Source organism: Lepus europaeus, chromosome 18 (genome assembly GCF_033115175.1).
Source record: "Lepus europaeus isolate LE1 chromosome 18, mLepTim1.pri, whole genome shotgun sequence".
Lineage (NCBI taxonomy): Eukaryota > Metazoa > Chordata > Mammalia > Lagomorpha > Leporidae > Lepus > Lepus europaeus.
Window position 1 is genome coordinate 67,287,561 of NC_084844.1, and position 72,089 is coordinate 67,359,649.

General features: G+C 43.7%; 1 protein-coding gene across 1 annotated transcript; it reads left to right on the plus strand.

The window, feature by feature from the left end:
- The first annotated feature begins 27,161 nt into the window (after positions 1 to 27,161).
- Positions 27,162 to 33,551, plus strand: LOC133746942 (leucine-rich repeat-containing protein 37A-like). Its single transcript, XM_062175144.1, is given in 9 exon segments — positions 27,162 to 27,216; positions 27,571 to 27,803; positions 28,557 to 28,850; positions 29,166 to 29,226; positions 29,229 to 29,359; positions 31,775 to 31,824; positions 32,251 to 32,311; positions 33,232 to 33,368; positions 33,458 to 33,551. Coding segments are annotated over 9 exon segments (1,116 nt in total).
- The last annotated feature ends 38,538 nt before the right edge of the window (positions 33,552 to 72,089 follow it).

Consider the following 72,089-nt stretch of genomic DNA (forward strand, 5'->3'; position numbering starts at 1 on the left):
GTGAGACCAGAGAGCTGCTAGTTGGTGAGAGCCTTATGACCTGACCTATGTTTGTGGGTAGAGTGTAGCCTGTCCCCATTCCCTCCATCTGTGAGTGGGACCTGTTCCCCCAGCACAGTTCTAGGAGAAGTTGCTGTGTTTAGCTCCTGGCGCAATCACTGCTGTGTGGAAGGATTCACCAATTAAGCCTCTGCAGTGTGTATGGGAAGAGCTATTGGAAGGGTTTTGCTGTCCCCATTAAAATGCAGTAATGGAGAAACTGTCCCAGGCACTGCCAGGTGAGCTCCGTACCTGCTCTGCCCTCTCATGCAGAGATTTAGTCTCCCAAGATGCACCACTTCCTTAGGCCCCTCCAACTCTTCCTTTATGTGGGGAGAGGGTGGGTGGCAGAAGGCTGCAGGCTCTGCCTGTTCCTAAGGGGAAGTAATGGCAGAGGACCAAAAGGACCATGCCCTGGAACACCAGGTTTCTGTGCCTGTTCCTATTACTATGCTACTCAGGCAGTTTTCTTCTGTTTCCATTTGTGAACCATGTGTCTGTCATTTAGAGACTGGGCGTCCTGCATCAGCTCCACAACTATTTTCCCTGGGGCTCACTGGTTCAGGTGCTCTGCATTCTCCCACAGCCTCCATGCTGCCCCAGGGAGTCCTGCCCACATTATTTTGATAAGTACATCTCTAAAGCCATTTAAAGTAATTTTGTGTTTAGAAATGAAACGAGGTCATCATTACTGGCTGACTAGATGCCTATTTAAATGACTGACTTTACCTTGACTTAATTACTGATCTCCCAGTTGGAAGTTAATACATAATTATTTTAAGTTTCTTTAAGATTTATTTATTTTATTTGAAAAGCAGAGTTACAGAGAAGCAGAGAGAAAGAGACAGAGGTCTTCCATCCACTAGCTCACTTCCTAAATGGTCACAATGATCAGAGCTGGGCTGATCCAAAGCTAGGAGCCAGGAGCTTTTTCCAGGTCCCCCATTTAGGTGCAGGGGCCCATGGTCTTGGACCATCCTCTACTGCCTTCCTAGGACTCAGCAGAGAACTGGATTGGAAGTGGAACAGCCGGGTCTCGAACCAGTGCCTACATGGGATGCTGGCACTGCTGGTCTTACTTACCCTCTATGTCACAGCGCCAGTTCCAATGTGTAATTTTTAAACCAACACTATCTATTAAACTCTAAAACACTGCTGCCTGTGTTCTACATAAAACTCCCTTAAGTGACCTCTCCAAACCACTACTTTACCATGGCATCCCTGATACCAGCATTTCTTGCACCTGAATTAGCATTTCTGCTGAACAAGTAATTGTTCACTTGTATTGCAAGAGATCTTTTAAGTGCACAAGAATGTTTTTTAAAGATTTATTTGAAAGTCACAGTTACAGAGAGATTTCCATTGGCTGATTCAGTCCCCAGATGGCCAGGCTGAAGCCAGGAGTTTCTTCTGAGTTTCCCACATGGTATAGGGGCCCAAGCACTTGGACCATCTTCCACTACTTTCCCAGGCACATTAACAGGGAGCTGGATCAGAAGTGGAGACAGGACTCAAACTGCTACCCATATAGGATGCTGGCACTGCAAAAGGTGGCTTAACCCTCAAGAATTTATTTTGAATGACCATCTTTGTGACACAGCAAGTTAAGCTGCCACATGTGAGGCCAGCATCCCATATTTGAGTGCCAGTTGCAGTCCTGGCTATTTTGCTTCCTACTAATGCTCCTGGCAGAAGAGCCCCTACCACCCCTATGGGAGACTCGTATGGACTTCTGGTTCCCATCTTCAGCCTGGGCCAGTCCTGGCTCTTGTGGTCATTTTGGGAGAGAACCAGAAAATGAAAGATCTTTATCTCCACTTTCTACCCCCACATAACTGTCTTTCATAAAAATAAACAATGTTAATCCTCCACCTGAGGCATTGGCATCCCACATGGGTGCTGGTTCTAGTCCCAGCTGCCCCTCTTCCAATCCAGCTCTCTGCTATGGCCTGGGAAAGCAGTAGAAAATGGCCCAAGTGCTTGGGCACCAGCACCCATATGGGAAACTGGGAAGAAGCACCTGGCTCCTGGCTTTGGTTCTGCATAGCTCCAGCTGTTGTGGCCCTCTGGGGAGTGAAACAGCAGAAGGAAGACCTTTGTCTCTGTCTCTCTCTCTCTCTCATTCTTTGTAACTCTACCTCTCAAATAAATAAAAAAATATAAATAAATGGATTTTCTTTAAAAAATTATTTTGGAATCCATATACCATTTTTGTATAATAGGCAGTTTCCATGAACTTTTTGAAGACCGTTCACATGCATAGATTTCAAAATTTGTTGCATAAAATAAGATTATCTTTTAATTCCATTTTCCACAAACTTTTGAAACTCTAATATTTGCTTTTATTTCTATTTTTCTATAAACAGTATATATATATTTGAGTTTATTTCTTGCAAAACATGGATTGCATTTCCTTCCTCATGCTTTCATTCCAGTTTTAGTTTCCTCTTTTCTGCACTTGTAATCTGTCTTGCAATTTCTTCTCATCTCAGTCTATCCTATGTGAGGTTATCAGATCAGACTCCTTGGAGAATAGTTTTCATCCTGTTACTTTTGTACAAACGTGGTTAAAAAAATTCTCATACTTAAGAATGAGGAATGCCTCCTAAGTAGTGGTTTAGCCTGCTGCACCACAGTGCTCATCCCTGACCTTTTACTTGCTATTTCCCTGGCATTTTGAATTGTTTTACCTAAATTCATTTGTTGGAGCCAGTGTTGTGATGCATTAGGATAATCTGTTGCCAGTGATGCTGGCATCCCATATGGGCACTGTTTGTGTCTTAGCTGCTCTACTTCCCATCCAGGTCTCTGTCAGTACATCTGAGAAGCAGCAGACAACCCAAGTTCTTGAGTCCCTGCCACCATGAAGGAGACTTGGATGGAGTTCCAGATCCTGGCTTTGATCTGACCCAGTCCCAGCTATTGTGACCATTTGGTGGGTGAACTTGCAAATGGGAGATCTCTCCATCCCCCATCCCTGTCTCTCCTTCTTTATAACTCTGTCTTCAAATAAATAAACAAATATTTTTAAAATATTCAGTTTTCAACATTTTTTCTCCCTACCTTCTAGCACACTCCCTTGGTGCTGCTGCTCTCTGTGGACTTGTCCTCCTCAGCCTCTGACTAGAGCACAGCCACCTCTCCAGTGCTGACATCCTCTGACACACATTTCACTCTTCTGTTCTCTTTAAACTTCAGACTCTGCTTGGGCAACCTAACTAACTCTCATGCATAGATATACACACCTGAGGACTCCAGAGCCTTAGATTTCATGTCAGAATTAACTTTCATTTTCAGATGACTGGTGAAAAAACAAGTCTGGAAGCCAGAGTGTAGCCTTGTGGTTCAGATACCTGTGTCCCATATTGGAGTTTCTGGGTTTGATTCCCAGTTCCAGCCCCTGACTCCAACTCCCTGAAAATACAGACCCTGAGAGCTAGCAAGTGATGGCACTAATGATGGGGTTCCCTGCTCCTGGGCCAGCCCAGGCCACTGTGGACATTTGAGCAGTGAACTAGAGGGTGAATACCACTTCTCTGTCTACTTGTTTGTCTCTTTGCATCTCCAATTAAAAAACAAAACAAAAAAGTATGTCTATATCTTCCATTAAAATAACTTCCTCAATGGCTAAAAATAGTTTCGTTGTTAAAGTAAGCAAAAAAAAAAAATGCTTCTTGGCTGTAAATGATATTTGAATAATTTATAACTGTAAATCAGACTTCCATAGTGGATAAGGAAGAGAAAGATGAGAGCAATGATTTTTACTTCTGGCTTTGGTGCTTCTTTGTCATGTAACCTTGGAAAATTCATGTAAACTCATGGAGTCCAAGTTGAGTGTCTTTAAAATTACAGGCTCATCTAGTTGAGGCAAGTGGCATAAAGCTGAGAGCCTTCCTTGTTTCTGTACCAAAAGAGCTAAGTGACATTAGGAAGTCATTTTACCCCTCTGGTTCTTCCTCCACTGTGAAATAAGAAGATTGTCTTTAATTTAAAGGATTTAGTTTACACAATACTCTTATGGTAAGGTGTGCATGACTGTCAGGTCTTCTGCAACTCTACTGTATTATTAGCAGTTGGCACTGAAGATGAAATGCTAAACAGCATAGAACAGCTAGGACTGGGGCCCTCGCTATGGCACAGTGGGTTAACACTCTGGCCTGAAGCGCCAGCATCCCATTTGAGTGCCAGTTCAAGACCTGGTTGCTCCACTTCTGATCCAGCTCTGTGCTATCGCCTGGGAAAGCAGTAGAAGATGGCCCAAGTCCTTGGGCCCCTGCACCCAGAAGAAGCTCCTGGCTCCTGCTTCTGATCAGCACAGCTCCGGCCCTTTTAGCCAACTGTCAAGTGAACCACCAGAAGGAAAACATCTCTCTCTGCCTCTCCTCTCTCTGTAACTCTGACTTACAAATAAATCAGTAAATAATAAAATAAAATAAAATAACTGCTGGGGCTTGTAGTTCTATTAGCACCTACACAAAAACATTTGAGTTCATGGGAATTTTTAAATTTAAATACAGAAACACTGAATTACTATTCAAAATCAGTATAGTGCTGAAGGGTGATTTATCTCCCCCACCTGGGGTGAATATGCTGAGAAATAAAGGGAGATAAACAGACCTTCTAGGTTAAGTCTCATTCCCCTTGGTGAGCTGCTCATGTGTGTTTGAGGACACAGCCTTTCTGCACTCTTGTGATACTTGCAATGGATTAAATTCAAGACTAATTCACATTTGCTGGCCAGCACTCCTGGAATGCTTCTGACCACAGCAGTGCTTCTTTCAGGGAAGGTCTGCAAGAGCAGTTCTGTAGTGAGTTGTGCACAGAGCAGTTGCCCTCCCAGCTCAGCAGTGAGCTGTTCAGATTGCAAACACAGGAATCTCAACTTGCTTGATGAAAGTTTGCTATTTGCTTTTCTTGCTGATTTTGGCCTTCCCAGGAGTGGTGGGATTTTGCAATAAGTAGCTTAATCATGTCTTCAAATCTTTTAATCTTAAAAAAAATACATTTCACTGAATGGCCATCCTTGAATACACTACTGAGCCTGAATGCATTTTTACCAAATAAAGTCGCCCAATAGCTACAAACCAAAAGCCACCTAATATTAAACTCAGTCCCGAAGTACTGAGCAGTTTCATCAGTTCCTCAGAATGTAACTACTGCTGTGAGGACTAAAGATAGGATTTTAATTTTTTTTCAATACACTGCACAGCTAATAAAGCAGATGCTGTCTCTGGCCCACAAAAGGGGACAGTTTCCCTGCAAGGTTAACTGCAATCGGGAGACATTTCACACCTGATGGAACCCGCAGCGGGACTACCTTGAGCCAGCTCCTCTGCTTCCCTTTCCACCTTCGGTCCTGGAAGGGCCAGAGACCACGCACAGGAGGTGCCACCGGCTCACCCGTGCCCCCCTGTAACCCGCAACGCTCCTGGGAGGCAGATGCCACAGAACAGTGATTTGTTCCATGGTTGTCACTGCGTGAGATCAGCCCATCATGAGAAAACGACCATGGACTCGAACGAGACATCCAACCGCAGAAGCACTGCCCCAGCAGCAGCGCAGGAGGGTGGATGACGGCAGGCACAGCACGGCCAGGATCTCTAGGGACCCCGCAGGACTCTACTGCCCTGGATGCCTACAGCAGGTGGCTGCACGAGGGCCCAGTGCACCTCCAGTGGCCCCCTACCAAGCCCTTCCTCCTGTCTGCCCGTGCAGACCACACAGATGCAGCGTCAGTGAGCAAATCAGCACCGCGCGCTTGGTTTTCCTGCTGAGACTCGGCCTTCATTGCTTCCCTAAGTGCTGCACGTGCTGCAAACCTCAGCCAGCGGGGCTGGCGGGAGAGGCTGAGGGTCGCGCTCACCGGGTCTGCCTCCCCTCCTGGCTCTCCAAGCTCTCGACGCTGCCGCCTGTGTTCTTGTCTCAAGGTCCAAAATTGAGCTCAATGGCCAAGAACCTAACACCACCCTCGTCACCCGCACACACCGCAACTACCAGCTGCCCGCCAATGACCACCGCCTTTATAGCCGGCCTGGCGTGGGGCGAGTCTGGAAGCGCGGGTCCTGTCACAGGACAGCGAGGATTGGTCTGAGGACCCTGGCCAGGCCGAGCCTGAGCATCCATGCAGCAGATTCTGGAAGCAAGGGAGCTTCTGATGGCCGAGTCTCGGCTCAGAGCACACTCAGGGAGACACCACGCCTGGCAGGCACGCTGGGGCCCTGGACTTTCCCAGGCTGCAGTCCTAGGGCAGAGGCTGGCTTAGCCCTTCTTCCCCAGCCCTTCCCGCAAGTGGAGCGGGGTTCCCACAGGGGCAGCTTTCTTCACGGGAGAGCAGATGAACCCCGAACTCCGTGACTCCGGGTGCCGGCCTGCAGCCTTCTGGGAGGGCCTAGGAGACAGCGACTTTGTCAGGAGGAGACACCCAAGCTGGGCCTGCTTTTTGGGTTAGCTCTGGATGCGCGTCTGCGTGTGCCTGGACCTGTGGGACTGCCGTTTGCCTCCTGGAGGTTCTGGGAGCCGGGCGTCCTGGTGGCGGGGGCGGGAGGGCGATGAACTGAGCTCACCCTGGGTGCACCAGGCTCTTTGGAGCCTTTCAGAGTCGAGGTCACCTCCTGAGTCACTGAGTCCATTTGGGATTTGCCAGAACCCTGAATTAGGGGTGTGGTGGGGGTGGTAGTGGTTGGCTTCAATGCACTTTATTTGTGAATTCTTCAAACACAGCTTCTCCCTACTCCTGCAGGCTTTAAGGTGATTGATGAGGACAGAGTCCCTGAGCTGCAAAGAGACTGAATTTTGGAAACTACGTCCAGAACTCCACAGTGCGTATTCAGGTGCTCTTCCCTCAGGCCTGTAGGTGGACAGCAAGAGCAACAGTAAGATATTAATTACTGTAGATACTCTCCTTTCTTTACAGTAGACCCACCAAAAGAGAATGGGAGATGTGTGCTTGAACAGTGGAACCAGTCAGCATGCTAGGGTGAGCTGCCCAAGTGCTTGCACCCCTGCACCCACATGGGAGACCCAGAGGAAGCTCCTGATTTCCTGGCTTCCAATTGGCCCAATCTCTGGCCATTACAGCCATTTAGGGAATGAACCAGCAGATGGAAGACCCCTTTTCTCTCTCTGCCTCTCTCTCTGTAACTCTACCTCTCAAATAAATAAATAAAATATTTTAAAAAATGTAATTGAATGTTAAGTAATGTGAGGATAGGGCAACACAGAGATTCCCCAAATTTTAGTTCAATGCTTTTAACAAATACTCCTCATTTACTTAAAGGAAGAGCAACTCCTTGTGTGCCTGCTGCAACCTTGCCACCATTTGAAGAGGAAGAGCCCATTGCCTGCCCTGAGGGGCCAGTGCTGCACCCCCTCAGGTGTATTCACATGACTCTTGGACTGGCACTTCTGTAATGAGAGGATTATAGACAACAGATGGCACAAGACAGTTCTTTATAATTATTTCCTACAGTCAGGTTTTTTTAGTTATTTAAGTGCTATAGTAGTTACTGTGCGTATCCAGAGCAGCCATTCTCCCAGCATCTTATTTGCTTTCTGACAAGTGCAATAGTTTGTAGTGATTTTCCCCCCATGGAAGTCAGTTTGTATTTATTTCTGTGAAGGATATCAAAACCAAGGTGCATTGTCCTCAAGGGACTTATGGATCTATAAATCTTCAAAATGGGTTTATAAATAATAAAATAGCAAAAAATTTGAGGACAGTTTTTACAGCATCAATCTTCAATTGTTAATTAAACAAAGTTATTTTTGTGTAAACAGAACAAAATTATATGGACATTCACAGTTACATTTTTTTTTGATAGGCAGAGTTAGAGAGAGACAGAGAGAAAGGTCTTCCTTCCATTGGTTCACCCCCAAATGGCTGCTACGGCTGGTGCCTGTGCCAATCCGAAGCCAGGAGCCAGGTACTTCCTCCTGGTCTCCCATGCAGGTGCAGGGCCCAAGCACTTGGGCCATCCTCCACTGCCTTCCTGGGCCACAGCAGAGAGCTGAACTGGAAAAGGAGCAATTGGGATGGAATTGGTGCCCCAACTGATATTAGAACCCAGCGTGCCAGCACCACAGGCAGAGGATTAGCCTAGTGAGCCCCGGCACTGGCCACATTTACAGTTACATTAACAACAAAGATGTACGGGATTTGCTCACCCTGTCACCATCCGCCTACTTCTTGATCTTCAAGGACTGCTGAGGCTGTCTTCTGTACTGGGAGATGGCATTCCAGGGTCTGCTGCTATGAAAGCAACAAGAGAGGTGTCGGGAACCTTTTGGCAAATGTGACTTCAAAAAGTTTGTGGAAAAATAAAAAAATGTAGGGGCATCTGTTCATAGTGGGTCAGGCTTGTGCACCTGGGAGGCAGCAGATGATGGCTTAAAGGCTTAGAGTTCCTGGCTGGGCCAGCCCCAGCTGTTATGGGCATCTGGAAAATAAAGCAGTAGATGGAGGATCTCAGTTGCTGTCTTTCAAGTTATTTTTTTAAGGTGTTAACTTCAAAAATAAATAAATAAATTGTGAGAGTGACACATAGTTCATACTATGTATATTCCATATGCATGGCTTTCAGTTTCTTTGTACCTTTTTTTTAAGATGGTAGAGTGAGGTAGGGAGATAGATCTTCTATCTGATGGCTCACTCACCAGGTGCATGCAATAGCTAGGGAAGGGCTGGTCCAGGCAGAAGTCATGAGCCAAGAATGCCCTCTGGGTCTCCTACATGGGTGGCAGGGGCCTAAGCACATAAGTCAACATCTGCTGCATTAGCAGGAAGCTGAAGCAGAGCAGCCAGGACTGAAATGGAGCTCCCCTATGGGATGTCTGCATTGCAAAAAGTGGCTAATCCTGCTGCTTGACAATGCTGGCCCTTACACCTTTTTTTTTTTTTTTGACAAGTAGAGTGGACAGTGAGAGAGAGAGAAATACAGAGAGAAAGGTCTTCCTTTGCCGTTGGTTCACACTCCAATGGCCGCCGCAGCCGGTGCGCTGCGGCCAGCACACTGCACTGATCCGATGGCAGGAGCCAGGTGCTTCTCCTGGTCTCCCATGGGGTGCAGGGCCCAAGCACTTGGGCCATCCTCCACTGCACTCCCTGGCCACAGCAGAGAGCTGGCCTGGAAGAGGGGCAACCGGGACAGAATCCGGTGCCCCGACTGGGTCTAGAACCTCATGTGCCAGCGCCGCAAAGCGGAGGATTAGCCTATTGAGCTGCGGTGTCGGCCATACACCTATCTTTTAATTCCATGTTCCACAAACTCTTTGTATAATAGAAATGTTCTCTGCATGTTTGGAGGTGGCTCTTGGGTGCCAGTGGTGGAGGAAGTGGTCTAGAGGGAGGTAGCACAGTGCTGCAGGAGAACAAGGGTGTAGGTACTGCCTGCTGGCATCTCATGCTTTGCCTCCCTTAGAGCAAGTTGTGGGTGGCAGGAGGCTGAACCATTTAACTTCCTGCTTCAGACTTTGCCCATCTGTCCTGCACTTCCAGCTAAAGCTTGGCAAACCTGGTGGGGAGGTGGAGAAGCTCATCTGACCAAGCTCCAGCAAAGGGAATTAATTTAGAAAGTTATCAGTGTGCTTTCTACTGCTTTAAGGCATATTCACACAGAAAAAGTAACATTCTATTGTACAAACCATTCTGTGGCTCTTACTATAGTGAATATATCTTAGATCCTCATCAGTGAAATCTTTAGGAATGTCAGAAAGCCTGTAACCTTCTTCAGTGATCTGAAACAGATGAGATCTGTAAAGGCAGAACTGCTCAAAAGCCACACTGCAGGGATAGGTATCTTTCCGATGATATCTTCATCTGCTCCTTGTGGTTGAAGCCAGTGTATGAGCTCTTGATCTGTTTTCTGCCCTTGGTAGGGCCTAGGGTGCTCTATATCATCTGTAAAGATTCAAAATTTGTTGTATATTAATGTCTAATCATAAAATTTCCACAGTGACAAGCTGGATGTAATAAACTATGCCAGACTGCAAAAAAAAATACAAACATGGTATATTGTCTATAAAGTACAGAGGTAAATCTGTATTATAGAGATACACATCTCTACATATATCTCTATTTCTTTCACCTCTGAAAGTCTACATTAAGCTCTCAATGGAATGATTAATTAGGAATAGATTTCATATACTTAATTTTGTAATCAGTGAACTAGGAATTATTATTGTAGTATTGAGGATTGTACTGACTAAAACAGTATGTTTATGCCATGTTAAATACCATCATAATATCTTTGGATTCCTTTTGTCCTACTACTTAGATATTCACAGGAGAGGGGAGGTGGGAGGAAAACCCAAGATCCATCAGGGTGGAGGGGGAATGTCAGAGGCTGTGGTTCTATTGTACTGCAGCATTGGTTCAGGAAGAACACATTAACGGACCCAGATTTTTCTAAGGTAACTGAGTGCCTATTTTCTCCTGTACACTTGTCTGTGGTACCACATTTTCATTTATGTAAAAGTTTATTTTCTTCAAGTAATGTATTAATTTGGATGAAAATGAAGATGTTAAGGAATTTTCAGAATGGGTCTGTCGCAGCCCTCCTTGGCTTTGTTTTTAGGCACTTATATCAGAAAAGAAAAGATAGAAAAATACATTTTGGGTTCTCTTCCTCTCTACCATGACAGTCTTTTGTTAAAATTTGTCATTTTGTCATATTTGATTCTCTAGACTCCCTGAAAAATCCCAAACTTCTTTAGATGGAGTCTTTGTTTCACCATGGCAGTGAAAAGTTAAAAATGTTCCAGCTTTGCATTTAGCTAGGTCATGGACACATGCCATGGCACTTGCCAGCCAAGTGTATCAGGGACATCATCTGAATCTGACTTACTCACATGAAGAAAAGGAGCAGCAGATCCTTCCAGTGAAAGTTGTGAGCCGCAGGAGCTGCAGAACATTGCCAGGGGTAGGTGTGCCGTGGGATGCCATGTGGTGTCTGGTGTCTGGGATACTGGTTCTGCAGAAGACAGGGCTTATGGGGGCCAGTGCTGTGGCATAGTGGGTAAGGCTGCTGCCTGCAGTGCCAGCATCCCTTATGGGCACCGGTTTGAGTCCTGGCTGCTCTACTTCCGATCCAGCTGTGCTATGGCCTGAGAAAGCAGTAGAAGATGGCCCAAGTCCTTGGACACCTGAACCCATGTGGGAGACCTGAATGAAGCTCCTGGCTCCTGGCTTTGGATCAACTCAGCTCCAGCCATTGTGGCCAATTGGGGAGTAAACCAGCAGATAGAAGACCTCTCTCTCTATCTCTCTCTCTCTCTCTGCCTCTCCTCTCTCTGTGTAACTCTGACTTTCAAAGAAATAAATAAATCTTTCAAAAAAAGAGCTTATGCTTACAGGTAATGGTCATGGAAAATATATAGGACAATTCGCAGCAAGATTTGGGATGAATTTTCCAACTCCTGAACCTCCTAGAGATTAGAATACACATCTAATGCATAACTTCCTCTTATGCTTAATTAGGTTTTTGTTTTGAATTGTTTTTGATGAAACAGCAAGGAATTCTGAGTTATAGACTTCCTATTTCAGAGACAGGAAAACATTAATGCCTGCATTATAATTAAATAATGCCTATCACCCTTTCTTAAGCAACAAATGATCATAGATTCTCTCTTTGTTAATAATTAATGAGCATGGTGATTCTTCCCACCTTAACCACCCTCCCACCTACACACCCTCCCCTCTTCCTCCTTCCTCTCCTATTGACATGGAATACCTTACATAGCTAGGGTGAACATTTAACCTACTTGGCCCTAGATGTTTATACACTTCAACTCTGTAATTATTAATATGCCCTTTTTTATGACCAAGCTTATGTAAGAACAACAAATTATATATTCACCTAATACTGACAGTCATCAAATCAATTTTTTTATTTTCTTCTCTATTAGGCAGTTCTTGAGGGGCAGAAATATTTATTTTGTATATCATTTATTCATTCAACTAAAAGACTGACTGTCAAGATGCTGAGTTTTAGTGTCAAAGCAAATATGTTTCTAGACCCCATGAAGTTTACAGTCTGGAAAGAAAGAGCAATCTACCCAAAGAATACTGTTTTTCATAGTAAATGGTGGTGTGAAGTCAATGGATAAAGATTTAAGCATTCTTAATCCAGCACCAACTCTAATCCCACGATCTCTAATTGAGAGAAGTATTCAGAAACATAGAACTCCATGTTACCCAGTTATCTCTTTGAATTTCTGCTTAAAAATAAAACATATCAACACAGAAATACCTAGGACTGCATAATATTTATATACTATCTTGATATTAAAAATAAGAAAAAATTAACATGTTATAATCCTCTGTGGTTCTTTACAGTGTAAATTATTTTTGTAGGTACTCTTTGTATCTCTCACATTTTTTCCCTATGAGAAATCAGATTTTAAAAACTGAGACCCAAGACAAAAGAAAGAGTTTTAAAACTAGTATTGTATGTTGAATGGCTCTTTAAAAAAGATTTATTTATTTGTTTGAAAGTTGGAATTACACAGAGAATAAGCAGAGAGAGAGAGAGAGAGAGAGAGAGAGAGAGACATCTACCACCTTTTGGTTCACTCACCAATTGGTCACAATGGCTGGAGCTGTACTGATCCGATGCCAGCAGCCAGGAGCTTCTTCTGGGTCTTCCACACAGGTGCAGCTGCCCAAGGACTTGGGGGCCATCTTCCACCACTTTCCCTGGCCATAGCAGAGAGTTGAATCCAAAGCCGAGTAGCTGGGACTCAACCTCCACCCATATGGAATGTCAATGCTGGTGGCAGCTTTACCTGCTATGCCACAGTGCTGGCCCCTTGATTGGCCTTTAACTTAGACTTTTTAATGATATTAAAAAACACCATGTTTTTCTAAGCCCTTTCCATTCAGTTTCTCCTTTGTAAACTCCAGATAATACTGTCCCCAGAATTAATCTAAGGTATAAATGATATAAGGCATTTAACCCCTTAACCTGTCTCCTTGAATACTCAGCTATGTTAGCTCTGTGTCCATTCCTCTGTTTGTCTCTGTACTAGATGAATAAAAAGACAGTGTAAAATGATTTGAAAAGAACTATAAGGGGTCGGTGCTGTGGCGCTGTTGCCAATTGGGGAGTGAACCAGCCGACAGAAATTCTCTCTCTCTCTCTCTCTCTGCCTCTCCTCTGTAACTCTGACTTCCAAATAAATAAATAAATCTTAAAAGAACTGTAGACATCCATAAAACACAAATGAAAATTGTATTCTCAAAACTGGATATTAAACCATGCCTTCTACACCTCTGTTAAAAGTTACATTGTATCATAGTCATTTATGATTTCTAGGGCCAAAGCAGTAAATAAGATTTTTCTGGAAGAGACAAAGGTTATGAGGGAGCCAAAATTTAGGGTCAGTAGCAGCAGTGGGTGTCACTCTTTAAGATTTTGATTCAGAAAAGGAAGAACAGCAAGTGACCCTTGAGATTTTGGGGTGGGAAGGACACGGAAGGAGGGACATAAACAAAAGCAAATGCCCTCTGGTTGTGGGCACCCACCCCAGCCTGCAGCCCTTGGGGAGGGCCAGCTGGTGTCTCCAGTGATGCTGCGGCCTGCACTCCATTTCCCAGAGTCCCTAGGAGCTCCGACATATTCTGCCTTCCGAATGCCTGTGCGCTTGCGTGTACTAGTGCCCGCCCATGGGTTGGACCAGAGGGAGTTCATTCCCTGGTGGGGGTCAGCCCTGGGGGCTGTGCTGCTCCCTCTCCCACATTTACTGTATCTCCTGCTCTGCACGCGAGATCCCAGGCAGTTTCCGGGTGCTCACCCCGAGCCTGCTTCCTCCTGCTGCTTCCCTCTTCATCGTCCGCCTGTGGGTCCCTCGTGTCAGGGACGCTTTCTGCCCCACTCTCCCTGCTTTGCTCCCAGTGGGTTCGGAAGAAAGGGTACCTACTCCTGGGACTTTCTGCAGCAGGTTTAGTGTACAGGAAGGGGTGGGGACGCGTGTGGGAGAAGCGTGGGTGCCAGGGCGGCTGGCGGCTCCCAGTTAGGCTCACTTACTTATCAGTGATCTTGGCAGCTTTCTCCGAGGTCAGGGCTGGGACCCGGGCTGTTCTGCCTCCCACCTCCGCTTCCCAGGCTCCCAGCGCCTGGACTCTCTCCCGCAGAACCTCACCGAAACTGTCCCAAATGTGCTTTATTTAGTGGTTACAGGAGAGAGAGGGCAGCGTTCTGGGAAACTGCACACGCAGGGCAGCTGAGAGCACAGGGAAGGAAGGCGGGGAGACTTCCACTCTCCACAGTTAAATAAGCTGGGTTCCCTCTGCGGGTGGTCTCAGAATGCAGTCTGGTGGGGCCTCCTGCTGTTTCCTGGGCTGGTTCCTGTGGGCTGGGGCTGGATGGCTTTCAGCAAAGAGCCTGAGGCAGCAGGGGGGTGGGAAGGAGGATCTGACTAGGATCTGCCCCACTGCTCTCATCCTGCACCTCATCTTCCTGGTGGGGTCCCTGCAGACGCACCTGCCAGGTGTGGCCCTGAGTGTTTTCGGCTTTTTCCCAGAGGGAGCAGTGTGAAGCCTGTGTAGCTGCTTTGTGCATTGATCCCTCTCCAGTATTTAATTATCAGATTTTTCCAATCTGGAATTTGAAGCTGTTACAGAAACCTGGTGTGGGAAAACTCCCTTCTTTCAAACAGGCACAGAGAGAGTGGAGGATACCAGGAGTTTATATTAACAGCCCTAGGCTCAGCTGGAATGATTTCCTGAGAATTGAGCATCAAATTCAAGTTTCTTAGAATATGTATAGGATCATCAGCATCATACCTCAGCTGTCACAGTACTGGTGGGTTTAAATGGCAGCCTACATGACATAGGACCACATTTACAATTGTCTGTGGGTCCAGTATGTTTGTAAAAGAGATGCCAGGGACAGATTTATGACTGGAGTTTACAGAAGCAGAACTTAGGGCACCTTCCCTACCTAGACAAGATTTCAGTGGGCAGCTGTTTCACTCGTTAATAACAAGCATCCACTTTTCAAGGTTTGTGTTGGATGGGGTCCACTTCTCTTTCTTTGTCTCAGGTTGTGGCTGTATTTCTTCTACAAGGCCATGGAATCATAGCTGATGATTTATTTCACTGCTTTTCATTTTCTGTCTTCAGCTATTTCTCCTCCTGTTAGCAAGGCTGTCAACTGTTTTACCTGCCTCTGATCCCTTTGCAAAGTGAAAAGTGAACTAAAATTAATGCAAGTCTATTGTGTTGTCAATAACTGGAGCCTTTTTTTTAAAAACCATTTATTGCCTGGTGCCACAGCTCAATAGGCTAATCCTCCACCTGCGGCGCTGGCACACCGGGTTCTAGTCCTGGTTGGGGCACTGGATTCTGTCCCGGTTGCCCTTCTTCCAGGCCAGCTCTCTGCTATGGCCCGGGTGTGCAGTGGAGGATGGCCCAAGTGCTTGGGTCCTGCACCTGCATGGAAAACCAGGAGAAGCACCTGGCTCCTGGCTTTGGATCTGTGTGGTGTGCCTGCTGCAGCGCGCTGGTCGCGGTAGCCATTGGAGGGTGAACCAACAGCAAAGGAAGACCTTTCTTTCTGTCTCTCACTATCCACTCTGCCTGTCAAAAAAAAGATTTATTTATTCATTTGAAAGTCAGAGTTACACAGAGAGAGGCAGGCAGAGAGAGAGAGACGTCTTCCATCCAATGGTTCACTCCCCAATTGGCAGCAGCAGCTGGGGCTGTGGTGATCTGAAGCCAGTAGCCAGGAACATCTTCTGCATTGAAGCTGTTTGTTAAAATAATTATTTGTTTATTTGAAAGGCAGAGTTACAGAGTAGCATAAGCAGAGATAGATGGCCTGAGCTGTTTTGATACATAACCAGGAGACAGGAGCTTTGTCCAGGTCTCCTAGGTGGGTGCAGAAGATGAGGGATTTGGGTCATCTTCTACTGTTTTCCCAGGCCACAGCAGAAAGCTGGATGGGAAGTGGAGAAGCCAGGATCCCAACTGGCACCCATATGGGATGCTGACACTGCAGGCAGTAGCTTTACCCACTATACAACAGTGCTGCCCACTAACTGGTGTTCTTTTAATCTGAGTTTGCATAAAGTGGAGAATTTGGAGAATTACAGCATCATAAATACAGATAAGTAACAGTTTTTCTCTGCCTAGTACTTTACAGTTACCCAGTGATCCACTGAGAATCTTATATTCCACACTGTGTAATTAAGAAGGCTAGTTACTTGTCTTATTTTGGGTTCTGTGTTTAAACCCATGACATTTTTGACATGGGAGGATATTAGTTCTACAATTTCATAGAGACTGGTCTGTGGAAGCATCTATAGAAGTTATAACTGTGAGAGTGGTAAGAAAGAAGAGGGGAAGAAATAAGTGCCCCTTATCCCCCACAGAGATGTCCACATAGTGGAGTAGAAGATGTGCCCTGGAAAACTATGGCTGACTTTCCGTGACAAACTGTGTTTGAGTGCTTCACATGTTCTGATAGAAAGGTGTTGCCACCAGGTTACTACTATATTTATTTATTTAGTTAGTTTTTAAAGATTTATTTATTTATTTGAAAATCAGAGTTAGAGAAGGAGAGGCAGAGAGAGCGAGAGAGAGAGGTCTTCCATTGGGTTCATTCCCCCAATGGCTTCATCATTGTGAACCTTGCTCAGTTCCTGGCCTATACCTTCCCTTTAACCTAGTACTTTGCCATGTAGTATCCCATGCAAACTGCAGACTGCATAAATGAATGAATACTTTGAGGGCTGTGATTTCTTAGAGGAATATCATAAGGGACAGAAGGAATAAAAACAAAAATAATAAGTATCCTCTGTTTATAGAAGGTATACTATTTTTGCAAGCCACAGAGAGAGAAAAAGAAGGAAAGTAGTGAGACTGGAAAGATTGTGGCAAATATAATAGGCACTGGTCAAATTTAACAGGCCCATTAGAAAACATTAAGGTTTCCTTACTTCTATGTAGACTGTGTCCTCTAGAGGTGAACAGGGTTCTCTAAACCCACTTGTTGCACAAACGAAAACCCAAGCATTGTCTTCTCCCACAGATGGAGTCTGCTATTGGTTTTGATATATGTTTCCCTAATGGGCATGTTGATATATGTCTTGACTATTTAGATTTCTTCTTCTGAGAAATATCTATTCTGATCATTGCCCATTTCTTAACTGTACATTTTGCTTTTTGTTTGGAGTTTTTCCAGTTCTATATATGTATGTTCTGGCTATCAATCTTTTGTCATATTCAGAGTTTTCAATGTTTTCTGCCATCTGTCCGTTGATCTTCACTCTGATGATTACTTTGTTGTGAGATGTATCTTAATTCGATATACTCAAATTTGTATGTTTCATTTTTGTTACTTGTGCTTTTGGAAGCTTACCCAAAATGGTTGTCTATGCTAATGTTTCATAGTTTCCTCTATCTTTACTTAGTTTTTGGTTTTACATTTAGATTTTTAATTCACCTTGAGCTGCTTTTACATAGTGTTTGAGGTGTTGGGGTATATTTTCAGGCTTCTACATATGGATAATCACTTTTCTCCAGACCATTTGCTAAAAGGAATCTTCTTTCTCCTGTTTGTCTTAGTTTCTTTGTTACATATGAGTTGCCTGTAGAAAAGTCGGTTTATTTCAGCTGCCTATTCTTTTCCATTGAACTGTGTGTCTGTTTTTCCAACAGTGCTAACACTGCTTCTATTTTTTAGATTTATTTTTTGAAAGACCAGACACTTCTTCCAAGTCTTTTCAGGTGGGTGCTAGCACCCAAGAACATGGGCCATCTTCCACCAATTTCCCAGGTTTACTAGGGAGCTGGATTGAAGTAGAGTAGCTGGTCTCATAGCAGCAACATATGGGATGCAAGGTCAAGGCTCTAACCCATTGCACCACAGCACCAGCCCCTTCCTTATTTATTTCTGCAGTGATCTTTCATTATTCACTTTTTCTACTGCCCTGCAACTTGATTCATTCTTGTTTTTCTCTGGGTACTGGGGGATGGTAGTAAGTTGCTTCTGGGATATCTGTTTTTGTGTTTGTAGATAGTTGGTCATGTATAGTCATAGTTTTTAGTTTCTATATTTCTCTGCTAATCACGAGGACCTTCTAGATGACTGCATGAAATGTTGGCAGAAATGAGGATGTATTAATTTGCTAAGAAAATACCACAGAGAATATGATTTAAATCATGGGATTTTACTTCTCAGAATGTGGAGGTTGAAAATATAAGATCAAGGCTGGTGCCATGGCTCACTAGGTGCCTTGCAGCACCGGCGTCCCGGGTTCTAGTCCCAGTCGGGGTGCCGGATTCTGTCCTGGCTGCCCCTCTTCCAGGCCAGTTCTTTCCTGTGGCCAAGGAGTGCAGTGGAGAATGGCCCAAGTGCTTGGGCCCTGTACCCCATGGGAGACCAGGATAAGTACCTGGCTCTTGCCATTGGATCGGCGCAGTACGCTGGCCATGGTGGCCATTGAAGGGTGAACCAATGGCAAAAGGAAGACCTTTCTCTCTGTATCTCTCTCTCTCACTGTCCACTCTGCCTGTCAAAAATAAAAAAAATAAAGAAATAAATAAAAAAGCACTTTCTTGAGGTAGAGTCATGTTGGTGGTTAGCACTTCAGTGTTTGAGCTTTAGGGAGGCACATTTCAGTCCATAACATCAAAAGGGGCCCTGTGGTCTGCTTCAATGACAGCCATTTCTAGGGAGGACAGAAAGTTTGAAATCAGCATTAGGATTTCTCACAGTATTACTGTCTGTGCTATCTCCATCCAATGTGCATTCATGTACACACAAACAAAAATACCTGTACATATAAACGCATCCTACAGTGGAAATGCCTGTTGGTTGTGTACAGGTAACATCAATAATAATCCATAAGATGGCCTATAAGCAGACATTAAAAAGAGAATTAGAAAGAATGACAACAAAATCTGCAGTTACCTATATTTATATATATATGTATGATATTCAATACTTATAGTTGCTAAAAGATGAATACTGATGTGTGAAAAATAAAAGCTAAACTTTGCCTTACAATATTGCAGCCAATTCTACATGCAAGGTGTCTTCCTAAAACCATTCATTGGGCCCACTCTGTGGCATAGTAGGTTAAGCCTCCACCAGCAGCACCAGCATCCAATATGGGCACTAGTTTGAGTCCCTGCTTCTGTACTTCCAATCCAGCTCTTCGCTAATGGCCTAGGAAAGCAGTGGAATATGACATGAATGCTTGGGCCCCTGCACTCATGTGGGAGACCTGGAGGAAGCTGCTGACTCCTGGCTTCTGGCACCTGGCTTCAGATTGGCCCAGTTCCAGCCTTTCTGGCCATTTAGCGGTGAACCTGTGGATAGAAGACCTATCTTTCACTTCTCTCTATATCTGTAACTCTGCCTCACAATAAATAAATACATTTTTTAAAACCTTTCACATTTTAAATTTCTTAATTTTAAAAAATTTATTTATTTGAAAGTAAGAGTTACAAAGAGAGAGGAGAGCCAGAGAGAGAAAAAGGTCTTCCATCTTATGTTTACTCCCTAACTGGTTGCAACTGCTGGAGCTGTGCTGTTCCAAAGCCAGGAGCCAGGAGCTAGTTCCAGATCTCCCAGATGGGTGCAGGGGCACAAGGACTTGGGCCATCTTCTACTACTTTCACAGGCCATAGCAGAGAGCAGGATCAGAAGTGGAGCAGCTGGGTATTGAACAAGCCCCCACATGGGATGCTGGCACTTCAGGCCATGGTGTTAACCTCCACCACAGCACCAGTCCAACATTTAAAATTTCTGATAAAGTAGCACAGGACTACATTACATATAAGAAAGATGCATTCAAATATTATAAATCTAGTGCATTTTAGCAGAAATTTTAACAAATACTTCTGCTTTTCTCAGCATTATGTACTAAATTAATGACATAATGAGTCATTGTCAGGTTTTTAGCTCTTTGACAGCCACTTATAATACTTAACACCTTTTTCAAATTTATTGCTAGTGTATGTTTTTCAACACATGCACTGGATTTTACCAGTTTAGTGAACATGGAGTTGCCTATTCTAGGATTTGCATTTTAATGCATTTTCATGGCTCATGCAATCAACATCTGCAAAGCCTCTAAAAGACATAAATAATAACATGAATCAGTTTTTTTTATAAAGATTTATTTATTTATTTGGAAGTCAGAGTTCCACAAATAGAGGAGAGGTAAAGAGAGAGAGACAGAGAGAGAGACTGAGACAGAGACAGAGAGGTCTTCCATCTACTGATTTACTCCCAGTTGGCCACAATGGCTGGTCTGTGTCGATCTGAAGCCAGGAGCCAGGAGCTTCTTCCGGGTCTCCCACTTGTGTGCAGGGCCCCAAGGACTTGGGCCATCTTCTACTGCTTTCCCATGCCATAGCAGAGAGCTGGTTCAGAAGTGGAGCAGCCAGGACTTGAACTAGCACCCATATGGGTTTCCAGCATTGTAGGCAGCAGCTTTACCTGCTATGCCACAGCGCCAGCCCCACATTGAATCTTTTTAAGATGATATGGATATAAGTTCATGAGAAATTATTAGCATAGTGGGAACTGATAGATATGGATGATTCAGGATGGGCTTGTTAGGAATGGTGATGTTAATTTTCTTATAAAATAAATAAAAAATCAAATATGATCAGACATAAATGAAGACTAAATTTTATTAGTGGTGATCCAGAAAACACTGATCTCAGGTCTTTTTCTTCTAGTGTTAAGTTCATATTTTAAAATTCATATTAAGTGAACAAATTTCATGTAATTTATATATACAGATTTAAGAGCAAGCTGATACATCCTATCCTATCTTCCCTTTGTCTCATACTTCCAACTCCCTCCTTCTTGTTTTATTTTCTTTCAATTTTTGCAACAGCATTCTTTGATTTTATTTAAGAATCACAAGCTTTAACCCTCTACAAAATAAAGAATTCAAGTAGTAGCAGAAATATCAATGAGTATATTTTCTATACTCAAAGAATACAGAAAAGGGCTATGAGCAATAACCAAATCTCAAAATGTCAATTTAACTCATGCTCCATTTTGTTGTCTATATATTAATTACCACCAATCAGAGAAAACTTTGGTATTTGTCATTTGGGGACTGGCTTTTTTCACAAAGCATAATTGTTTCCAGTTGCATCCATTTAGTTACAAAAGATAGGATTTCATTCTAAATTATGGCTGAATATTATTTTACACTCTATATATTGCTCATATTCTTTTTCCAGTCACCAGTTGATGGACATCTGGGTTGATTCCATGTTAACTATTGTGAATTGAGCTGTTATAAACATGAGGGTACAGATAACTCGTGCATATGCATATTCTAGTGAATATGCATATTCTATTTCATTTCATTTGGATAAATTCCCAGGAGTGGGATGGCAGGATCATATGGTATATCTGTTTTCAGATTTCTGAGGAACTTTTATAGTGCCTTCCATAATGGCTGTACTAGCTTTATTCCCACCAACAGTGGGTTAGGGTACCTTTTTCTCTACCTCTCCACCAGCCTTTATTGTTTGACTTTTTCAAAACAATTCTTTATTTGAAAGGTGGAGTTACAGAGAGGGAGAGGCAGAGGCAGAGAGACATAAATATTTTATCTGCTAGTTTATTCTCCATATGACCCAACAGGTGGTGCTGGTCCAATCTGAAGCCAGAGTTAGAAGCATCTCCCTGGTCACCCAAGTGGGTGCAGGGGCCCAGGTACTTGGGCCATCTTCTGCTGCCTTCCCAAGCACATTAGCAGGGAGCTGGATCAGAAGTGGAGCAGCCTCAACTCAAAATTGCATTCATGTGGGGTTCTAGCACTGCAGGCAGCAGCTTAACCTGCTACACAAAACCTCCCGTCTCCTGACTTTTGGTTTCTGTCTGAGAGCCATTCTAACTGGGCCAGGCAAGAGGTCATTGTGGCTTTTATTTGCAGTTCTCTGATGGCTATTGTTCCTGAGCATGTTTTTCATGTGTCTGCTTGCTAATTGAAATCCATCCTTGGAAAAATGCCGATTTATATCCTTTGCACATTTCTTGACTGGATTGTTTGTTTTGTTGCTGAGTTTTTTGAGCTCTTTCTAGATTCTGGATATTTTACTTTTTCAGTTGCCTAGTTTGCAAATATTTTCTTCCATTCTGTCAGGTGCTTCATCTTGTTGAATGTTTACTTTGTAGTTCAGAAGGTTCTTAGCTTGATGTAATCCCATTTGAGTATTTATACCTTTATTGATTGTGCTTCTTGGAGCCATTTCCAAGAAGGCTTTGCCGATGCCAGTATCTTGCAGTTTCCCTGATGTTTCCCTCTAGGAATTTGATGGTATCACATCATAGATTTAGATCATCGATCCATTTACACTGTATTTTTGTATAAGTTGTAAGGTAGAGATCTTGTTTCATTTTTCTGCATGAGAAGGTCAAATTTTCCCAGTACCATTTTTGAAGACTGTTCTTTGTCCAGGGATTTCTTTTAGATCATTTGTCACAAATTAGTTGGTTGTAGATTTGTGGATTAATTTTTGGGGATTCTACTCTACCTCATTCATCCACATGACTTTTTGGTGCCAGTACAGGGCTGTTTTGATTATAACTGTCTTGTAATAGGTCTTGAATTTTGGTATTGTGAGGCTTCCAACTTCGTTTTTGTTGTTTAAGATTCCTTTAACTATTTGAGGTCTCTTTCATTTTCATACTAATTTTAGCATTATTTTCTCCAGATCTCAGAAGAGTGTTGTTGGTATTTTGATTGGGATCTCATTGAATCTGTAATTGCTTTTGGGGGGCTGGTGCTGTGGTGTGCTAGATTGAGCCTCTGCCACCCACACTGGCATATCACATGGGCATCAGTTTGTATCCTGGCTGCTCCTCTAATGATCCAGCTCTCTGCAAATGGGCTGGGAAGTCAGTGAAAAATGGTTCAAGTGAAAAATGGCCCCTGCACTCATGTGGGAAACTCTGGAGAAACTCCTGGCTTCTTGCTTCAGATCAGCCCAGCTCCAGGCATTGTGGTCATTTGGACTCAATTATGTATTTTTATGAGGATTTTTGTATCTATGTTCATCACAGATATGTTTCTTTCTTTTTTAAAAATTTTTAACACTACTTACAGGTAGAGTTACAGAAAGTCAGAGAGAGACAGGGAGAAAGATCCTCTCTTCACTGCCTCACTCACCAAATGGCTGCAATGGCCGGATCTGTTCTGATCTGAAGCCAGGAGCCAGATGCCTCTTCTGGGTCTCATGCAGGTACAGGGGCCCAGGCAGTTGGGCCATCCTCCACTGCCCTCCCAGGCCAGAGCATAGAGCTGGACTGGAAGAGGAGCAACTGGGACCAGAACTGGCACCCACATGGGATGCCGGCTCTGCAGATGGAGGATCAACCCAGTGTGCCATGGCACTGGCCCCCATCAGGGATATTTTTCTATAGTTTTCATTTTCTACTGTATCTTTTTCTAGTTTAAGAATTAAGGTGATGCTGGCTTAATAGAAGGAGTTTGCGAGGCTTGTCTCTCTTTCAATTGTTTTGAATAGTTTGAGAAGAAATGGAATTAGTTCTTCTTTAAAAGTCCGGAAGATTTCAACAGTTTGCCCATATAGCAACATAAAGTGAAAAAACTACCATTGGAGTACTAATTATAGCATTAAATAACAATGTACAGCACATTAAAGACAGAGATCCTACATAATAGTTTTTTTAAAAAATTAATTAATTTTCTATGCCATTTCCAATTTAACACCAGGTTGTTTTTTTTTTTCATTTCCAATTCTCTTTATATACAGTAGATCGATTCAGTATATAATTAGTGAAGACCTCATCAGTTCTTTACCTAATATGTACTAAACTGATCTTCTGTATATAAAGAGAATTGAAAATGAATCTTTATGTGAATGGAAGGGGAAAGGGAGCGGGAAAGGGGAGGGTTGCAGGTGGGAGGGAAGTTATGGGAGGGGGGAAGCCATTGTAACCCATAAGTGGTACTTTGGAAATTTATATTCATTAAATAAAAGTTTAAAAAAAAAGTCAGGAAGAATTCAAATGTGAAGCTGTCTGATCCTGGACTTTTCTTTGTTGGGAGGGTCTTTATTACTCATCCAATCTCTGTCTTGGTTTTTGATTTGTTTAGCTTTTCTATGTGTCTTCATGACTCAATTTTGGTATATTGTGTATGCCCAGGAATCTGTTGATTTTTTTCCTCTAGGTTTTCCAATTTGTTAGCCATCACAACAGATGCCCACATCCTATATTGCAATGCTAATCTGAGTTTTGGGTACTCCACTTCCAAATCAGTTTCATGTTAATATCCCCGGGAAGCAATGGATGATGGCTCAAATTCTTTGATTCCTGTCATGTAATTTGGAGAACTGTAACCTAAATGGGGACTTGAGAACCTGGTCTTGCACAGTTGTTGTAGCCATGTAGAAAGTGAACCAGCAGATGGGAGATCTCCATGTTTTTCTTTCCCTCTTTCTTTGTCTCTGTGTCTCTCTGCCTTTTTTATCATATTAAAATATTTAATTATTTATTTGAAAGAGTTACAGAGAGAGGGAGAGACAGAAATCTTCCATCACCTGATTCATTTTTGAGATGACTTCAATAGCCAGAGTGTGGCCAGGTTGAAGCCAGGAGCTTCTCCTCCAATGTGTGTGGCAACAGCCCAGGCACTTGGCCCATCTTCCACTGTTTTTTCAGTCCATTAACAGGGAGCTGGATCAGAAGTGGAATAGCTGTTACTTGAACTGGTGCACATACAGGATGCCAGTGTAACAGATAGCAGCTTTGTCCACTGCACAACACCAGCTCCTCTTTCTGCCTTTTGAATAAATAAACCTTTTGAAAAAGAACTTTAGGTAGTAAAAGTCATCATGACTGAGCAATGGCAAATTTATTGAAATGATCTACTTTTTTAAAGATGTATTTATATATTTGAAAGGCAGCACTACAAAGAGAGAGTGGGAGAGATTGATCTTCCTCCTCAAATGACTGCAATGACTGTGGCTAGGCCAGACTGATGTCAGGAGCCAGGGCCTTCTTTCAATCTCTCACATGGGTGCAGGAGCCCCAATATTTGAGTCATCCTGTGCTGCTTTTCTAGACACACTAGCAGGGAACTGGATCAGTTTGGAGCATTAATGTCTATGATACTCTCTTTGCAGTTAAAGAATTTAGAATCCATTTTGATTATGGGTGGGCCAAGTACAACAGCTTCCAATTGTCCAAGGTTTGGACTAGATGGGTTCTGAGAAATTTTGTTAAAATAGTTATCAATAATAACTCTCAGTTTAAGCTTTTCTTACTAAATTTTCATGTTTGCTGATGTTAATATCTATGGAAAAATTGGGTCTCTGGATTGCAACCAATGAAAGCATCCAGACTAACAGTAAATAAGGTCAACAGTCAGCAGAATGGTGTCCAGCTGAACTTAAATAGCTTTTCTGGTGAGCCCCGCAGCTCACAAGGCTAATCCTCTGCCTTGTGGCACTGGCACACCGGGTTCTAGGCCCGGTTGGGGCACTGGATTCTGTCCTGGTTGCCCCTCTTCCAGGCCAGCTCTCTGCTGTGGCCAGGGAGTGCAGTGCAGGATGGCACAAGTGCTTGGGCCCTGCACCCCATGGGAGACCAGGAGAAGCACCTGGCTCCTGCCATCGGATCAGCGTGGTGCGCTGGCCACAGCACGCCAGCCGCGGCAGCCATTGGAGGGCAAACCAACGGCAAAGGAAGACCTTTCTCTCTGTCTCTCTCTCTCACTATCCACTCTGCCTGTCAAATAATAATAATAATAATAATAATAATAATAATAATAATAAAATAGCTTTTCTTGTTTGGTAGAGAGGTAACCTCCTGCATTACACTGACATACTGTCATAGACAGTAGATATTGGAGCCTGTCCCTTGTGCCAAATGGAGAATGCCACATTTTGGTTCATTTTATATGTGTGAGTTTCTGTGGCCCTCATGTGCTTCTGCCTTCACTGTGAGAAGTTTATAATAAACAAGAATAACAAGTAATAAACAAGAAGTTTATTACTCCCACTCAGTAGTTCCCGGGGGCTTTGATGTTAAGTCATACATAATTCGAGAAATACCAGGAATCTTCTTAATCTCAGTGACCATCTTTAACACCACCTCCACAGGGATTTCACTGCCAGGCGTTGCAGGGACACCCGTCATAAAGTCACTAGTAATAAAGGTTCGAATAACCACAGATCTCTGGCATGAAGGCTGCTCCTGAAGTGGGTCCCGATCAAAATGCAGTGGTGTCAAAATCACTGGCATCTGGCTGATTTTCCCAGCATATCCAGACTCACTGAGAATGTTATGGGCCTCAAAATCAGCCTGGCGTAAAGTACTGAGCACCCCTGTTGTCAAAAAGGTGGGAGTAACATCTGTAGGAGGTTCTTTAACTGGTGGTTCTATAACTGGCCTCGGCCAGCCTGGGCCCCAGAGTGAATACCCGTGGACCAGAGCCACCCTGGCTGATTGGCAGACCCATGTGAGAAGCAGAGCCAACCCTGCCAGCACAGCACTCGAGCAAAACTGTGGAAATGATCAGGCACATGTGTCCTAGTTGTCCTTAGTCACCCGGGTTGACTGTCTCGTGCAGCTGAAGTATGAAAACAGGGGACAGGGGACAGGGTGAATCAAGAAACTAATGGTCATCTTGTTGAGATCCCATCTTGCTTAGTTCACTCTGCCCATTTGGCTAGAATCTGCCCAGGTGTTCTCCCTCCCCAAAATTCCTTTGGGTTAGTACTTTATGATTTTTGGGCCCATCTTGAACACTGTCCCTGTTATTTATAGCCTTGGACTTGTTAGGTTGCAATCCCTGGCTTTACCGCTTAGCTCTGCTCATTTACAATCCCAGGTGTCTTTGTTTTGTTCATTTAGAGTCTCAAAACTCTTATCTCCTTAATATTTTTTAGGTTCCAGGCTTTTTTGATTCTCAATTGCATGTCTCTTAAATGCAACCCTTTGCTTGTATAAGGCTTACTCTCTGCACTTAATTTCAGTTGGCCTTTATGCAAAGTCTGCTTTAACAGCATGCAGGCTCAATGTTCATTAGAAACCCTTCTCCCCATCTTGTAGCCACCTGCCTTCACTTTCCACCCAAGTTCAACCTAACCTAGCTGGCTTTTTCCTACCTGTATCACCATGACCTACAGAGCTGAAAGAATGGTGATTGTAACCCACTCTGTGTTTTTGGATGGTGTATGACATAGCGTTATTGTGACCATAGCTAACATTGATGAGGTTATAGGTTCAGCTGCTACAACAGAGACCCACACAAGGGTAGGTTAAAATAAAAGAGCAATTTTTGGCTCATGTGTCAGGGAACCAGGTACTCTTCTGAATGCCACTCTCAAAAATATCTTTTTCTCCTTTTTTGTTGCCATTTCGTAGGTTTGAGTTTGGCTTTACTTTTCTCTCTAAAGTCTCAATGGTACCCCAAATATTGGATTTGACTCCTAATTTAATTGATCAGAGTGTCGGGCTGTGGACTGACATAAAGCTGTCCCATCAGTCTTCTGTACCAAAAAGCAGCCTCTTCTTTTTTTGACAGTTGAAGAAGCATCCATAGGGACCCCAAAGGGGGCATTCACGAAGATATTGCAAGCCCAGAAGAACAACACCAGCAAGGAGCTGACTATTGAGCCAGAGAACCCAGTATCAGAGAGAAACAGCGTGGACTTCCCATGCCACATGAGTGAACAGCCGGACTTCAACGATGGAAGTGACGTTATTAGTGCACTGATTTATCTATTGCCTTATTTCTCAGAGGAAAATCTACAAAATGTAGAATCAACATTATTACCATACATTAAACTGCTTTCTTCAAATGTGCAAGAGAGAGATAAGTCCCTGAGCTACATGAAAACCCACATAAGAAGGCCCTCTCGTCCTTACAGAAATAAGTTGAGAAAGCTCTATTTCCTAGAGAATTTGTTGGATGAAGAAATTCAAGGAAAAATTGGTGAGGTTAAGAAGGAAAAAAGCCATGCTTATGCAGCCTATCCTGTTAGGTCCTCAATTTAACCCTCAAATCCTCCTAAAGAAATCAGAAACTGCGCCGTCACAGCAGAACAGCCTGGCAACCATGCCCAGTGTGGGGTACAGGCTGCAGAGAGTGAACAAAGTCATCAAGGGGCCAAAGGGCTTATCAAAAGGCACCTCCAGGAGACGAGGAAGAGACTCGGGAGGAGACAGGGCACCTGGCCCTTTGCAGAGAGCATCGGGGGAAGAAGGCTTGGGAGAGCAGGCTCCAGGGAGCTGAAGGAGCTTCAAGTGGCTCAGAGGCCCAGGGAGTTACTCAGAAACTCCTTGCACATGGAGCGCTTGCTCAGAAAGGAACATGAGGCTGCAGCCTCCTCTTTCCTGAAGAAACACATCCTGGGCAGGTCTTTTACAGATTCTGCTGGGACCGAGTTCAACCTAATACCGACTGTGGACCAAACCAAGGAAACACAGTGGGAATACCCCAGCGAGGGCACTGAAGCCCCCACCATGCCCGCAGGCTTCACCTACCCCGTGATGCTGTCCCAGGGGGAGCAGTTTGAAATTCAGCTGAATCAGCAGCTACAGCCCCTCATCCCCAACACTGACGTGAGAAGGCTCATTTCTCACGTCATCCGCACTCTGAAAATGGACTGCTCTGAGGCCCAGGTGCAACTGCCCTGTGCCAAGCTCATCTCCAAAACAGGCATCCTGGTGAAGCTCCTCAGTGAGCAGCAGGAAGAAAAGATAGCCAAGGAAGAATGGGATACAGAGCAGTGGAGGACTGAGACCTATATCAATGAGAGTACAGAAGCCCCGAGTGGACAGAAAGAGCAGGAGTCGAGTAAGGTGAGGACAGGAGACCTGCACCTTTCCATCACTTAGGAGACCCCACACGGGAAGACCAGGGGCTCCCAGTCCAGATCTTGTCTCAGTAATGTAAGTTTAGCCAAGACGGTGACACTTGGTTCCTTTAGGGAAGGAGGCAGACCTAATACACTGTAGAAGAAAATGAGTAATACCAAGATTATAATATTACAGTAGATTTTGTATGGTCTTTTAAGATCTTTTAAGCCACTCACCTGGAAGAATGGGGATCTGAATATTTAGCATTCATATTTTCTAGCGCTTTATTCTGTCTTTTTAAACTGTGCTCTTTCTTAGCTCGCAAAAGGAGCTCAAGATCATGGCTATCACAACAAGCTCATCGTGGCAATATCTGTGACGGAGTGGTCACGATGCTGGTTATCATATTCTGTCTCATTGAGGTAAGGACGACTCGTTCAGATTTCCAGAGTGCATCCTTCCTTTGTAATAGATTCGGAATCCACAGACCGAACATCAAAGCCACTTTCCACGTACCACGAGCTGACCTTCCTCTTTAGTCACCAAGACTGAGATGCACTTTATTCTTTTCCTTGAAAAGCACATTCCACAGATTTTTTAAAGGAACCCCACTCTCAGGAAATCTCTGTGCAACTGGAACCGAGATAACAAGGGACTGGACATTTGGAGAGGTTAAGTGTAAGAAAGCCAGAGTAAAGTGGTAGAAGTTCTCCAAAATTATGTCAGGGATTTGATGTACTCTTTTCTACCACTGAACTCTTTCCTCATTGCTGAAATGATGAGATTAGGAACTGTCACTGCCCTTGGGAGAATGGACGCAGCCAAAAGACAAAAGTATTATCTTACAGAAACATTAGATCTACGTAGCATCCTACTGCTCCAATGTCTAAGACTTTGTCTAAATAAGTTCAGCTGATGCACTGCAGCTGATTCCTGCATCAAGCTACTCTAAATATGTTCCCTCCATGGAGGTTGCCTGCACCCTCCCACACAGCCCAGTGTTTTCACAGTCCCACCACACAAGGCTCCCACAGTCACAAGCACCCAGCCCCCTGTCAATTCTCCCAGAGTCCGGCATCTCCTCTAGGTTGGTTGCTGGGTTCGCGGTCAGTAGCTCGAGCAGTTGTTACATATCTACAAAATGGTGCCTCTCTTGGCTAGTTACAGCATGCAAGTGCCTGTGGTCAGGGAGAGAGAAACATGAAACCCCCCTCTTTTTTTTTGCTCTAGGTTGGCAGGTACACCACCTCCACAGGGCTCCAAGCCAGACCCATGCCAGGCTTTTCGCACAGCTTTATTGCCAGTGGCTTGAGCTGCTGCAGTATGGTCTCACCTCATTCCAAAGCTGGTGCTGAGGCTCTCAGCTGCTGGGATCTCAAACTGTGCAAGTCCACACCCTCCACATAGGTCCACAGTGTCCATCCAATTTGCATGGAGTTTCCTCTACCATTTTCCCCCTAAACCTTCCCTGAGATTGCCCTCTTTCCACTTTTTTAAACTATCCACCCCTAGACTAGAGAAGCAAGCTGCCTCCTTATGCCACCATACTGAAAAATCCCTGAGATGTATGATTTTAAATAGCCCTTGTCTGGACTGTTGAAGAACAGTGAATTTTTTTCTTCATATTATTTGTTGAACATTTTACTTAGTGTAGGGTTAATCTTAGGAGTATAATGTTAACTGAAAATAGATCTTCATAAAAAATAAGAATGGAAATAGGGGGAAGAATAAGGGATGGGAGTATGGGTGGGAGGGAGGGTAAGGTGGAAAGCACCACTATGTTCCTGAATCTGTATCCATGAAATCTGTATATCTTCAATGAAAGTTTTTTAAAAGACATGTCTAGGCTCAAGAAGTAAGTGATAACAGCACAGAGGAGATGAGAAAGAGACCAGCATGGGCAGTGCCCACCCTAACACTACACAGTTTCAGTGCAGGGCAAGCTCCTGCTCTCTAATCTTTTTTCATAAATTTAGTAGTTTTTCTCATATATTTTTCCCTAAAGGATGGCAGCTTCTTGGTTTTTGTAAAAAGTTTTCTTGGGGTTTGAGTTAAGTTGCATTGAATTTGTAGATTAATTTGAGAACTGGCTTCTTTATGCTACCCTAGAAACATGACATTTTATGGGCTTCAGAAGAGCATCCTCATCACATAAATCTTATACAACTTTCGTTGAGTTTATTCCAAGACAGTTTATTACTTTCTATTGCTATTACAGAAGGGCTCTGTACTCCATTTTCCCTCTAGTCACTGGTGGGTCGAAACAAACAGGAGATCCACTGTACTGCTCTCCTGACTCAGCACCTAGTCACCTCCCCAAACCCACACGTTTTGTCCAACAAAATGCCAGCTGATTATCTTGGGCTTTTTGTTAGGTTGTCCACCATCTCCTATGCAAATGTTGACAGTTTTGTCTCTTCCTTTGCAGTAATTATACCCCATTTATTTTTTTATTGCACTGATTTCAGCCTTTTCAACAATGATGACTAGTAGCAGTCTAATAAGTATCCTACTCCTGTTCTTGCCTTTAAAACACCATTGTTTAGGTTTCTGGTCCATACTTTCAGCAGGTTAAGGGTGTTTCCTTCTACTCCACTTTGTTTTCTTCCAGATTTTTTTAATTTTGTTTAAGGACTACAACTTCCATGTTCCCAAATTTATATATATTAAATGCATGATGTTGCACTCCCATTCCACTTTTAAGAGGACTCATTGATGAATGGCTCTCAATAGAATGTATTAAGACCCAGAGGCATTCAAGACCAAGGACTGTGGAAGAGTGAGAACTATTAACAAGACAGAATTCTTGTCCTCAAAAAAAGTTATCTTATTGGGCAGGCAAGGCTTTTAGAGGAGGAAAGGGAAGGTAAACAATTTGGAGATAGTATCATTATGGTGAATAATGATTGCTTTTCCTTACAAAACAGATTTACTCTCATAGAGGAAGAGGAAGAGAAGACATAGAAAAAGCTTCAACGTAAGTATCAGTCTGACAATTGTTACATTAGAATTTTAGAAGTAGAGGAGTACTTAGAACTCCTCTATTTAAACCTGCTCACTTTAGAATGAGGACGTTGCCAGAGGCAGAAGACTACCCATCTGAATGTTTTGCCTGATTCCAGCAAAACTGGTCCTCAGCCACGGCTGGGGAGACGGGACCCACATGGAGACATGTGCTGTCAGGGGTCCTTCTGAGACACAGCAGCTAGGGAGGGGCTTTGGCTGTGCTGTCCCTGCTGCTGGTGGGCATCTGACCAGTCCAGAGGCCTTCCCAGAGGCTCAGAGAAGGGCTATGGAAAGTCACATCACACTGGGGGAAGGGGGAATGTCGTCCTCAAGGCTACTGGAGAGTAAAACATATGAGGTGGCTGGAAAACTTACCTTGTCAACTTACTGTTTCCAGACCCCCGCTGCCTATGTCTTTTATTCACACCTTCTCAGACCTTTTGTCTCTCCCTGTTATGGTAAGGAAATAAAAGGAGAAAGGGACAATACCTAGTCCCATAGTCACACTGCCACTGAGTATCACAGAGAGGATGGTTCCTCCCCAGTCAGGGACTTCTCCCTTGGTCATAGTGAGCTTGGGCTGTGCGCTACAATTTCTATTGCAAATCCATACCCACACACTCTGTAGACACAAACAGTTGCTAAAACAATGCACTCTCTTTCTGTTTTAATCATATTCAAAAAGGGTACCTTGTATTTCCACGCTGGTTTTGTACTTTAAAGTGGTTTCACAACTCCATCTTCCATCAGTGACAAACACCCTGCAGTGAGAAAAATCTATGAGCTGGGTAACGTTGCTATTGGACTCGGGCATTGCTTCATAGGATTCAATTTATAGGGGACTAGAGCAGCTATGGAAACACAAGAATGTTCTCCCTACACCCCAGTGAATGATGCTTGTGAGGCTCAATCCTAAAGGGGCAGGTGTCAAATGCCTCTGGAGAGAGAAAATACTTCTGCCCGGGGTGGTGGTGCAGTGTGTCCACTGCACAAGCATACTTGGCTAAGAAAGGCACTGGGACTGATGACAGACAAAAGTCTCCCCAGAGACACTGCAGGTCTGTGCGGACAGAGGGCTCCTGGAAGCCCAGCGCCCTGGGAATTGTGTCTGAGACCCCGGCTTGTAGTGACTGCTCACTGCAGTGATGGCTGAGGTGCATGTGTCATCCCAGGAAGACCGGAGATGCACACTGTGAGAAGTGAACAATGGCACTAGTCTCTAATGGTCTTGTGTGTGTTTTTCCCCAAGGAGCTTTTACGAATGAGAGCCTAAAAAGTGTTCGGAAGATGAGACTCAGGTAAATGGGAGGAGGCTGCAGTGTGTGGCCAGAGACAGCAGGGAAAATGCGCAATTCACATGTCTTTTTCTCTTTCCTAGGGCTTTTTCCAGCTGAGGTGGCCACTCTGGCTGAGGCATCTGCTCAGTCCTTTCGGTGGCACACGCAAGAAAGCCGAGGACTTGCCCCTGTACAAGGAGCCTTCCATAAAGGAAGAGCTTTTCGACAAGGATGCAGGGTACGTGACAGGGCCACTTCACCGTACCGAGCTTGGGGAGGCGGGGAGAGAGGCAGGAGGGGAAGCCTTGCTCTGCTCTCTTCTCACAGGGAGCTCAGCGAGGGCCCCGCTGAAAAGATGCCACCTCCAGAGTCCTTGGCAGAAGGTGAAGAGAGCGAAGCCCCCGAGGAAAACATGGAGTGACCCGCCTCTGTCACCTGCAAGTCCTATTTTCTGATATTGGCACCTCAGTGGTGCTTATAAAATACTTATTTTCTTACATTCATGGGTGTGATATTCATAAGCAATTCGAGCCAGGTGGTGAGAAATTAAAATGTTGTCAAATATTTACTATATGCAGTAACAGAGGCCACAGGCAAGAAAAGCAGGACCACTTCTAGAAGCCTTGGAGGGAGTCAAGCCCTCCACAGGGGCACAGCACCAGCAAGAACTCTCACCTCTCTTCCTCCATGAAATAGAGCAGTATTGAGAACTCATCTATTTAAACCTGTCAGTCTCCAAGAACCCAAAAACTCATCCTCAAGGCACAGACTTTTAAATCAAATACCAGGTGTTCTGGTGCTTTCTCTCCCCTGGATCACTGAGAACCAGTCAACAGAGGGGGACTAGACCTCCGGCTCACAGAGGACCCACTTCCTCTGGTCGGTCTCGGAGGGTCTTGGGGTGGTCAGAATATTTGGATCATAATACCTCCCAAGTCACTGTCCAAAGTTCGTCACTGGGATTGAGAAACACTTCAGCAAGCAACCAATATTCCTGAGACAAAATGGTACTAATAACAATGTGCAGAGGCTGGCGCTGTGGCATAGCGGGTAAAGCTGCCACCTGCAGTGCTGGCCTCCCATATGGGAGCTGGTTCAAGGCCCAGCTGCTCCACTTCTGATCGAGCTCTCTGCTATGGCCTGGGAAAGCAGTGCAACATGGCCCAAGTCATTGGGCCCCTGATCCCATGTGGGAGACCCAGAAGAAGCTCCTGGCTCCTGGCTTTGGATCAACTCAGCTTGGGCCATTGCAGCCAACTGGGGAGTGAACCAGTTGATGGAAAACCTCTCTCTCTCTCTCCCTCCCTCCCTCCCTCCCTCTCTCTCTCTCTCTCTCTCTCTGCCTTTAAAATAAATAAATAAATCTTTTTAAAACAAAAACCATTGGGCTGTGGCAGCAGCCACTGCCATTCAGGATTTTCCTACTTTTTGCCAGGCTCTATGTCAAGCATTTTAAATTTTTGTATCACGTATCCCAGCAATCCATGGGAGCAAATGCCTTTAACATTATTTGACAGATAAAGAAACAGGGCTCAAGGCATGGCAGTGACCTGCCCAAAGTCACACATCCAAAACTGCTAGTATTTTTTTTAAAGATTTATTTATTTGAAAGTTTAGAGTTACGAGCTTCCTGTACTAGGATGTCTCTGTCCTTCTCCAAACCTGGGAAATTTTCTGTTAGTATCTCACTAAAAAGGCCTTCTAATCCTTTCTCCCTTTCCATGCTTCAGGAACTCCTAGAACCCGAATGTTGGGTTTTTTAATAGTATCCTGTAGATTCCTGACAGTATTTTTTAGATTTCTGATTTCTTCTTCTTTTCTTTGATTTGACTGTTTCCTTTCCTGTTCTCTGTCTTCTAATTCCGATATTCTCTCTTCTGCTTCACCCATTCTGTTTTTAAGGCTCTCTAATGTGTTTGCCATTTGATCTATTGAGTTCTTCATTTCATTGTGGTTTTTTGTCACTATCACTGTTTCATGTTCTACTAGTTGTTTCATTTCATTTTGATTCCTCCTTAATATTTCATTTTCTATCTTGTCCATTAAGTATTTCTGTAGTTCAAGAATTTGTTTTTGAGAACTTCTTAATGTTCTTCTCAATTTTTTGAGATCTGCTTCTTGCATTTCCTCTATCTCTTCATCTTCATAATCTTGCATTGGCGTGTCTTGTTCATTTGGGGGCATCATAGTGTCTTCCTTGCTCTTATTACCTCGGCTTCTATGTTTGTTTTTTGGCATGTTGGAGATAATTTATGGTTTTTTTTTTTTTTGCTCTGGTGTTTTTTTTTCTCGTTATACTATGCCTCTAAGTGAGCTGTCTGCTTTGTTGGATCCTTAGAGGCTGTGATGGGTGTGGCCAGAGAGCTATGCTTGATTCTTCAGGTTTAAGCCTTGCAAAGACCGACTCTCCCAGATTGTTCACTCCCTTGCTCCTTGCTGGATCGCTCTCTCTCTCTCTTTTTTTGACTCAGTTGGGAGTGGAATTGAGGGTAGTTGAAATCTGGCCTCTGTGAGTATTCGTTTGATCTACCCCTGGGACCACACAAAGAGTTTATGCAGCCCTCAATGTGTTCTGTTTTGCTAAAGTTACTGAGTTTGGCTGTGCTTTACATATGTAAAATGGCGGTGCTCTTTGTTTTGCTTGGTGAGTGAAGGGAGAGGCCTCTGTTTCCCCCCCCCCCCCAATGTCTCAGGTTTCTGAGGTCTTTGTCTTACCCTCCGTTGGGTCCCGCGCTGGCGAGATTCTGTGGCTCGTCTCCCGCAGCTCGGCTCGTCTCCCGCGGTTGGTTTTACATGCGGTGGGCTCCCTGTAGGTCCTCTGTGCCACATCCACTAGATCCGGAAGCATTTCCCCTGCAGTTTTTTTCTTGAGTCTTTTCCTGAGGCTACAGTAATTCCACTTTTATGAAACTTTATTTTCCCAAACTAAGGCGCACGTCCTCACTATCTGCCATCTTGGCTCTCCCCCCCTGCTCTACTTCTGATCCAGCTCTCTACTATGTCCTGGGAAAGCAGTAGAAGGTGGCCCAAGTCCTTGGGCCCCTGCATCTGCGTGGGAGATCTGGAAGTATCTCCTGGCTCCTGGCTTCAGGTCAGCACAGCTCCCACCATTGTGGCCAGTTTGGGAGTGAACCATCGATGGAAGGTCTCTCTCTCTCTCTCTCTCTCTCTCTCTCTCTCTTTCTCTCTCTGCCTTTCCTTTGCTCTTTTTGTAACTCTGACTTTCAATAAATAAATAAATCTTTAAAAAAACGATAGAATGCACAAAAAGGCGAAGTTGCCCTCCTTCAGCTCTTGTTCACCAGGGAACAAAGAGCTGCACAGACAATTTCTCACAAAGTTCCTAAGTAGTTGTATCACTTATTAACAGCATGAACTAAGTAACCAAGTTACTCAGTTTAATCTCCCTCATCCACACAATAGGGGTCATCATTTCTAAATGGCAAGAGTTGTTGGGAAGATGGAAGCACCTGTATAATCATGTACCATTTTCCAAGCACTGTTGTGCGGTCGTCATGTTATCTCACTTGTGTAAGTACTTAGTATAGTGCCTAAAATGTAATAACCTAATAAAAGGAGGAATTAAAGATGTATATGGTGGGGGCCAGTGCTGTGGTGTAGCGGGTAAAGGTACTGCCTGCATTGCCAGCATCCCATATGGGATGTTGGTTTGAGTCCCCATTCCTCCACTTCTGATCCAGCTCTCTGCTATGCCCTGGAAAATCAGTGGAAGATGGCCCAAGTCCTTGGACCCCTGCACCCATGTGGGAGACCTGGAATAAGCTCCTGGCTCCTGGCATTGGATCAGCTAGCTCAGCTCCAGTTATTCTGGCCACTTGGGGAGTAAACCAGTGGATGGAAGACCCCCTTATCACCTCTCTGTAATGCCTTCCTTCCTTCCTTCCTTCCTTCCTTCCTTCCTTGATTTATTTATTTGAAGGTCAGAGTTACACAGAGAGAGAAGAGGTAGAGAGAGGGAGAGAGGTGCAGGGGCCCAAGGACTTGGGCCATCTTCCACTGCTTTCCCAGGCCATAGCAGAGAGCTGGATGGGAAGTGGAGCATCCAGGTCTCAAACCGGCACCCATATGGGATGCTGGTGCTTCAGGCCAGGCATTAACCTGCTGTGCCACAGCACCAGCCTTGCCTCTGAATTTCAAATAAATGAATAAATCTTAAAGAAAAAAGTAAAAGAAAAAAAAAACTAAAGCCAATGAAGAGAATACTTTAAGAAAAGCGTATGGAGCAGAGGAAGAATTACCTTAAGAGAAAAGAAGATCTCTTGCTACACAGATGAGAATATGGTGCAGATGAAAAGACTATGAGAAGAAAAGTGTAATAGTTGCAGGAAGTGACAATGTGAAAACTTGTGAACCTTTACAAAATACCCCAAAGGGCAGGCCTGAGTTGTTCTCTTCATCTGTAAGGTTTATGCCTCTCTCTGAGTTTGGGGAGATGCTGTTTGGATTCCAGGACACACCACAGAGGGATGACCGTGCCAGCAGTGTGCAAATGCAGGTGCATCCACAGCTTGCCTGAAGGAAGTGATGCCCATGGCTGACCTTCAGTGTACGACCACACCCAGCTCACCTACAGTGTCAACAGTGGGGCGAATACCCGAGGAGGGAGAAAGCCTGGACTCTCCTCCTAGTCACCCACAGTGCTTGTGAGTAACAGACGAGTGAGCATGTGGATGTGCTCTGTCTGGATAAGACTGCAGCTCTCTACACTCTAGAGTCCTTCCATTACTAAACTATGAAACTTGTATTGTGAGAAACAATGAAGTAACTAAAACATTTTTTAGAAAGAAGCCATTGGGTTAAGACTTAATGTACATGAATGAAGCAGAAGAAATAAAGTGTACTTAATGTTTAGAATTATCAATTACTGCTGATTTTCCATAATATATTTCATTTCTGATTTCAGCTGAAAGATTTGATGAGTATTACTGTTCATAGAGTGTTATGTCACTGGTAAGCTCTTGGCATGTCTTTGAGGTAGATTTCATATTCACAATAGACTGATCCTACCACACTGCTGTTTTTACACAGAGGCTTCATTCAGAAGACTATTTACTGGACTGCCTGTAGTACGTGCAAACTAAGGGTGAATGCGGATTTTGCTGAGCCTGAGCCTTACCTAATTTGGGGAATCCCTTATAATGAAACATGCAAAATTATGAATATAAAAATTGCTCCAGCCCCTCCCAGGACCTTGGAAGGGGCACGTGCAAGCGTAAAGCCTTGAAGCTTAGGCTGCAGTTCATGATGAATCCAGCTCAGCTGGAACTCTTTTCTGGACTCTGTAATGCAGTGAACAGGATTGTTTTCACTTTAAAAACCCTAGTCTTTGGTCATAAGATTACTGGTGTCTTCCTGGGGCAACATGCCTTTGAGAAGAGAGGCAGTAGGCTTTCATCTCAGGATAGCAAAAGTTTCCTTGAAGCAGATTAGCTTTGTCTAATAAAAGAATATGTTCCCAAATAAAGAAGACCAGCTCCCAACACACACATGGTGTATTACAGCCATTATGCCCATTTTTGAAGTAACCATGAGTTAGATATGTTCAGATTGCATGATAAGAGTAGTTTCCAATACCAGCTAGCTCTGGGTTTTGCATCACCATGAAGCAAATGCTTTTTTTCTTTTGCTTAAGATGGACACAGAATCTTGAGATAAATGAACCAGTGCCTCATCCACTGTGCGCCATCCCTAACTCTGTGCTCCTACTTTTTCAACTCCTCTCTTGCCTTGCTGTGAAGATGCTAGCATGGCTGTCACTCATTTTCCCATCAATGTCCAACTTCCCCCTACTGGCATGAAAGTCTCTTGGAGACAAAACTTCTGTCCCATTCCAATTTGTACCCCCAGCACTTAATACAGCACTTGGCACTCAGTGGGCCTGGCACTCAGTGAATATTATTAAATGAATTCATTACTTTTCATCCACTGTGATTCCACAGATTTTCTCCATGTGTTGTCTACAGAAAACTGTACTGGAACTCAGCCCCTTAGGAGGGAATCTAACGCAATGACATATGTTGAGGCCATTTTTACTGATGCTACCAAAACCACTTGGTGTGGGGGCTCCAGGAACCAGCTCCCCGGTGTGTGGGTGAAGGAAAAACAGACTCTCAGTGTTCTTCCTCAAGATCTGCAGGCACTGTTGGTCCATCCCCAACACATCCTAAAACCTTCCATCATAACCAAAATGTATTGTGTTTGACTGGGATTCTGAAGCACAGAACAGGTGGATAGTCTTTCAACGTCAGGTTTAGTGGAGAATCTTTATCTTGAATCTAAAATTCCCTCAGGCCATTGAACATCACAGAATTATAGAGCTGAAAGGGAATAAAACTCACTTTCTATTGCAGTTTAGTCAGGACAGAACATGTGGGATTAGGCTAGAGCAGTGCTTTTTCTTATTTTTTATACTACAATTTAACATATACACCACCCCCTTCCTATTTCAAAGGTTCTTAGTATCCACAGATAATTTATAAATTGAGAGCTAAATACATTTCAGAAAAAGCTCATGATCTGGGTGATGGGGAGAGACGTGCCCTTTGCTGGGTCCCAGGAATTATTTTTGCATTATGATTTAAAAGCAGGTAACCCTGAGAAAGCACAAGAATGTTTTTCTCCCAGAGTACTTGGTGTTAGATTTTGAAAAAAAAAATGAATGGAAATGAAGACCTTCTTTGCAGAGTTTATAATACATGGCTTAATACCCAGATAACCATAACTGTATACAATTTCTACACATAAATGGTTTTTAAATATATATTCATCATCTATTTCACTTACACATTGTTGAAAAACTGCATTCCATTCCATGCCTGAAATGTCCCAAAGCTCAGTTCTGTCAGTAAATTGCAACCAAGATTTCTGCAAAGAAGGACATAAGGCAAAGAAGATGAAGAAGAAAAAAAGATATATTTTAAGAATACTCTTCTTTCAGGAGTGATTCTAATTTTTATAGATGAAACAATACTTCCGCATTTTATCTACACACTAAAGAATTTACTGGTACTGGAAGATTTGGCTTCTGAATTATACTTGCACATTTATATTAAATTGCATCATATCATTTTCATATTACATGACATACTTGTACTGTGTGATCTTTATTTCTCTGGAACAGAGTTTCACAACTTGAATGCTATTGACATTTTGGACTCGATAATGCTTTTCTTATGGAGGTTGTTATGTCCATAGTAGGTGGCTTAACAGCAGGCTGGCCTTGGCCCACTGGGTGCCAACAGCACGTGCAGGGCTGCAAAATGTTACCTAAATGCAAACTCCTGCTGGCTGAGAAGCACTGCTCTGCGGGATTCACTTTGACCTTTGTATCTGATAGTATTTTTGCTAGAGAGGAAAAGGACCTGTTACAGAATTTTAGTAACCTTCTACTACAAATGTAAAGTGGAATCTTAACCCTATTTCAAGGTGAACAGTGAATATTTATTAAAATTCCAAATGTGATGAAATTGTAACTTACATAGACTGCAAAAAAGGGAGTGACTCAAATGCACGTCTTTCGATAGACTCTACTTTATGGCAGGATAAATCTCTAGGAAAGGAAAACATTCCCTGGTTAGCTATTACCTATATAGTCAGTGGGGTAATAAAATTTGCATTTGATAATGTCTGATATTCAGTTTTTACCTAAACTGTAAAGCTTTGGTCTTGTATTTGACCTTCTGGAGATACTAACCCTTCTTGCAACCTCTCCTAATAGTCTCACTGTTAGAACCTTCATAAATGACATACACAACTATAGATCTTGATAGATTGTGGTGGTAAACTTCCCTGGGAGTAGAAGAATTGATTAGATGAACGTTCATAGTCTTCATCCATTTGAAACAAGGAGCAAAGCTGTCATCTCCATTTTTAATGTCTAATATTCAAAAGAACACTCACATTTTCACACCTTCCCTGGTTTAGTCCTATTTTTTTTTCATTTTCAATTCTCTTTATATACAGAAGATCAGTTTAGTATATATTAAGTAAAGATTTCAACAGTTTGCCCCCACATAGCAACACAAAGTGAAAAAATACTGTTGGAGTACTAGTTATAGTATTAAATAACAGTGTACAGCACATTAAAGACAGAGATCTTACATGATATTTTTTAAAAAATTGATTATTTTTCTATGCAATTTCCAATTTAACACCAGGTTGTTTTTTTTTCCATTTTCAATTATCTTTATATACAGACAATCGATTCAGTATATACTAAGTAAAGATTTCATCAGCTTGCACCCACACAGAAACACAAAGTGTAAAAATACTATTTTAGTACTAGTTATTGCATCACTTCACATTGGACCATAAATTAAGGACAGATCCCACATGAGAAGTAAGTACACAGTGACTCCTGTGGCTGACTTAACAATTTGACACTCTTGTTTATGGCGTCCGTAATCTCCCTAGGCTCTAGTCATGAGTTGCCAAGGCTATGGAAGCCTTTAGGGTTCGCTGACTTTGATCTTATTCTGACAGGGTCATAGTCAAAGTGGAAGTTCTCTCCTCCCTTCAGAGAAAGGTACCTCCTTCTTTGATGGCCCCGTTCTTTCCACTAGGAACTCACTCGCAGAGATCTTTCATTTAGGTCTTCTTCTTCTTCTTCTTCTTCTTCTTCTTCTTCTTCTTCTTCTTCTTCTTCTTCTTCTTCTTCTTCTTCTTCTTCTTCTTCTTCTTCTTCTTCTTCTTCTTCTTTTGTTTTGCCACAGTGTCTTGGCTTTTTATGCCTAAAATACTCTCATGGGCTCTTCAGCCAGATCCGAATGCCTTAAGGGCTGATTCTGAGGCCAGAGTGCTATTTAAGACATCTGCCATTCTATGAGTCTGCTGTGTATCCCGCTTCCCACGTTGGATCGTTTTTTCCCTTTTTGATTCTATCAGTTAGTATTAGCAGACACTAGAGTTGTTTGTGTGATCCCTTTGACTCTTAGACCTATCAGTGTGATCAATTGTGAACTGAAACTGATCACTTGGACTAGTGAGATGGCATTGGTACATGCCACCTTGATGGGATTGTATTGGAATCCCCTGGTACGTTTCTAACTCCATCATTTGGTTCAAGTCCGATTGAGCATGTCCCCAATTGTACATCTCCTCCCTCTCTTTTTCCCACTCTCATATTTAACCGGGATCACTTTTCAGTTAAAATTTAAACACCTAAGAATAATTGTGTGTTAATTACTTAGTCCCATTTTTCTAACTTCATTCAATACCAGAAAAAAAGATGCCCTTTCAAACCATTTGAAAGGAAATTGGTGCTCTAATTAATTCATGATTTTGAACTGATTCAGAATTACACTTTCTGTCATACTAAAGGAAATTTATTTGTTACTTGTTGCTTGATATTCCATGAAAGCCATGATAGCCCTGGCAACTCATGACTAGAGCCTAGGGAGATTACTGACGCCATGAACAGGAGTGTCAAATTGTTAACTCAGCAACAGGAGTCACTGTGTACTTACATCCCATGCGGGATCTGTCCTTAATGTGTTGTCTAATGTGCAGTGATGCTATAACTAGTACTGAAACAGTATTTTTACACTTTATGTTTCTGCGTGGGTAAAAACTGATGAGATCTTTATTAATTATATACTGAATCGATCTTCTGTATATAAAGATAATTGGAAATGAAAAAAAAAACCTGGTGTTAAATTGGAAATGGCATAGAAAATTAATTAATTTTTTTAAAAAAAAATAATATGTAGGATCTCTGCCTTTAATGTGCTGTACACTCTTATTTAATGCTATAACTAGTACTCCAACAGTATTTTTTTTTCACTTTGTGTTGCTATATGGGGGCAAACTGTTGAAATCGTTACCTAATTTATACTAAACTGATCTTTTGTATATAAAGAGAATTGAAAATGAATCATGATGTGATTGGAAGGGGAGAGGAAGCGGGAAAAGGGAGGGTTGTGGGTGGGAGGGAAGTTTTGGGAGGGGGAAGCCATTGTAACCCATGAGCTGTACTTTGGAAATTTATATTCATTAAATAAAAGTTTAATAAAAAAAAGAAAGTTTAGAGTTACACAGAAAGAGGAGAGGCAGAGAGAGAGAGAGAGAGAGAGAGAGAGAGAGAGAGGTCTTTCATCACTCCCCAATTGGCCTCAATGCCTGGAGCTATGCCAATCTGAAGCCAGGAACCAGGAGAAAAGTTAGGATTTTAACCCAGGGCTGTTAGACTCCAAAGCCTCTGGGACCTGGCTGCAGGGCACAGGGATAGAGAAAAAGAACAACCAGGGCCAGTGCTGTGGCATAGTAGGCTAAGCCTCCATCTGCGGTGCTGGCATCCCATATGGGTGCTGGTTCTAGTCCCAGCTGCTCCTCTTTCAATCCAGCTCTCTGCTATGGCATGGGAAAGCAGTAGAAGATGGTCCAAGATGCCTCTGCACCCATGTGAGAGACCCGGAAAAAGCTCCTGACTGCTCACTCCTGGCTTTGGACTGGCCCAGCTCCAACCTTTGCAGCCATTTGGGGAGTAAGCCAGAGGATGGAAGAGCTCTCTCTTTCTCTCCCTCGCTCTGTGACTTTGTCAAATAAATAATCTTTAAAAAAAGAAGAAGAAAAAGAAAGAAAGGAACAACCAGGGTTGCCACCAAAGTGGCGACAGCAGCGATGATCACACTGATGGGAAAAGACGGTGGCTGCTACTGTTCACTGAGCACCAGCTAGGCACAGGTACAGTACTAGGCAGTAGGGTCACAGAAATGCCCCCACGCTGGTCACATTTTATAACTGGGGGAGGGGGATGTTGATATGAATGCGAGTGTTGGATATAAACAGGGAGAAATCACAATAGAGACTTTTGGGCTTCCTGGAGTCTGGATGGGGATTCCAGACAGCTGCAGGTTCCTATTTTGGCTTACTTACAGCATTTACAACATGGTACACAATGTGAGGCTTAGATAATGTTTTTATGTAATACAGTCTCAAATTGAGTAAATCTTATTAGTCTCAATAATAAAAATAAGCCCACCATATTTTTAATATAATAGCTTTTTCAATGTCATCAACATTACTTTTTTATTTACATATTACTTGATAATCTGAAGAACACACTTGAAGATAAATGGAAGAACACATATGAGGGTATACTACCTGTATTATTTTTACTAAAGTTCCCATAATAAAGCAACTTAAAGCAGACATTGCTTTTCTCACAGTTCTGGAGGCCAGAAGTCTGAGAACAAGATGCTGGTAGCATTTGGTTTCTTCTAAGCACTCTCTCCTCGATTTGGCTATTTTTTTTTTAACCGGCAGAGTGGACAGTGAGAGAGAGAGACAGAGAGAAAGGTCTTCCTTTACCATTGGTTCACTCTCCAATGGCCACTGCAGCCAGCGCACTGTGCTGATCCGAAGCCAGGAGCCAGGTGCTTCTCCTGGTCTCTCATGTGGGTGCAGGTCCCAAGCACTTGGGCCATCCTCCACTGCATTCCCGGGCCACAGCAGAGAGCTGGACTGGAAGAGGAGCAACCGGGACAGAACCCGGTGTGCTGGCACCGCAGGTGGATGATTAGCATACTGAGGCGCAGCTCTGGCGTTCAATTTGGCTATTGTTATTCATAAACAAAAACTCCCAAGAGTGAGAGTCTGCTTTGCCCAGCTTGTCCTGGATTGCTCAGTTTGTATCCTACCCTAGAGCCTGGCCAGCTGTTGATGACCTGTCATCACCCCTAGGGTCAGGTGCACACCGCTGGCTGTAACCGGGAAGGGAAAATGGGAACCCATGGCCAGGGGGCACAAAACCTGCTTCTACCTCCACCTTACTGACAGGCTAACTTGAGCTCAGAAGACCAATGCCACTACATCAATGAAGTTCTCACAGATTCCTATGAAACCTGCCAGAGAGAAATGAAGCACTTTTAAAAAGATGGTGAAAAGAGGCAGCAGATGACTACGGAAAGGGGATACAGAAAAGAAATGCAGTGGTTCAGAGGAGGAGATAGGTGGCCAGGGCAGTGTGAGAAAGAGGAACTTGTGCTGGGGAGGGAGCTGACTGGGGCAGGGTCCCTTTACTCATGGGGCTCCTACACTGAGAAGAAAGACAACCATCTGAATCCATGTTTTGTTGCACATGACGATAGCTCAGTACCAACAAGTAGTCAGGCTCCAGGTTGAGTGGAAAGGGATGCAGGTGTGGAAGGAGTAAAGTAGCTGGGAAAGAAAGGCATTGTTTTAGCTGCCAGGAGGAAGCAAAGGCACTCTAAACAGAGGACGGCACATGGGCAGAGAAGCATCAAACTGTGTGAGTCTTCTAGAACATGGAGTGCAAGGAGTAGAAGACAGTTCATGAAGCTGTACATGTGACAGAGAACCATACCTGGTCATTAACTTGGCCAAACAAGATGAACTACTGACAGTTTTAAGCAGAGAGAAGATGTGACCAAGCTTCAGTCTTACAAGAGTGCTGATAGCCTAGAAATGGAGAGAGCGAGAGATCAACTGGGAGGTCCAGACTCAGCAGCAACCTTGGGGATTGGGTATCTAACAGGTTGGGCAATGCAGCAGGGCTTGGATTCCCCTTTCAGCTTGTTGGCAGACAAATAGCTCAAGACACATGAGCACAATGGGAAAACAGGCTCCCCCTTTCTAGTGAGACAGTTTCTACCATCAGACAGTTTCCATTGATGATGGCCTATGTGCCCTCTGCCTCGCCACCTCTTTAAACATGTAGTACATTCCAGGGCAGGTCTCCTCTATAGAACTCTATCCATGGCAGACACAGGCAAGCTAAGTCCAGCCTAACGCACCTTTGAAAACCTGAGAGACTGAGTCTGCTCTTGTATCGCTCTGGTTGTACATCTTCCCCCAAAACTCTAATTCCTCCCTGCTCAATGTGATGCTAGCATCCCCTTTATGGGACAGGGAGTCAAGGAAGTTTATACCTAGGAAAACCTATGAGTTTGTAGGCACGGCATGTCTTGTGGTAGTGAGGAGACTTAGAGCCTAGGGCCAAAGTCCCCAACCATGATCTAGGCATCATGAATTAATACACCATCTCAGAGGCTTGTCTCAAGTCTGTCTGCCTTAACCCTGTGTCAGACAGTTATGGTTTATCTGATGCTCTGTAAGAACAATATAAATTTACCACTCAGATTTTCTCCAAGTCAAGAATTCAGGGGTAGCTTTGGCACCTCTGGCTCTGGGTCACTCAAAATGTTAAGCTATTAGCCAGAGCTGCAGGCATCAGAGAGCTTAACTGAGGCTGGCAGATCTACCTCCCAAGTGGTTCACCCACTCATCTTCAGGGGAAGTTGGTGCCGGCCATTGGAGGGATGCCTCAGTGTCTCCCATTAGGGGGCCTGTCCACATGCTATTTGGTGACGTGTCCTCACACCATGATGACTGGCTCCTTTTGGAAGGAGTGTTCTGAGGACAAAGAGATGGATGATACTTTTTATAAACTAGCCTCAGAAGTACAGGGCATTATCTCCACCAACAGTATGGTCAAGAAGTCAATGATTCGATCTCTTGAAGAGAGAAGGGTTAAAGAATTTGGAAATATATAGTAAAACCTCTTGCACATAGGGTAAAAAAACCAATTTTTCCCACTATTACTCTCACTCTTCAGTACTTCACTTCAGACCCCTGCTGGGGGGGGGGGGTGGCCAGTTCCCACACTAAGCAGTTCTGCAATTCTCTGTGAATGCCAAGTAGGCATTCTATAATTCCATTCTATTATGACGCAGCTAGTGTCAGGTCACACAAGCACAGGCTGACCTTACTTCAGGTGCCAATCAAAAATCCAGTCTGCCACCTGTGCTTCTGACTGGGTAGCTGTAAATCCGGATTCCTGTGACATCCCTCTTTGGGTACAATCACATGCTAGAATCCAGAAAAATAATCACTTAGTCTTGCCAACTGATCAGAAAGAATGATGTAAAGGATGCAAATGAGCAGCCAGATGAAGACACACATCCACATGGTCTGGAAGGCTCCCATGGAGTCAGGGGGATCCACCCTCCCAACACATGGACGTATGCCTCCACCTGGAGGATCCCCTATGCCAGCTGTCCTGAGTCAATCTCCAAGACACAGGCACCTACTTTAACAAGGCTCTGTGTGCTCTCTACACTCCTGAGGTGTTATAGGGAAGGCCAGGAGAAAGCAGAGGCCCTCTGGCTACTTCAAGGCTAGAGGTCAGCAGGGAGACGAGGGTGGGAAAGACAGAGCAGGGTGAGGAGGACTGGTGTCTGGCAAAGTCTGGAAGGCAAAATGTTAACATTGCTTTACAGCTTCTCACCCTGAAAGCCAGGGCCTCCCACCTCCAGGGCAACAGGCGCCACTGGCTGTGGCTCCCGACATCCTGGTGGGATTGGGATTCTGCAGAAACTTGGAGAATGCAGGAGGGAGCAGCACCCCATTCAAGAAGAGGAAGATGCCCAAGGATGGAACAGAAGCGGAAACAGGGCTTCAAGTTGAAGCTTTAAGTGTTGGCGGGTACTGCTGGAAAGAGGGTTTGCCCCACGCTGTAGATGTGTGGGCTTGCAGGCTGGTAGGAAATGAAGAGTACGAAATCTGCATGTGGATGAGAGCAACCCCCCCCCAAGGAAGGAAGAGCAATAAAAGGTACCTGGGTCCCTGACACATGAGCCAAAAATTGCTCTTTTATTTTAACCTACCCTTGTGTGGGTCTCTGTTGTAGCACCTGAACCTATAACCTCATCAATGTTAGCTATGGTCACAATAACGCTATGTCATACACCATCCAAAAACACAGAGTGGGTTACAATCACCATTCTTTCAGCTCTGTAGGTCGTGGTGATACAGGTAGGAAAAGCCAGCTAGGTTAGGTTGAACTTGGATGGAAAGTGAAGGCAGGTGGCTACAAGATGGGGAGAAGGGTTTCTAATGAACATTGAGCCTGCATGCTGTTAAAGCAGACTTTGCATAAAGGCCGACTGAAATTAAGTGCAGAGAGCAAGCCTTATACAAGCAAAGGGTTGCATTTAAGAGACATGCAATTGAGAATCAAAAAAGCCTGGAACCTAAAAAATATTAAGGAGATAAGAGTTTTGAGACTCTAAATGAACAAAACAAAGACACCTGGGATTGTAAATGAGCAGAGCTAAGCGGTAAAGCCAGGGATTGCAACCTAACAAGTCCAAGGCTATAAATAACAGGGACAGTGTTCAAGATGGGCCCAAAAATCATAAAGTACTAACCCAAAGGAATTTTGGGGAGGGAGAACACCTGGGCAGATTCTAGCCAAATGGGCAGAGTGAACTAAGCAAGATGGGATCTCAACAAGATGACCATTAGTTTCTTGATTCACCCTGTCCCCTGTCCCCTGTTTTCATACTTCAGCTGCACGAGACAGTCAACCCAGGTGACTAAGGACAACTAGGACATGTGTGCCTGATCATTTCCACAGTTTTGCTCGAGTGCTGTGCTGGCAGGGTTGGCTCTGCTTCTCACATGGGTCTGCCAATCAGCCAGGGTGGCTCTGGTCCACGGGTATTCACTCTGGGGCCCAGGCTGACCGAGGCAGCTGCTCCCCGAGAGCAGCTCTTCTCACAGTGAAGGCAGAAGCACATGAGGGCCACAGAAACTCACGCGGCCCCTCCAGCCTAGGCTCAGAACCACTATGTCTTCATTGCTCCTTCATTACATGGGCCAAAGCAAGCCACAGTCTTCCCACAATGAAACTATGGCAAGTGTGCGGATCAGGGAGTGGGGAGGAATTGGGGCCAATAAGTGCGTCTATTCCACTGTGATGGACCCTGGTTTGAAGGTTACATGATGACCTGGGCCCACTCTTCTAGGGGTTGCCTGGAAATGAGTGTAGTAAAAGGCACTGTCCATCCCTCACCCCCAGTTTTCTATTAGGTCAGGAATCCTGAAAACTCAGCCTTCCTTCTCCACAAAGCCCCGTGCCCTTCCCTCAATGCCTAACACCCAGTCTGTCCCTACAGATGACGCAGCAAGATTGCTGAGTGCATTTTAGATGGCCCCTTCATTCCCCTCCACTGCACCCCACGATGTGATTCATTAGGAAATATAGCCTAAGATCCTAAAGCTCAGCAGATAGTGCACTAAGTGTTCACCCAAAATGCTCTTAATAGATTGTGCCATTGAAGCTGAGTCTGTAGCCAGATGTGACACCAAATAGTACATCTACTGCCTCGTGGGGACCTCCAGAAGGAGGAGCAAGGGGCCAGCACTGTGTTGTAGCAGGCTAAGCCACCTGCAGTGCCAGCATCCCATGTGGACACAGGTTCAAGTCCCAGCTGCTCCACTTCTGATCCCATTCCCTCCTAATGCACCTGGGAAGGCAGCAGAAAATGGTGCAGGTCCTTGTGCCCCTGCATCCACGTGGGAGACCCGGAAGCAGCTCCTGGTTTCATCCTGGTACAACCCCAGCTGTTGTTTGTTGTTGCAGCCATTTGGGGAGTAAACTAGCAGATAGAAAATCTCTCTCTCTCACTCTAGCTCTCGCTCTCGCTCTCTAACTCTGTCTTTCAAATAAATACTTAAATCAGGAAGAAGTAGAAGCAGCTTCTGCAGGAGCAACAACAAGAGATCACAACAGGTTAGTGAAATTTCTTCCTCTAGAGGCCATTTGGACCTGGGAAATTTTATTTTTTTAAAAGATTTTTATTTACTTATTTGAGAGGAAGAGTTACAGACAGTGAGAGGCAGAAGAGACAGAAAGAAAGGTCTTTCTTCCACTGGCTCATTCCCAAATAACAGCAAAGGCTACAGATGTGCCAATCCAAAGCCAAGAGCCAGGAGCTTCTTCCAGGTCTCCCACACAGGTGCAGGGACCCAAGGATGTGGGACATCTTCTACTGCTTTCCCAGGCCTCAGCAGAGAACCAGATTGGAAGAAGAGCAGCTGGGACTCAAACTGGCGCCCATATGGGATGCTGATGCCGCAATGGATTAACCTACTGCACCACAGTGCCGGCCCCTGGGACCTGGGAAATTTTAAAGTTTCTCACAAGCAGAAATATCCTAAGAGCAGACTGTCTCAAGGCCCAAAATTAGCCAGAGATCCACAAGGCTTCAGGACAACTGAGAGGTAGTGAGAGTCACCACCAGTGCGCATTCACCCCACTGCTGCACAGTGCCCCTTGGCCACATCAGGACAGGAGCAAGATCAGCCGCAGGTGCTCCACCTTAACTGCCGTCTTTCTCAGAAGACCTTGCTCTTTAAAGGAGAACCATTAAAAAAGACCAACCACCGCTGAATTCAGGGCACAGGCCACATACACTGAATGTATTTTAGGGCAGTGGCTCATGATAAATTGTTTCCCAAGTTCCTCAAAGGTACTGTGAGTGTCAAGCTCTCTCAGGCCCAGGCTGATAACTATGGAAGTGTGGGGAATTGCAGTTGTTGTGAGGTACTTGGTTATGATACATGTGGACTCTTAGGGCTTATTATAAAAGTGAAGGCCTATGGCTCTCCAGACTGAGAAAGGATCACCTTTGTGAATAATAAGAGGATACAGCAGTTATAAAAAATTAAATAGACCTTGGCAATCTCTCTCCTAGATATATAGGTGTGTTAAGTGAACAAAGCCCTATGGTAGTGTGGGGGTAAAGCATGCTACTATCTTAGTTTTCTGTTGCTACAGCAAAATACCTAAGACTGGGTGATTTATAAAGAAGCTCATTTGGCTCATTGTTCTGGTACCTGGGAAGTCCAAGACCATGGTGCAGATGTCTGCCCAGCATCCGCTGGGGGCCCTCTTACTGCATTATAACATGACACAGAGCATCACATGCTGGGACACAGCACGTATGCTGGGACACAGCACGTATGCTGGCACAGGTCCCTCTTTCTAAAGTGCTGCTAATGCCGATGGGGCTCCCTCTGTCCTGACCTCATCCAATCCTAAGTACCTCCCAAAGCCTCTACACTCAAACACCATCAACACAGAAGCTTTGGAATTCAGATGTTGGGTTTTTTAATAGTATCCTGTAGATTCCTGACAGTATTTTTTAGATTTCTGATTTCTTCTTCTTTTCTTTGGTTTGCCTGTTTCCTTTCCTGTTCTGTCTTCTAATTCCGATATTCTCTCTTCTGCTTCACCCATTCTGTTTTTAAGGCTTTCTAATGTGTTTGTCATTTGATCTATTGAGTTCTTCATTTCATTATGGTTTCTTGTCACTATCACAGTTTCATGTTCTACTAGTTGTTTCATTTCATTTTGATTCCTCATTAATATTTCATTTTCATGAGAGAGATTTTCTATCTTGTCCATTAAGGATTTCTGTAGTTCAAGAATTTGTTTTTGAGAACTTCTTAATGTTCTTATCAATGTTTTGAGATCCGCTTCTTGCATTTCCAATATCTCTTCATCTTCATAATCTTGGATTGGGGTGTCTTGTTCATTTGGGGGCATCATAGTGTCTTCCGTGCTCTTGTTACCTCGGTTGCTACGTTTGTTGTTTGGCATGTTGGAGATAATTTATGGTTTTTTTTTTTTTTTGCTGTGTTGATTTTTTCTCGTTATACTATGCCTCTAAGTGGGCTCTGCTTTGATGGATCCTTAGAGGCTGTGATGGTTGTGGCCAGAGAGCTCTGCTTGATTCCTCAGGTTTAAGGCTGTGCAAAAAGTGATTCACCTTGCTCCTTGCTGGATCTCTCTCTCTCTCGCTCTCTCTCTCTCTCTCTTTTTTTTTTTTTTGACTCAGTTGGGAAGTAATTCCAAATGGCTGAGTGGAATTGAGGGTATTTGAAATCTGGCCTCTGTGAGTATTCGTTTGAACTACCCCTGGGACCACACACAGAGTTTATGCAGCCCTCAATGTGTTCTCAAGTTTCACCTTAGACCCAAAGTTACTGTGTTTGTGTACTCATTGCCGCTTTACATATGTAAAATGGTGCCTGCTCTTTGTTTTGCTCAAGTGAAGGGAGGGGCCTCTGCCTTTCCCCACTAATGTCTCGCGTTTCTGAGGCTTTTGTCTTACCTCCCATTGGTTCCCGTGCTGGGGAGATTCTGCGGCTCTGGTCCCGCGGTTGGATTTCCACGCGGTGGGCTCCCTGTAGGTCCTCTGTGTTGCATCCACTAGATCCGGAAGCGTTTCCTCTGCAGTTTTTTTCTTGAATCTTTTCCTGAGGCTATAGTAATTCCACTTTTATGAAACTTTATTTTCCAGACTATCGGCGCACGTCCTCACTATCCGCCATCTTGGCTCCACCCCTTGATGATATTAATTCTTCCAATCCATGAACATGGAATATTTTTCTACTTTTTGGTATCCTCCTCTATTTCTCTTTTAAGATTTTTAAATTCTCATCGTAGAGATCTTTGACATCCTTGGTTAAGTTTATTCCAAGGTATTTGTTTTTGTAGCTGTTGTGAATGGGATTGATCTTAGAAGTTCTTTCTCAGCCATGGCATTACCTGTGTATACAAAGGCTATTGATTTTTGAGCATTGATTTTGAATTCTGCTACTTTGCTCAACTCTCCTATGAGTTCCCATCGTCTCTTAGTAGAGTTCTTTGGATCCCCTAAATAAAGAATCATATCATCTGCAAAGAGGGATAGTTTTACTTCTTCCTTCCCAGTTTGTATCCCTTTCATTTCTTTTTCTTGCCTAATGGCTCTGGCTAAAACTTCCAGTACTATATTGAATAGCAATGGTGAGAGTGGGCATCCCTGCCTGGTACCAGATCTCAGTGGAAATGTTTCCAACTTTACCCCATTCAATAGGATGCTGGCCATGGGTTTTTCATAGATTGCTTTGATTGTGTTGAGGAATGTTCCTTCTGTACCCAATTTGCTTAGAGTTTTCATCATTTAAGGGTGTTGTATTTTATCAAATGCAGTTATGGAAATGATTATCTATGACTTATGGAACATTTGACATGAGCTAATTCTGTGCTTAGTGTTTCATTTTCTTATTTCAGTTACTGTGTACAATAACCTTCTTAGACACGTACTGATTATTGTCTGTTTTTCACTGTACAGAACTGACACTGAGAGAGAACAAGTTGCTCAGAATCACTTGTATGTTCCTTGTAGCATTTGGCCCTAAATTGTCTGGGAGCTCTATTCTGAGGCCTCTCCTATACAATGTATGTTGCGTAATACTGATTATGGTATGTGTGTTCTATGGTCATTTCTAGTGACATCTTTCATTGAAATGGAGACAATTTTCCTTGTTCTTTTCATTAGGAAACAGAAAGCCTCTTCATAAGTAGCATGTTTGCAAAAGTTTCTCCATTTGCATCAAGCCAGATCTCTTAAACAGAATCATTGAAAAGAGAACTTTTTGGGCTAATTAATCTCAAAGGTATTTATTCCTATGTTATACTTGTCATGCTCATTATGATTGACTTTTTTGTCCTCTAATTTTTGATCCCCATGTGTGAGCTGTGTCTATGGACAAACTGGATTAGTAAGACTGGAGATTAGTTTAGAAATTGCAAGAAAATTTGTTGGAGTGTTTATGCCTTGGATTCTCTCTGGGATAATTGTCTGAGGAGAAACCAGTCCTAAGTGTATCACATACATGTAACATTCAACCTCCTTTTCACACACAAGTACATGGAAAATCATTCAGATCTACTTGTTCAATATTTCAAAAATGAAGCCAATTCTTGCTAAATCATTATATGAAGAAGAAAATTAAAGTTTTCTGTAACATTAGCTCTTTGTGGAAATTAGTGATAATACTACTTAGCAATCATCAAAATGTCCATACAACCGAAAACTATTTACAAATTCCATGCAATCCCAATCAAAATGCCAATGACATTCTTCTCAGATCTAGAAAAAATTATGCTAAAATTCATATGGAAAACACAAGAAGAGACTCCCAAATAGCTAAAGCAATCTTAAACAGCAAAAACAAACCCAGGGGGCCAGCACTGTGCCACAGTGGGAAGACCTACAGGAAACTCCTGGCTCCTGGCTTCGGATTGGCGCAGCTCTCAACATTGTGACCAATTGGGGAATGAACCAGAGGATGGAAGACATCTCTCTCTCTCCCTCTCTCTCTCTCTCTCCCTCTCTCTCTCTCTCTCTCTTTCTGCCTCTCCTTCTCTCTCTGTGTAACTCTGACTTTCAAATAAATAAATAAATCTTTTTAAAAAAGAGAGCCATTCAAACAGGGGTGAGGTGGAATCTCATTGTGGTTTGATTTGCATTTTCTTGAGCCACCCCACTTTTTTAAAAGATTCATATATTTATTTGAAAGTGTTACAGAGAAAGGGAGAGACAGAGAAAGAGAGATCTTCCATCTGCTGGTTCACTCCCCAGTTGACCATACTAGCCAAGATTGGGCCAGGCCAAAGCCAGGAGCCAGGAGCTTCATCTGATCTCCCATGTGGGTGGCAGGGGCTCAAACACTTGGTCCATCTTCTGCTGCTTTTCCTAGACCATTAGCAAGAAGCTGGATCAGAATTGGCACAGCAGGAAATGAACCTGAAACTGTGTCCATGTGGGATGCTGGTGTTACAGATGGTGGCTTTACCCACTACACCACAATGCCACCCCTCACCCCCTGCCAAATTCCCTCCTTAAAAAATTAAGTAAACAATCATTAGTGATAACATCCTACCAGAAATACTAGATCTCTATAAATATTATATAACTTCTGGAATATTTACATCAATAACTCATTTATCCATATGTAAATTAAAACAGAACTTTTAAGAAGTTTGTACTATGTAGACACAACATACTACATGCATACACATAAACACCTATATAATATATATTATGAGACAGAAATCTGCTGCAGTATTATAGCAGCTTGTTTTTTTTTAATCTTTGTCTTCTTTTTGAAAAATTACCATCAATCAGTTAGAATTACTTCTTGCTCTTGGTGACCTTAATTACTAAATTTTTTAGTGAAAATCTAGTAAGCAATTTTAAATTTTTCTGTATCATCATCTCAATTGGAACATGCAGGGAAAAAAAGTTACTTGAGCATTTCTTTTGCAAAATTACTGTAGTACCAGCAACACTTTCACACTTATGAAAATTATGTCTTCATTTCAGATCCTAATAGGGTTCAGAGGGTTTTTAGATGGAATTAAAACTGTCACTCATATTTTAGGACAGAGAAAGAAATCCTAACACAAAGAGAGCTCTCTTCCAAAGCAAATGCTCCTTGTAGAGGCACTGACAGAATACTCTTAGAGTTTTAACACCCACCCAATGCTTCCAGAAAATTCAACTTAAGCTAGGTCCAAATGGCATGAAGTCCAGACAGTGGAGAAAGAGGGTTCCCAGGGTGCATCCAGTTTGACTTCCCCACAGAGTCGGTACACTTCTCAAAGTACTGTGTCCCTGCATCAACAAGTATTACAGGTATCCTATGCCAAGGCAGGAAGAGAAGAGAGATTTTCTCCAAAAAAGGTTTTTCAGCATCTGCTTGGACCATCCCTGAAATCCTGCCATGGGGTCTGCTAACCTCCAGCAGCCTGTGCACTGAGTCTTCTCCTTCCCAGTGGAGGTGGCTGAGGTCGCTTGACAGATGCACTTAATATGCTTTTCTATCCCTTGCAATTTAACTAGAGATCCTTTTAAAGGGAAAAACAGGAGCTGGGGAAGATGGTTAAACAGATTTCTGGGGGTCTGATGGAGTCTTCTCTGATATGAAATTTGACAGAGACCTGTGTTCCATCATAAATTTTCTTAACTGGAATCTGTTGTTTGTGCATCTCTTTGTGGGTTACTTTTGTTAATTAGAAGCTGAAAAGAAGAGGAAGATGTATTCCCCCCCTCCACCCCCACAATTGCAAATGAATGGATATTCTCAAGGTTAGATTGTAAATGGGGAAGGGGAAGTATCGTATAGTTAAACTGGGACTTGAACCCAGGCACTACAATATGGGATGTGGGCATCCCAAGCATCATTAATATATATACACACACATATATATATACACATATATATACATATATATATTCACATATATATGCATATAATTATGTATATATACATGCATATATATGTATATATAATTATATTATATATAATATAATTAATTATATGTATATATAATATTTATACATATATACACACATATATATATACATGCATATATATATATTCAATTTGAGAGACAGAGCAACACAGAGAGAGCAAGATACAGAGGAATGGATCTTCATCCACTGGTTCACTCCTCAAATGGCTGCAATGGCTGGTACTTGTTCAGAATGAAGTCTGGAGCCTGGAACCCCATCTGTATCTCCTAAGTGGGTGGTAGAGGCCCAGTACTTGGGCTATCCTTTGCTCTTTTCCCAGTGGCATTAGCAGAGAGCTGGATTGGTAGCAGAGCAACTGAGACTCAAACTGGCTCTGGGTTTATTGATGCAGGTGTCCCAGGCAGTGGTTCGAGTTGCTCTGCCACAACACCAACACCACTCTTCACCGCAGCCCAAGCAGCATCTTAACTGCTGTGCCAAATGCTCACCCCTATCTAGTATATTTTGATGAAATGCTAGACATCATCAAGATGGTTCAATGAGTTTTATTTTCTTCCTTTGATGAGTCTTATAATTTGTACTGATAGGCTTTCAATTTTTCTGTAGATTTACTTTATTATTTCAAAACTTATTTTTAAGCTCTGTTAGGGCATTAGTATGGACTTTATTTTAAGGTAATTTCTTCCTGTTGCAAAGGCAGGTGACTCTTCTAGCACAGAGTGTTCAATGAGGTCTCTCTACATTGGTTTTAGATTCCAAGTGTTTAATCATTTTTGGAAATCCACTTAGGCAACACAGGATGAACTATGTGTGGCACATGGTGCTGTCAAGTCTTCTTACTTGAGGACTATTCTTTATCTTGAAAGCATGTCTGTAATAGGTTGGGTCTGTTTGCATTTATAAAAGGGTGAGATTTCTTCCTCTCTTTGCAGTCCTTTAGCAGATTGCTTGTGATGTGTATCACATTCATGTTTAATCCTCATTTGATAACAAAATTGTTTTCTTTCTCTACTAGCTTTGTGAAGATTTTCTGGGTTGTGCTTTTGTTTTAAATTATATTTCCCCAACAGTGGATAATAGAAGGTGTGTAAGTCAAGGTTCTCAGGGAAACCGAACCAATAGAAGATACAGACACATACACACACACACATGAAAGCGCTTCAAAAGATACACAGAAAATGGAATTAAAATCTATTTATTTTGGAAGATATGGTGGCACAGCAGTTTAAGGCATTTGGAGATGCATCTGCATTAGCAGATGGAAAATCTCTCTCACTGTGTGTGTTTCTATAATTCTGCCTTTCAAACAAATAAATAAATAACAAGATACAAGTCTTCAAAAATTTCATGCAAAGTGAATATTGTGAAAATTCCACAGGAATATTTACATTTGTCATGGGAATTGGCTAGCATGAGTACAGGGGCTCAGAAATCCCAGGATCAAACTGGAGAACCAGGAAAGCTGGGGCTGTACTTCATCCATATCTGAAAGCCCAAGAGCCGGGAAAACAATACTGTAAGGCCCAGTCTGAGTGCAAAGATGCAAGCAACCTGAGAACTAACTCCCAAGTTCAGGAGAACAGGGGGTGTCCCAGTTCAAACAGCAACAAATTCATCCTCCTCTGCTTCCTTGTTCCATTAGGGCCCTTAACAGATTCGATGGTACTCTCCTTCATTGGTGAGACTGAACTTCTTTATTCATTGATATTACAGCATTTTTCTTTTAAAATCGCAATGTATTTCAATTTCCCACCCCCTTATTTTAAAGTATAGTCATATTTTAACCTCGTATGTATTTGTAATTCATTATTCTTTTTCTAAAATGTGGGCTCCTCCATTGTATATGCTTTAGCCACCACAGATATGGGACCACTGCCAAGCAAGAATGACAAAACCATCGGCCACCAGGGAAATGACTCATGTTGGATTTTCTGAGTGGGAAATCATCATTTAGAAAAATCTTGGTTCTTCCTTGCTCTTCAAACATAAATGTCATCTTTTGCTTTAGAACTCAGGAGCCTCAGACTGCTTCCTTTCAGTAACAGGTGAAAACTCTCAGTTTAATCAGGAAAGAAAAAAATCATCTTATGAGGTTGCTAAGATCTACATTATGTTGTTAATATCACTGTGCCTAATTTACAAATTAAACTATTGCAGGTATGTATGCACGAGAAAAAAATAGTATATATGAGGGTACTTCAAAGAGATTGTAGAGGGCCGGCTAATCCTCCACCTTGCAGCGCCGGCACACCGGGTTCTAGTCCCAGTCGGGGCACCGATCCTGTCCCGGTTGCCCCTCTTCCAGGCCAGCTCTCTGCTGTGGCCAGGGAGTGCAGTGGAGGATGGCCCAAGTCCTTGGGCCCTGCACCCCATGGGAGACCAGGATAAGCACCTGGCTCCTGCCATCGGAACAGCACAGTGCGCCGGCCGCAGCACGCCTACCACGGCAGCCATTGGGGGGTGAACCAACGGCAAAGGAAGACCTTTCTCTCTGTCTCCCTCTACTGTCCACTCTGCCTGTCAAAAAAAAAGATTGTAGAAAATGAATTAAAAAATAAGCTTACTATAATGCAAAAATTTGAAATTCATGCACAGATTGTTGATAATAGGCATTTTTGCATGAACTTTTTGAAGATCATTAGTATACATTGTTGCTATCTGCAGCTTCAGGGATCCACTTGAGGTGAGGGGCTTGGAAAGTACCCCCCACAAATGGGGTGGCTAATGTGTGTCCCTCATTCTTCTCATTGGAGAGGCTTCCTATGGGGCTCAACACACAGAATGAAAGTCATAGTTTGCTGAAATCTAATGCACTCACATATTTAGTGGTATCATACTTTCCAATGAATTTGAACCCAAGGGGAATCACTCACTAAAAAATTAAAATCAGTTGTCTCTGGGTGAGAGGAGTAAGTGCTTTATGCCCTCATCAATTTTCTAATTATTTACAAGATAAGCTTAAGTTAATTTTATACTTTGAAAAAAAGTTGAAAGAAATATTTTTTTAAAGTAAGCCTTTTTCTGAAACTTGGCAAAAATATTAAAAGAGAGGAATCTCAAATTGCCAGAAGGGGAAGAGTGGCTGGCTTGGGGAAAGTGCAGATGAGTGCAGAGTAGTGGGAGAGAACGTTTCCAGGGGATGCACTTCCTGGCAGCAGAGGAGTCACATCTTGAGAACTTGGCAGGAAGAAGTTCAATGCTACAGGCTCCTGGGAAAAGCCCTGCAACAGCTGCAGGCAGGCCTGCCTCAGCCAAGCGATCCCAATTCACCCTGCAGATGCGACCTCTGGGTAAGCCTGGATCTTACAGTAGCCCCAGGCCTTCTCTTAAGAGACTATGCGAGATGTAATGGGGTAGACTTCTCCCAGGAAACGGGGTTGAACAAATAGCTTTGGAAGAGTGTATTTTATTTGGAATGCAAGCATCGTACACGGTGGACACCTGATGAGGAGAGCAGGTAGGGGCACTAGTGCTTTTGTGAGGAAGCTGATGGCCCCAAGAAGGTTGTAGAAGGTGAATGTTGGATCTGGCTGAAGAGCCTATGAGAGTATTTTAGGCATGGAAAGCCAAGACATGCTGGGGAAAAAAAAAAGATGAAGAAGAAGAAGAAGAAGAAGACCTAAATGAAGGATCTCAGTGAGTGTGATCCCATTGGAAAGAATGGGGCCATCAAAGTAAGAGGTACCTTTCTCTGAAGGGAGGAGAGAACTTCCAGTTTGACTAAGGCCTTGTTGGAATAGGATCGAAGTCGATGAACCCTAAAGGCTTCCATAGCCTCGGCAACTCATGACTAGAGCCTAGGGAGATTACTGACGCCATAAACAAGAGTGTTAAATTGTTAAATCAACATCAAGAGTCACTGTGTACTTACGTCCCTTGTGGGATCTGTCCTTAATAGGTTGTCGAAGGTGAAGTAATGATATAGCTAGTACTGAAACAGTACTTTTACACTTTGTGGTTATGTGTGGGTGCAAACTGATGAAATCTTTACTTAGTATATACTAAAGAGATCTTCTGTATATAAAGATAATTGAAAATGAAAAAAAAAACCTTGGTTTTAAATTGGAAATTACATAGAAAAATAATCAATCTTTTTTTAAAAAAAAATATCTTGAAGAATCTCTGTCATTAATGTGATGTACACTATTAGTTAATGCTATAACTAGTACTCCAACAGTATTTTTTCACTTTGTGTTGCTATGTGAGGGCAAACTGTTGAAATCTTTATATACGCTAAACTGATTTTCTGTATATAAAGAGAATTGAAAATGAATCTTGATGGGAATGGAAGGGGAGAGCGAGTGGGAAAGGGGAGGGTTGCGGGTAGGGGGGAAGTTGAGGGGGAGAAGCCTTTGTAATCCATAAGCTGTACTTTGGAAATTTATATTCACTAAATAAAAAAATATATATAATAAACAAAAAAAGAAGGTGAAATGTGAGACTATGGGCAAAACAAATTTCAATGACCACTGAGTTTCACCAAAGGTCCCTTATATTCACCTTTACTTGTGTGTGTGTGAACAGAGGTATTTTAGCGATAGTAAAGTCACACAGAAATATGTTGGAGGAGGAAAAGAATTGAGGGGCTGAGGAAAGGGCCTTGATGGTGGAGTGCCATCAGAAAGGTTAATTGGCGTTAGGTAGCAATTGCCTTTATATTCTCTATCCTTCTCCTCCCCTCATGAAAAATATTTCTATCGTTCTGAACTAGAAACATCTCACAATCATTTCCTTTACAATGGTTATAAAATAAGTCATCAATGATTTAATGACTATGAAAGAAAGAGGAGCAACTGGGAAAGGGATGCTGGGACTGCAGGCTGTTACTCATTTATTTAGAACACTCCCATCAATTCTCCATTCACTACAGAGAAACTGAAATTCTCTTTAAAATTTTTTTCTTTACTATATTTGTGTGAATTTCATGCTTAATTAAAAAAAATTAAAACATTTTATTTATTTGAAAGGAAGAGTTACAGAGAGGCAGAGGGGGAGAGAGAGAGAGAGAGAGAAAGAGAGAGAGAGAGAAAGAGAGAGAGAGAGAGAGTCTTCCATCTGCTTGTTCACTCCCCAGATGGCTGCAATGGGTGGAGCTGAGCCAATCTGAGGCCAGGATCCAGGGGATTCTTCTGGGTCTCCCATGTGGGTGCAGGAGCCCAAGGACTTGGGCCATCTTCTACTACTTTCCCAGACCATAACAGAGAGCTGGATCAGAAGTGGAGCAGCTGGGACTCAAACCGGCACCCATATGGGATGCCGGCACTGCAAGTGGCAGCTTTACCTGCTAAGCCACTGTGCTGGCCCCCTGAATTTCATTAATTTTTTTTTTACTTTTAAAATATATATATATATATATGCATATATACATATATATATATATATATATATATATAAAGGGAAAAAATTTCAAGTTTTTTAAAAAGATTTATTTATTTATTTATTTGAAAGTCAGAGTTACACAGGAGAGGCAGAGAGAGAGACAGAGAGAGGTCTTCCATCCGATGATTTGCTCCCCAGATGGCTGCAGTGGCCAGAGCTGTGCCGATCTGAAGCCAGGAGCCAGGAGCCAGGAGCCAGGAGCTTCTTCCCAATCTCCCATGTGGGTGCAGGGGCCCAAGGACTTGAGCCATCCTCTGCTGCTTTCCCAGGCCATAACAGAGAGCTGGATTGGAAGTGGAGCAGCCGGAACTCGAACCGGCACCCATATGGGATACTGGCGCTTCAGACCAGGGCATTAACCCACTGTGCCACAGCGCCAGCCCCTCAAGTTTTTCATATATACAGTTTTAAGAGCATAATGATACTTCCCACTGTAGCTCTTCTCCCTCCCTTAAAATGTTTTTAATCCCCTGGATTAAAATGGAATAAAAATACCATAGTTAACAATAAAATTATTTGAACAAAATTCCATTACTAAAAGTAAATTGAAAGCTTTTGTAATGAATGTTTGCCAATATTAGAATTCATATGGAATTGGAGTAATTATTACACAGATTTGCCTAATACTCTAGGAGCTACAGAGGCTCTACAATTTTTTTAATTTTTCAAAGAAAACATTAAGTAGGGTATTTTCTATTGAAATACTCATTAAATAGTCATCAAGAAGGATATTTTCTATTGACCTATCTTCATGGTCACTCTCTTTTTTTAATTTTTTGACAGGCAGAGTGGACAGTGAGAGAGAGACAGAGGGAAAGGTCTTCCTTTTGTCGTTGGTTCACCCTCCAATGGCCACCGTGGCCAGCGCGCTGTGGCCGGCACATCATGCTGATCCGATGCCAGGAGCCAGGTGCTTCTCCTGGTCTCCCATGCAGGTGCAAGCCCCAAGGACGTGGGCCATCCTCCACTGCACTCCCAGGCCATAGCAGAGGGCTGGCCTGGAAGAGGGGCAACCGAGACAGAATCCGGTGCCCCTAATGGGACTAGACCGGTGTGCCGGTGCCGCAGGTGGAGGATTAGCCTATTGAGCCACGGCGCTGGCCCATGGTCACTCTCTTCTGCCATTCCCTTCTACTAAGTCCATCTGGCATGAGCTTTTTTGTCCCAGACATTTCACTTTTCAGTTCTACCATTTCCATTTTGTTCTGCCTAATATTTTTACTTCTCTGCAGAAATTTCCCTATCTGCTCACCCATAATGGTCATTTTTACTTAAAATTTCAGACTTACTAATCTTTGTAGTTTCCCTCTTAAAATTGTTGCTAACTTCAGTTTTGGGGTCATTTAAGTTTCTTTTGACTGCTTTTGACTGCTTTTTCAGTTCACTATGGGTCACATTTTTCACATATTTAGTATTTTGATTGTGCTGTTGTCACATATACTAAATACTAGAAAATTAGTTATGGGGACTGTGGACTCCATATACTTTCTCTGAAGAGAGTTGTTTTATTCCATTAGGAAGATAAATTGTTGACCAGTCACCTTGAGCCAGTGGAAGTATATTTTCATAGTTTTGGTTTATTTTGTTTGTTTGTTTTTTTTTTTATTGTTCTTATAGCCCTTCCATAGAAAATGTTTTATGGCCCTTCCATAGAAAAGCCAAGCTGATAATCAACCCCTCTAACTTGATGGAATTCGAGCTCTAAATGTTCTTATCTTTGTCACAAGCGGTAGCTATAGCTGAATTCTCTTTGTTTCTCACCTTTGCAGATGTTGCTTTCTATTGGGATTCCTTTTTTTATTTTTATTTTTTAACTTTTATTTAATGAATATAAATTTCCAAAGTACAGCTTATGGATTACAATGGCTTTTTCCCCCACATAGCTTCCCTCCCACCCGCAACCCTCCCCTCTCCTGCTCCCTCTCCCCTTCCATTCACATCAAGATTCATTTTCAATTATCTTTATATACAGAAGATCAAGTTAGCATATATTAAGTAAAGCTTTCAACAGTTTGCACTCACACAGAAACACAAAGTGTAAAATACTGTTTAAGTACTAGTTATAGCATTAGGGAGAGAACGATCCAACATGGGAAGTGGGATACACAGCAGACTCAGAATTGCAAATGTCCTAAACAACACTCTGGCCTCAGAATCAGCCCTAAGGCATTTGGATCTGGCTGAAAAGCCCATGAGAATATTTCAGGCATGGAAAGCCAAGACACTGCGGAAAAAAAAAAAAAAAAACCTAAATGAAAGATTTCTGTGAGAGAGATCCCAGTAGAAAGAACAGGTCATTACAACAACAACAACAACAACAAACCTAAATGAAAGATTTCTGTGAGTGAGATCCCAGTGGAAAGAACAGGTCATTAAAGAAGAAGGTACCTTTCTCTGTCGGGAGAAGAGAACTTCCACTTTGACTATTACCTTGTCTAAATATGATCAGAGTCGGTGAACTCAAAAGGCCTCCATAGCCTTGGCAACTCATGACAAGAGCCTAGGGTGATTACTGACGCCATAAACAAGAGTGTCAATTTGTTAAGTCAACAACAGGAGTCACTGTGCACTTACTCCTCATGTAGGATCTCTGTCCTTCATGTGCTGTACATTGTGATTTAATGCTATAACTAGTATCATATGTTCTCCCTGATTGGTGACAACTAACCGAGCACCAAAAAGGAAACCTGTTGAAGTGAAATGGACACTATGTGAAACGGTTACTTGATCAGCCCTTGCCCTGACTGTCAAGGAACAACTTAATACTTTATCCCTTTTAGTGTTTTTTTTGTTCTACTTAATACTATTGGTTGAACTTTGTAATTAATACACAATTATTCTTAAGTGTTGAAACTTAACTGAAAAGTGATCCCGGTTAAATATAAGAGTGGGAATAAGAGAGGGAGGAGATGTACAGTTTGCAACATGCTCAATAGGACTTGGCCCAAATGGTAGAGTTAGAAACATGCCAGGGGATTCCAATTCAATCCCATCAAGGCGGCATGTACCAATGCCATCTCACTAGTCCAAGTGATCAATTTCTGTTCACAATTGATCATAATGATAGGACTAAGAGTCAAAGGGATCACATAAACAAGACTAGTGTCTCCATCGAGATTCTTGCAGTATGCCCTGCACGTGTGCATTTTAGGAGTCAGATGATAATTTCAGGGAAATTTATATGCAGAACTTGGCGCATCACCATCTGTTGCTCTTACATTTTTTTAATGAACTGTTCTTAAATCTGCCAATTTTCTTACACCAGTTCCAGTCCCCAGTGCTACCCATTTTTTATAAAAATAATTTGCCAATTAGATATGCAGAGAAGTTATGTTTGAATTGACATATCCATAATTAATATTGAAAATCACTGTCTTATCATGTATTTGCAGGCCATTTTCAATTTGTCTTGTGTGACTTGCTGGTTCATACATCTAGTATATTTTTCCCTAGTAATTGTTTTAATTAATTTGTAGGTGATTTATTTTTAAATATTTATGTATTTATTTGAAAAGCAGGGTTAGAAAGAGAGAGAGAGAGAAACCTCCATCTGCTGGTACATTCCTCAAATGGCTGCAATGGCTAGGGCTGGGCCTGGCCAAAGCCAGGAGCCAGGAGCTTCTTCCTTGTCTCCCCTGTGTGTAGTGGGTCCCAAATATTTTGGGTCATCTTCCACTGCTTTCCCAGGTGCATTAGGAAGGAGCTGGATAGGAAGTGGAGTAGCTGAGACTTGAAGTAGTACCCACACAAGATTCTGGCACTGCAGACAGTGGCTTAATCTGTTGTGCCTCCATGCCAGACCCTATAGGTGTTGTTAAAATATTAGAGATAATAACCTTTTCCTGTTATGGATGTTAAAAATATTTCCCCACTCTATAATTTGAATTTTTGGCTTTTAATATAGCATCTTTTACCATTTTTATAATGATAAATCTATCAATTGTTTTCTTCAACTTTTCTAGGTTCCTTCAATTTGTAACAGATAGTCTCCCCCACCTGTAGTTCATAAAATTTTTCCTTTCAGTATTTTACTTACTTTTACTTAATGTTACTTTATTGAAAACAAGCATTCAAGAAACAATAGAAATCTAAAAAATAAAAATGCCCCAGTTCTATCTTCTAATAAAATCAAAGTTTTCTGTTTCATGTTACTCTTAAACTTTGATCATAAACAATTATATACCCTTATATTTTTGAAGAAATATTATCAGTTTCATCTTTATTTCTTTTTAAAGATTTGTTTATTTATTTTAGAGGCAGAGGCAGAGAGACAGAGAGAGAGGTCTTCCATCTGCTGGTTCACTCCCCAGATGGCTGCAACACCCAGAGCTGGGCAGATCTGAAGCCAGGAGCCAGGAGCTTCTTCTGGGTCTCTCACACAGGTGCAGGGGCCCAAGGACTTGGGCCATCTTCCACTGCTTTCCCAGGCCATAGCAGAGAGCTGGATTGGAAGTGGAGCAGCTGGGACTCGAACTGGCGCCCATATGGGATGCCAGCATGGCAAGTTGCAGCCTTATCCACTATGCCACAGTGCTGGCCTCAATCATCTTTTCTTCTTAAAAAATGTATTTATGTATGTATTTGAGAGAGACATAGAGGGACGGAGCAAGAGAGACAGCGAGCGAGAGTGCAGCAATCTGCTCTTCATCTTCCAAATGCCTTTAACGCCTGGGGCTGGGTCAGGTAAATACCAGAAGTCCAGAATTCAATCCAGGTCTCTCATGTGGGTGTTAGGGTCCTAACTACTTGAGCTATCTCCTGTTACCTCCCAGAGTGTGCATTAGCAGGCAACTGGGATTGGGAGAAGAGCCAAGATATGAACCCAAGTACTCTGTTGTGAGATGCAAGCTTCCTAACTGGTGTCTCAAACACTACCATTTCTTATTGCATTATAGCATACATGCTTTTCTGTTTTTCTCCGATCTTTTTAAAAACTATTTATTTTATTTATTTGAAAGGCACAGTTACAGAGAGAGAGAAAAAGGAGAGAGAGAGAGAGAGAGAGAGAGAGAGAGAGAGAGAGAGAGAGAGAGATTGATTTTCCATCCATTGGTTCACTCCTCAAATGGCTGCAGTGGCCATGGCTGGGCCAGACTGAAGCCAGGAGCTTCTTCTAGATATCCCACATGGGTGAAGGGGCCCAGGGACTTGGGCCATCTTCTTTTGCTTTCTTAGGTGGATTGGCAGGGATCTGGATTGGAAGTGCAACAGCTGGGACTTGAACCCAAGGCCATATGGGATGCCAGTGTCACAGTTGGTGACTTTATCCTGCAATATATATTTCTGTATTTGCTAATGCATTAATTCTCTACTTTTATAAAGTATTTATGTACTTATCTTTCTCATTAATGTCTTATTAATGTCTTATTTTTGTAAATGAGATAACAATATTGAGATTATTGTGCCCAAACACACACACACACACACAAATTCAGTATTAAGAGAACGCTTTACAGAAAGACTGTAGTCATCCTCATTCCCTCCAACAATGTTAATTGACACTGTTTTGGTTTTTTTTTTTGTTTTTTTGACAGGGAGTGTGGGCAGTTGAGAGAGAGAGACAGAGGGAAAGGCCTTCCTTTGCCGTTGGTTCAGCCCTCAATGGCCGCTACGGCCGGCGTGCTGCAGCTGGCACACTGCGCTGATCCGAAGCCAGGAGCCAGGTGATTCTCCTGGTCTCCCATGGGGTGCAGGGCCCAAGAACTTGGGCCATCCTCCACTGCACTCCCTGGCCACAGCAGAGAGCTGGACTGGAAGAGGAGCAACCGGGACAGAATCTGGTGCCCAGACCGGGACTAGAACCCGCTGTGACAGCACCACAGGCGGAGGATTAGCCTATTGAGCCATGGCACCAGCCTCACTTCCATTTTTAACACTGGAGTATTTGGCAACAAAGACATTTGTATCCCACATTCAGAGTACCTAAGGTTCAACACACAGATCTGGCTCCTAACTCCAGCTTCCTCCTAATGCAGACTTTGAGAGCAGCCATGGCTTGGGTAGTTGGGTTCTTTCCACCCATATGGCAAAGCTGGATTGAGTTCTTGACTTCTGGTTTGACTGGCCCCATCTCAGCCATTGCAGGTATTTGGGAAATAATCCAGTACAAAAGAGCTCTCTCTCCCACCCTCTGTCTCTCTACTTCTCAAATAATCATTTCAAATTTAAAAAATATGAAAATCATTGCTGTATGCCAAGCCATGTGCTAGGTACTGGGAATAAGATAGAGTCCTCTCTTGGAGTTTCCATAGCAGAAGCTGTGTCAGACAGTGAATGATAAAATAGATTATGAAAAGGGCTCTGAAGGAAGTCAGCTGGGTTCTGGTCACAGCAGTATGCTTTGCGGACTTTAACATCTTACGTATCTTCTCTATGGGCCACACAGGGCAAAACCACTAAAAAGTGCCATTGTTACTTCTAGGTGTTGGACCTCTCAGTTGCAGAGATGCCCACTTGCTCGGGAGGACGCCCAAAGATCCAGACTCCAGACCAGTTGATGCAAAAAGCACGAGGTTTTTATTGAACGTTTGTGGGCCCCCACCTCAGGCAGTGAGGAGCCCTGAGCGGCAGTTTCACACAGGTTATATAGGCAACGAATTAGCATATTCCTAATGCGCATGCATAGGATTGGTCAGTTCAGAGGGACCATTAGCATATGGGAGAACGCTGGCGAAGAATGCTGGTGGAGAGTGCTGGTGGAAAATGCAGAGGTGGCACGGGATTGGCTGGTTCAGAGGGACAATTAGCATACCGGAGAATGCTGAGGGAGAGTGCTGAGGGAGAGTGCTGAGGGAGAGTGCTGAGGTGTTACAGGATTGGCCGGTCGCAGTGACATCATAAGTGCGCGCCTAGAGACTCTCCAAAGGGGAGGGGCAGCTCTGCTCTGGGCGCGCCCAGAGGTTTCCTGGAGGGGAGGGGCAGTTCTGCTCTGGGCATGCCCAGAGATTCTCTGAAGGGGATTGACTTTTCCTTCCCAGAGAACGTCCTGCCCGCTGGACTCTGGGGAACATCTAACCTCTTAAGAAGCCTCCGATATTTGCCCAGGCCTAGTTTCTTGTCCCTCCCCCCATAAGGGTCCTTCATAGGTTAGCAGCTGTACTGAGCCAGGGTAGAATGGGGGAAGTTTTCCTATGCCAATGTAAACTGCTATTGATTTCTGTTCTAATCATCACACCCACACTGAATTGCCCATGTCTCTACAGAAATCTTCTAAGAACTGATTTCATTGTAGCCCCTACCTAACAGAATTGTCAAATATGAAAACAAGGATACTGAGACTTTAGAGGAAATGGCCTTGTTCCATAATAAATAAGCATAATATGTGTCCTCCTACCTCTGCCCTAACTAGCCCTGATGGGAGGAAAGACTGCTCTTGGATTTGAACTTGGAGGAGGAAACTTCAAGCTAGCAACCAGAACCAGATAACTCTGAAGACCCCCCCCCAAAAAAAAAACCAGCCCTGTTACTTCCTTGGGAAACTCCGCCTCCCCAGCCCCACCCCACACTAGTGGGCTGCTGGGGTTCTGGAGCCACCTGGGTCTGTGACCCAGTGGCTGTAGAAAAAGGCTGCCCTGGCTCAAAGCAGAAGAGCCCTGGAGGCAGAGCCTAATAAAGAATGTGTAAATAAAGGTCAGGTGTCATAAAGGGTGGGGCGGGGTTCACAGTTGCTAAGGCATGCCCTCTAAGGGGCTGCCATAATTCATTAACTCATGCTCAGGGCATACTGCATGTGCCCCAGCAGCCTGAGTTACTGTATCCTGAAAATTCATTAGCTCATGCTCAGGGCATACTGCATGTGCCCCAGCAGCCTGAGTTACTGTATCCTGAAAACCCTGTCAATGACCCATTTGTGCCTGTGGGTCACATGGCTCCTCTTCAACTGGCAGCCTTTGTGGCTACCAGTCCAGGCGACTCAGCCTCTGGAGAGGGCCCAGGACCTGGTCCAGCTGACCTCCAGCCTCCCTTGGCTCTCTGAGCCCTGGTCTTCCCACTCCTCGAATGCCCCACCTGAATCACCTGACGTGCTCACACTCCCGGCAGACCCTGGCAGCTTTGATGACCTGCGGTCTTCTGCTCCCTCTCAGATGCTGGCCTCACCTCAAGAGTCCACTGTGAGTTTTGTTCCTTTTCTGGACATGGATTCAGCTCAAGGGCTGCCCCCAGAGTCAGAACAGCTTGCTGCTCCGTACCAGTATTTCAATAGGTTTCCTCGACAACAAAGGCTACCAGAGGCCATTCCCATGCTAGACAGGGATCAGGATCAGCCCCTAGTTCTGCCTCCTCGACTGGAAGGAAAGGTTCACCAGTCATTTGAAGCACTCGTTCTGCCTCTAGACAGTCAGAGTTCACAAGGAAACAAGTTGATTGTTTCACCCCTGATCCCCAAGAAAGATCTAGCTCGGCTTAGACGACTTCCTAAGGTTGGTGTAGGAACTCCAGACAAAGCGGCCAAGCTTCAGGGTCAAAATCAAGTTTTGCCGGCTGACAATGTGGTCTATCCTGGTGGCTTTCCTACGGAATCCCAGGAGAACCCAGGGGAACCTGCACAGCCTTCTGAGCAGGCTGAACCATCTCAATTCCTGCTGGAGGGCCAGACTCCAAATCCAGAGACTCAGGAGCCCATCCAATCCTCCTCCCCACAGCAAGAAGAACAAGCTCCGCCTCCACAGCCCATTGAAACCGATGTGCCTGCTTCAACCCCGCAAGAGGTCCCAGTACCAAAACTACAGCAGCCCGAGGAAGAAGCATCTCCATGGCAGCAGGAGGCCCCAGCTCAGAATCCATTTGCTACTGCAGAAGTAGTAGGTCAGGCATCAGTGCATCACCATCTTCACACTCCATCCTCACCTCAGGTTGTAGCTCTCCAAGCAAACTTCCCCAGCGTCACACTGAAACCTGCAGACATGGAGCTGACAGAAGCCTCAGAGGCTGGTGAGGAAGTTCAATCTACTCCAAGCACGGAGCAGGCTCCAGCGCAGCCTCTGGAGCATCCTGAGGAAGTGGGACTCCCCTCAACCCAACAACAGGCCCCAGTGCAGACTCCAGAATTCCCTGGGAAGGTGGAATCTTGGACTCAAGAGGGTCTAGCTCAGACTTCAGAGCTCCCTGAGGAGACTGGGCCTTTCTCTACCCAAAACGACGCCACAGCTCAGCCTTCAGAGTATGCTGAGGAAGTCAGCCCATCTGTATCCCAGCAGGGGGCCCCAGCTCAGACTCCCAGCCTGCCTGTGAACACTGAATATTCCCCCCAGCAATCAGGAGCAGCCTGTTCAGCCTTCTGAGTCTCCCGAGATTGAACCTCCTAGAAGCCAACTGGAGGCCCTGGAGAAGCCTTTGGCACTCCCTGTGGAAGTCAAATCTCCAGTACAGCAAGATCCCCAAGCTCAAATGCTAGAAACTCCTGAGGAGAACATCATAGCTCAGACAACACAGATTCAGAAGGGGACGGACTGGTCTCTAGATCAGAATCAAGTTCACCGTTATGACTTGCCCAACATTACCATCAAGCCTGCAGATGTGGCACTGACCATAACTCCAGAGCCCACCATGGAGCAGGACTCTTCTCCAGTGCAGCAGGAGGGCTCTGCTCAGACTCCAGGCCCTCCTGTGGAGACAGAACCTTCTAGTGAACAGGAGCAGCCCGCTCAGTATGTTGAGTCTTCTATAGAGAAAAAACCCTCTCCAGCCCAGCAGGAGACCCCATATCAAACTCTGGGCCCTTCCCTGGAGACAGAAGCTTCTCCAGCCCAGCAGGAAACCCCAGAGCAGATTCCGGCCCCTTCTGCAGAGACAGAACCTTCTCCATTCCAGCAGGGACCCAGAGCTCACACCCCAGGCCCTTCCGTGGAGGCAGAACCTTCTCCCCGTGAACAGGAGCAGATAGCTCAGTATGCAGAGGCTCTGGTGGAGACTCAGCCTCCTCCAGGCCCTCCCGTGGAGACAGAGCCTTCTCTCAGAGAACAGGAGCAGATTGCTCAGTATGCGGAGGCTCTGGTGGAGACTCAAGCTCCTCCAGGCCAGCTAGAGGCCCTAGCTCTGACTCCAGTCCCACCTATGGAGACCTAACCTTATATCAGTGAGCAGGAGCAACCAATGCGGCCCTCTGAGTCTTCTGTCTTCTTTACAGAAGATTCAACCTCTTCAGAAGTCCCAGCCCAGCATCCAAGTCCTCACGCAGTGACCATTTTACCTCCAGGTCACCATCAAGTTCAGCAGTACGACTTGCCCAGTGTGACTACTAAACCTCCAGACCTGCAGCTGACCCTAACACCAAAACCTGCAGCAGAAATGGAAACATTTCCAGTCAGCCATGAGGTCACAACAACTCAGGCCTCAGTCCCAGCTCTGCCTCCAAAGCCTCTTGAAGAGGTTGAACCACTGCTAATTCAGTCTCAAGAAGTTATTCAGGATGAGAAACCCTATTCGACCCAGCAGGAGGAAACAGCTGAAAATGTACAGACCCCTGAGGAGGCTGGACCTTCTCCAATCCATCAGGAAGCCCAAGATCAAGCCTCAGTGTTCCCTATGGAGCCTGAGCCTTTGAAAGACCAGGAGGCAGACACAGCTCAGCAGCCAAAGCCCCCGGAAGAGGATGAGCACTCCCCAGTTCCAGGGGTCCCAGCTCAGCCTGAAGAACTGAAGGAACCTTCACCAAGCCAGCAGGG